The sequence below is a fragment of the Prionailurus bengalensis genome, chromosome E2, assembly GCF_016509475.1.
Source record: "Prionailurus bengalensis isolate Pbe53 chromosome E2, Fcat_Pben_1.1_paternal_pri, whole genome shotgun sequence".
In the NCBI taxonomy this organism is placed as follows: domain Eukaryota; kingdom Metazoa; phylum Chordata; class Mammalia; order Carnivora; family Felidae; genus Prionailurus; species Prionailurus bengalensis.
This window is the reverse complement of record NC_057352.1, coordinates 6,647,074-6,719,162: the sequence shown is the minus strand read 5'-3', so window position 1 is coordinate 6,719,162 and position 72,089 is coordinate 6,647,074. Positions and strand designations below refer to the sequence as shown.

General features: G+C 41.8%; 4 protein-coding genes and 1 pseudogene across 4 annotated transcripts; 2 read left to right on the top strand and 3 right to left on the bottom strand.

The window, feature by feature from the left end:
- Positions 1 to 11,397: 11,397 nt before the first annotated feature.
- On the bottom strand, positions 11,398 to 16,736 carry LOC122495262 (annotated as a pseudogene).
- A 6,840-nt stretch (positions 16,737 to 23,576) lies between these two features.
- LOC122494784 (vomeronasal type-1 receptor 4-like) lies at positions 23,577 to 27,688 on the top strand. Its single transcript, XM_043600232.1, has one exon. It carries the CDS (start codon positions 23,802 to 23,804, stop codon positions 25,050 to 25,052), a length of 1,251 nt encoding a protein of 416 aa, XP_043456167.1. The 5' UTR covers positions 23,577 to 23,801; the 3' UTR covers positions 25,053 to 27,688.
- A 5,133-nt stretch (positions 27,689 to 32,821) lies between these two features.
- LOC122494796 (vomeronasal type-1 receptor 4-like) lies at positions 32,822 to 34,182 on the bottom strand. The gene has a single exon (XM_043600246.1). It carries the CDS (start codon positions 34,043 to 34,045, stop codon positions 33,092 to 33,094), a length of 954 nt encoding a protein of 317 aa, XP_043456181.1. The 5' UTR covers positions 34,046 to 34,182; the 3' UTR covers positions 32,822 to 33,091.
- A 14,693-nt stretch (positions 34,183 to 48,875) lies between these two features.
- LOC122494792 (vomeronasal type-1 receptor 4-like) lies at positions 48,876 to 52,062 on the top strand. Its single transcript, XM_043600239.1, has one exon. The coding sequence runs from the start codon at positions 51,034 to 51,036 to the stop codon at positions 52,024 to 52,026; it is 993 nt and encodes a 330-aa protein (XP_043456174.1). The 5' UTR covers positions 48,876 to 51,033; the 3' UTR covers positions 52,027 to 52,062.
- A 12,127-nt stretch (positions 52,063 to 64,189) lies between these two features.
- Positions 64,190 to 65,706, bottom strand: LOC122494794 (vomeronasal type-1 receptor 4-like). The gene has a single exon (XM_043600245.1). It carries the CDS (start codon positions 65,354 to 65,356, stop codon positions 64,397 to 64,399), a length of 960 nt encoding a protein of 319 aa, XP_043456180.1. The 5' UTR covers positions 65,357 to 65,706; the 3' UTR covers positions 64,190 to 64,396.
- Between the last annotated feature and the right edge of the window lie 6,383 nt (positions 65,707 to 72,089).

Sequence of the window (72,089 nt, the reverse complement as noted above, 5' to 3'; positions counted from 1 at the left end):
GCCCTGCTGCTGAGGAAGCCCCAGGGCCGTCACAGGGAATGAGTGGGAAGGGTACCGGCAGGATGGAGCCTGTTGTCCCTCAATACCAGTTCTTCCCATTTCTTCACTAATAGAGACACTCTGCTTTGTAGCTGGGCACGTCTGCCTGGATTCAAGGCGTTTTCCAGGTCTCTTGACATTCGAAGTGGCATTGTGACTAAATTCTGCCCAATAACATGTGAACAGAAGCGGTGCGTGCAGCTTCTAGGAAGTGTTCCCCAGGAGGAGCTATGCACCCACTGCTTTTCCTCCTTCCTGCATTTTAGACTACAGATGAGATGACTGGAGTGGGAGCAGCCATCTCGGGCCAGTAAGCCCAGCAAGGTAGCAGAACAAGATAAGAGGAGCCTGGGTCCCTGATGCTGTGACAGCCCACAGCAGTGTGGGTTACTTGGGGGAGTTAAACTGTTTGACTCACTGTTCATTTGGGGTTTCGTCACTTGCAGGTCACCAAATTCTAACTGATGCAGGGGCCAAAGAGCCCCGGAGAGAGGAACAGGAGACTTAGTGGATGGTGGTACGTGTAAGGTTTCACAGAGGACGCGATACTGAGTGAAATTTTGCTCAGCCGGGTGGACGGGAACTTGGCACTGGGTGGCAAAGCGATTTCACCAGCTCAGCCCTCGTGTTACTGAGTCCCTACTGTTAGGCCCGACTGCGCCCTGGGGGATGAGGGTGAAGGAAACCGTTCCTCCCGTTTTTGACTTACATTGGTTTCATAAGGGAAGGGTCTGTGGCTTACATTCAGGCCCCACCCTGCACCCAACACAAATGTACCTTTCCTGGGGTATAAATATTTGAAGGACTGACTGACTGAAGAATTGATGAAGTTGGGGGTGGGGCAGTGTGATCGCTTTCAGCATGGTGAACGTTCAAGTTCAGTAGGCAGTCTACCACTAATTGTTGAAAGAACATTCAGATGGATGCTGCGTGGTGTTTCATCTATATATTACTGTGTAACAACACACCTGCAAAACTTGGTGATTGAAAACAATGAAAATGTATTCCTCATCATTCTGCAGTCTGGGCTCAGGTCAGTTGGAAGCTTCCTCCATATGGTATCTGCTGGAGTTGGAATGTTCAGGATGAGTTTGTCACTCCCGTGTCTGGGAGTACCACCTCATCCGAGACCTGTTACAGCACCGTGACCTCTCCAGGGTGGCTGGACCTCTTTATCTGATGGCTTATGGTTCCAAAGCAGCTTCCAAGAGAACGAGCCCCAGTTTACTCGCTTTCAAACCTCTGCTCGCATCACAAACCAAAACTAGTCACATGGTGAAGCTCAGAGTCTGTGTGGGGAGGGACCTCGCAAGATGTGAAAACCTGGAGGGTATGGTTCACTGGGGGGCTGCCAGTAATAGTCTCCGACACATGGTCCAGAGAGAAACTTCGAGTTCCATCTTAGCTCTGTTAGAGGCGGGTGGAGGCATCAACAGCATAAGGTGAGGCTGATGGCAGAGTGTATAGAGCATTTGGAGAAAGCCGAAGATGTATACTTTATCCTGGAAGCTGAAAGCAGCCACAGGGATTTTGGTAAAGGAGTGACAGCATCAGAATTAAAGGGGGTGGGAGGACCTGGAGGATATGGTCTAAGCAAGAGAGGCGTTTTGAGCTGGAGCAGGTACTGTGCAGTTGGGGAGGTTGTGGGTAAAAAGGGAAGCGAAGCTTCTCAAGGGGACAGATTGAGACTGGGTAACACTTGGATCTGGGAGTAAAGGGAAGGATGCAGTCATCTTGGCAACCAGGGTTCAAGCCTTCTGAGACCACCTGCTCTTCTCTGAGAAACCGTCTCAGTTCCTGCAAAGCTACACGCGCTTCAACATCACCAACCCTTTGCGCGTAACACGAACCTCTACCTGGAAAGCTTTCCCTCCTCACTCCTCAGGAAACAGAAGTAATTGAGTGTGGAGAGTGGGAAAACAAGTGGGGAGTGACACTGGGGAGAAGTATGTGGGGGCAGATTTTGAAGAGCCCTCAAATACAGTGAAGGGATTGATTGTGACCCTGAGGGACAAGATCCAGCAAGATTTAGGGGAGATCCTTCTGGGGTCAAATGAGGCCAGGGGGCCAGAGAGGAGGCTGGGATGATGGTCCTAGGGGGCAAGGGCAGGGCCTCAGCGGGGGCTGTGGCTGAGGAGAGCAGATTGAGGAGGTAGACTTGAGGCCACTTCTGCTTTTCAAACGCACAGGGAAGTTACACAAGATGAAGCTGGAAGGAAGGCCCTGTCCCCATCCTGTTCTCAGATCTAATCAAAATTTAAAGCCTCAGCATGTGCCTTGTCATCGGCCCTCCTGTCTAAGGAAATCCCTGCTCCAACCACTCCCTTTAGTCCTTCTCTGTGCAGCTGTGTTTTTCAGGTGACGACGAAACAGACCCAGAGTGTTTTGGGTGTCTGATGTGGGCTCTTATGGACATACCAGATCAGAACTCCACAAATCTCTCCCAGAAGAAAAAGTGCCTTAATTTCTTCTAGTAGCCCAAGATCCTTTTAGGTCCTAACCAAGGAGGAAAGCTGGCCCTATAAGCTAGGCGAGAAGAAGCAGAGCATGGGTGACACTATAGGAAATAGGGTCCTGGTCTCTTAACCATAATGCAAAATCTAGAAATCCATGGTAAGCTTTTTAATGAGTTATTGGGGGCAAAACCTGATCTCTCCTGAACTACTATAGTCTAAACAAAGCCTAACTGTAGAGCTTTTATCCCTCTTAACGTAGAATATACATCACAGCAGAAATCTCTATATCAGGAATATATGGAATGCATTTGATGGGTAATCAAGAGTATCCACAAAAGTCCAGGCCCAGATGGCTTGAGTAAATTCTACCAAAACATTTAAAGCATTAATACCAATTTTTCACAAACTCTTCGCAAAAGTAGTAGTACTTCCCAACTCATTTTGAAGCCAACGTTACCTTGGTACTAAAACCAGACAACAACACCAGAAGAAAACTACAGACCAGTATCCTTCATGAACATAGATACGAAAAACCTCTACTAAATACTAGCAACCCAAATCCATCAGTACACAGAATTAGGCACCATGATCAAATGAAATTTATCCCAGTCATGCAATGTTAATTTAACATCAGAAAAATCAATAAAAGACAAAAACCATGTGATCATCGATGCTGAAAAAACATTTGGCAAAATCCAACATGCTGTCATAATAAAAACGCTCAACAAATGAAATAGAAGGGAACTTCCTTAACCTGATAAAAGGTATCTACAAAAACCTGCAACTAATGTAATGGTGAAAGACTGGATGCTTACCACATAAGATCATGAACAAGACAAAAATATCCACTCTTGCCGCTTCTTTTCAACCTTGTGATAACAGCTCAGAGTAATTAGGCAAGAAAAATGAAAAGGTATGCAGATTGGAAAAGAAGAAGTAGAACTGTATTTGCAGATGATATGACCGTCTATAGGAAATCCTAAGAAATCCACTAAAAAAAAAAGAGTCTAATAAACAAGTTCAGTAAGATTGCAGTTTGCAAGATAGATACACAAGAATAATTTGTATATCTGTACATTGGCAGATAAATGTTGGTAAGGATGAGATACTGGACTCCTCATATACTGCTGATGGGAATGTAAATGGTATAGTCATTTTGGAAAACAATGTGTTGGTCCCACAGAGTTACCATTTTGCCCACTCATTCCACTCCTAGGTATATACCCAAGAGAATTGAAAACGTACGTCCTTACAAGAACTTATACGCAATTATTGGTAACAACATTCTTGACAATAGCCCAAATGTGGAAACCACCCAAATGTCCATCAACTGATGAATGGACAAATGAAATGTAGTGTGTCCATATAATGGATATGAGTCAGCCATAGAATGAATGAAGTATTGATACATGCTACAACATGGGTGAATTTTGGAAACATGTCAGGTGAAAGCAGCCAGACATAAGAGGCTGAATATTGTAGGATTGTTTTACTTGTACCTTTGGTGTCATTTCTAAGAAATCATTGCCAAATCTAATGTCATGAAGGTTTTGACCTATGTTCTCTCCTAAGAGTTTTACAGTTTTAGCTCTTACATTTAGGTCTTTGTTTCATGTTGAGTTAATTTTTGTATATGGCGTTAAGTAGGGATCCAACTTTTTTTTTTTTTTTTTTTGCCTGTGGGTATTCAGTTTTCCTAGTACCATTTGTTGAATGGTCTTGGCACTCAAAAATCATTTGACCATAAATGCCAGTACCATGATATTTTGATTACAGTAGCCTTGTTTTCAAATCAGGAAAGTGAGTCCTAGCTTTGTTCTTTGTTTTGGTTTTTAGGGGCCCTTGAGATTCCCTATGAAGTTTGGGATGGGTTTTTCTTTTTCTGCAAAAAACATCATTGAGGTTTTGATAGGGATTGCATTGAATCTGTAGATGGCTTTGGGTCATAGTGACATTTTAGCAATAGTAAGTCTTCCATTCCATGAACAGGGAATACATTTCCATTTATTTAGGTCTTTAATTTCTTTCAGAAATCTTTAGTAGTTTTCATTGTAGAAATCTTTCACCTTAATTAAATAAGGTTAATTCCTTATTTTATTTTTTTTATGCTCTTATAAATGAAATTGTTTTTGTAATCTTTTCAGATTGTTCATTGCTAGTATATAGAAATGCAACTTTTCACTTTGTCCTTTCCAATTTGGATGCCTTTTTTTTTCTTGCAGATTTATTCTGGTTACTATATTTATCATTATATATTGAATAGAAGTGGTGAGAGTGGGCACCATTGTTAATCTCAGGAAAAGCTTCGGCTGTAACTCTTAAGTATGAGTTTTACAGTTGTGGGCATATTATATATGAAGAAGTATATATGGTTGTGGGCATATTATATATGACCTTTATTTTGTTGAGGTACATTCCTTCTATACTCAATTTGTTGAGAGTTTTCATTATGAAAAGATACTGAGTTTTAGGTGCTTTCTGCAACTATTGAGATGATTCTATAATTTTTATTCTTCATTCTATTAATGTGGTCTGTCACATTTATTGATTTGCATATGTTGGACCATCCTTATATCCCAAGGATAAATCTTATTTGATTGTGATGTATGGAACTTTTAATATGCTATTGAAATTGGTTTGCTAGTTGGTTGTTGAGGATTTTTGCATCAATATTCATCAGGTATATTGACCTGTAGTTTTGTTTCCTTGTAGTGTCCTTCTCTGACTTTGGTATCAGGGTCTTGTGGACCTTGTAAAATGAGTTTAGGAGTATTCCCTCCTCTTGAACTTTTTGGAAGAGTTTTAGAAGGACTGTTGTTAATTCTTCTTAAATGAAGAATTTAAATAATTATTAATTATTTATTAAATAATAATTCTTCTTTAAAAGCTATGCCAGGGGTAGGTAGAATTGACCTGTGAAATGAACTGGACCTGAGCTTTTCTTTGTTGGGTTTTTGATTCCTTATTCAGTCTCCTTATTATTGGTCTGTTCAGATTTCTGTTTCTTCAGTATCCAGGAATGGTAGGTTGTATGTTATCTAGGAATTTATCTGTCTTCTAGATTATCCAGTTTATTAGCATATTATTTTGCATAGTAGTTTCTTATGATCCTTTGTATTTATGTGGAATCAGTTATAATGTTTCCTCTTTCATTTACAATTTTTCTGAGTCTCTTTCTTGATTCATCTAGTTAACAATTTGTCAGTTTTCTTTTTTAAAGGAACCAATCCTTAGTTTCACTGATTTTCTTTTGTCCATCTTGTCTCTATTAAACTTTTTTCTGCTCTGATCTTTATTATTTTCTCCCTTCTGCTAGGTTTCTTTTAGTTTCTTGAGATATGATGTTGCATTGCTTATATGAGATCTTATTTTTCTTAATGTAGGCATTTTCTTAATGTTGGTGTCTGTGCATTACATAAACTTCCGCCTTAAAAGTGTTTTGCTGCATCTTATAACTTTCGGTATGTTGTGTTTCCATTTTCATTTGTCTCAGTATACTTTCTGATTTCCCTTTTGACTTCTTTTATTTGTTGGTTCAGGAGTGTTAGTTTTCACATTTTTGTGAATTTTCCAGTTTTCTTCTTTTTATTGATTTCTAGTTTCATGCCATTATGTGTTGGAAAAAATATTTGATAGGATTTTAGTCTTAAATTTGTTAAGACTTGCTTTGTAGCCCAACGTATGATCTGCCTTATAAAATGCTCCAGGTACACTCAAAAAGATTGTTTTCTGGTGCTGTTGGATAGAATGTTCCATGTATGTCTGTTAGGTCCATTGGGCTATAGTGTTCTTTAAGTCTGCTATTTCCTTGCTGATTTTTTTCTGGATGATCCATCAATGTCGAAAGTGGGGTATTGAAGTCCTTTTACATTATCGTATTATTGTATTTTCCCCTTCGTCTCTGTCAACATTTGCTTTAAATATTTAGGTACTCGAGTACTGGCATATATATATTTACATTTGTTACATCCTTCTGATGGATTGACCCCTTTATCACTATATAGTGACCTTGTTTGTCTCTTGTGACTGATACTGCCTGAAAGCCTATCTTATCCGATAGAAGTGTAGCCACTCTTGCTCTCTTTGGTTTCTATTTGCATGGAATATCTTTTTCCAACCCTTCACTTTCAGCCTATGTTTATCCTTTCTTCTGCTCTAGACTGTTGTTCAACCCTGAAGTAAATCTTTCAGTTCAGTTGTTTTATCCTTTGGCTCCAAGATTTCTGTTTGATACTTTTTTCTTTATTATTATTATTTTTTTAATTTTTTAAATGTTTATTTTTGAGTGAGACATAGAGACAGAGCATGAGCAGGGGAGGGGGAGGGGTAGAGAGAGAGGGAGACACAGAATCTGAAGCAGATTCCAGACTCTGAGCTGTCAGCACAGAGCCCGATGCTGGGCTCGAACCCATGAACCGTGAGATCATGACCTGAGCCGAAGTTGGACACTTAACTGACTGAGCTACCAGGTACCCCGGATACCTTTTTCTCTTTTTTCTAATATTTCTTCTGTCTTTGTTGAAATTCTCACTTTGTTCATGCATTGTTCTCCTGAACTCATTCAGTAACCTTATGATGGTTATTTTGAATTCTTTGTCAGGTAAATCATATTATTTCCATTTCATTAGAGTTGGTTTCTTGAGATTTATCTCATTCCTTTGTTTGAGATATATTTCCCTGTTTCATCATTTTCCTTGACTCTGTGTTGGTATCTGTGCATTAAGAAAAACCCAGCCACCTCTACCAGTCTCCATGGACTGGTCTTGTAGATTCTGGGAGTCTCTCAAATCTTCACACTAGTCCGAAATACCATCTTTGTTGTAGTGGCCCCAGGCATCTAAAATATGCTGGGTCCTGTCAGTCTGAGACAGGTGAGACAGAAGCCAGTCCTTCAGGCATCCCACAGAGAAGTTGGGACTTTGGACATGTGGTCCATTCTTTCTCTGCCCAGGGAGAATATAGTATCTGAAATTTTTCTTCTGCCCGTACTGTGTTGAGCTGAAAGAGGGGTTATGGCGCCTGCTTGTATGTTGGTTTAAACCTGTGTCTCCAGGCATCTAGAATATGCCAGGTCCCATCAGCTGTCTGAGACACAAAACAAGCCAGTCCCTTGGGCAGCCTTTGGAAAAGCTGGAACTTTTGACGTTTGATCCAGCTCTTTCTTCCCTAAGGGGAAAGCTAAGAGCTATGCCAGGGATAGGTATTATGGCAAGGAGACTCAAATTTTCCTACTGGTCTCAGTCTGACTGGTTTGACATTCACCCAGGATGCAGGAACCTCTCAACTAGCTTATGGATTTCTTACAAAAGGAATTCATCTGTTTATGGTTGTTGAGTCACTGAGTCTATTGGGGAAAGGAGCTTTCTGGGCATCCTGTTCTGCCATTCTGCTGACATGACCCTCATAGGCACATTTCCTTTTTGTTTTCAGTAGCCTTTGGTTGTTTACAGGTCAGTGATATGAAAGTATAATGCTTTTTATTCATCCATTTCTGTGTCAGTCTTGATTAACTCCTCAAAAATAAATAATAAACTACAGTCAAGCGTCTTGTTTTGGGCCTGCCTCTTACCCATCAGCCTCTTTAACAGGTAGGACATTACAGGCCCCTAATGCCACCTGGCCCAGCTCTTGGGTAAATTTGTCCCGGGAAGCCTTTTCATATCCCCTGTCATTTAGTATTTTCTGTCCTTTTCACTTTAGTCTTGTGGTTGGTGTGTGATGTTAAACCAGGGAGTGACTTTATTTGCAGTTCCTTTATTAAGAAGTTGAAGAGGATTCTGAGGATTCTGAAAGGTCTTTGTAATTGCCTCTTAGAGAACAAAGGTTCATCTCTCTCAGTATCTCATCCTCACTAAGACTGTCAAGAAATGTGAAGAATTGTCTTAGATTTTACCCCATGTGCAAGATAAATCCTGTCTGTTTCATGAATGCTGATGGAAGGCATGAGACTCCTGGGTCTAAGATAAGATTTTATCATTTATTTTGTTTATTTATTATTTATTTATAATGACACAGTAAACAGCAAGAGCTTCATGTTTGCATTTGTTTCCCTGGTACTCCTCAAGTCCTATGGTGGTGATGCAAAGAGACCCAGGTGGACGCTGTGCACTTAGTAGGTTTGCATTACCACTGAGTAATGTCAGTGCTTAGGACTTAAGAATTTCAACCTTTTAAAGTTGTTACAAGCAAAACTGCCCAAATTTTTGCCTCAGGGGGAAGCATTATTTTTATGGTGGTCAAGTAATTTGCACTTTTCCCTGAAGAGGGATATTGTAGGCATTGCCTGAGGCCAACAAAAATCCTTGAAATGATAATTCAGAAGCTGATACAAGCAGTGAAAACACTTAAACCAATGGAGAACTGTCTCTCATCATGGTGCAGCTTTCCCTGTAAAGCAGGGGAAATAATCCTCTGAACAGAAAGTTCCACTGAAGATTTCTGACACCAAGACTAACCTTGATAGTGTGGTACACTGGGGTCGTAAGTATTGAAAGAGACCCAGAGAGAGAATTACCAGGAGGCTGGACAGAAAGTCAGCTGCCAAGGCAAGGTGATGTTAAACCAGGTGAGGCAATGATCGGTAACCAAAAAGGAAAACCAAATATCACATTTTATCTGGAAGGGGGGAAAAAAAAAGACTTAAGTCACTACCTATACATAAAACAAATAGTTTCCAAATGGATGCTGATGGAAACTTTAAAGGTATAAATGGTGTTTTGAAAAGGAAACATCTAAGATTTTATAAAAGGACTTCTTAAACAACGACATTAACTATAAAGGAGGACAAATTGAGAGCTGCTACTCATCAAAAGACACTAAGATTAGAGATAGAGCCAAGAAAGGATTTCCATCCAGTATATGTAAAGAACTTTATAAAATTCAGTAAGAAAATGATAGAAAATAAAACAGGAAAAAATGAACAAAATAAAAGCAGACACTTCAAGAAAAAAGTACCCAATATCTAATAAACAACAACAGCAATGAAAAACACGATCAACTTCCTAAGTAATAAAGGAACTGCATATAAAGTCACTACCTGGTTTAATATCACACACCAACCACAAGACTAAAGTGAAAATGACAGAAAAAACTAAGCATGAATAAAGACGTCTATAAACTAGGCATGTTGTACACTGTTGGTGGGTATGAAATTCACACAAACATTTTTGGAAAATTGGCAGTTATCTCCAAAAGCTGAGTAGATACAGACCTGTGGCCCAAAAGTTCCTCTATCACATATGTACCCAACAGAAATGCATACATGTATCACCAAACCACATTGTAGCATTTATATGCCAGTGCTATTCATGATAGCCTCAAACTGAAACCCACTTTTGTGTGCATGGACAGAAGGGTTAACTTGACTGATTGATATTCAGACAAGGGAATTCTAACACCAATAGCATGAGAAAATACAGATAAATTAACAAACGTGGAATTGTATTTAAAAAAAATTTTTTTTTTACATTTATTTATATTTGGGAGACAGAGCACAAGGAGGGCATGGGCAGAAAGAGGAGACACAGAATCCGAAGCAGGCTCCAGGCTCTGAACTGTCAGCACAGAGCCCAATGTGGGGCTCGGACTCACAAACCACAAGATCATGACCTGAGCCGAAGTCAGACACTCAACTGACTAAGCCACCCAGGCATCCTGACAAACATGTGGAATTTTAAAAGCCAAATACAAAAGAGTTCCTGCTGTAGGATTCCATTCATACGAATTGCAAAGAGGTGAAATTGTTTTAATCTAGGATCTATACACAGGTGTGTTCAGTTTGGTATTTTAGTGCACTCATGAGCTGTGCATAAATATTTTTTTAATACATATCGGCAGCTAAACAAATTAGTTGTAAGAAGGTAAATAGGTTAATATGCAATGACCCTATATTGTCATCTGTATTAACTATATTAAATAACTTTACATAATGATTAGTTTTTACAAGTACTTTGCAGAATAGTTTTTACAAGTCAATTCTGGGTTGGAATCTATGAGATGTTAAGTTTATAGCACCGATAAAAAGGGGTAAAATGTAGAATTATTAAAATAAACACAGAAGTCAACATTGGAAGAATAAGAAAATAGAACAGGTATCATGAAGCATACATAATAACTTGGCAAATGCTTTCCAAATTTGCCCATTATTAAACTTGAAAGACAATTGGGGTGCCTGGGTGGCTCAGTCACTTAAGCATCTGACTCCTGATTTCAGCTCAGGTCATGATCTCATATTTGTGAGATCGAACCCCATGTTAGGCTCTGCTGGGCCTGGAACCTCTTGGGATTCACTCTCCCCCCTCCCTCTGCTCCTCCTCTGCTTGCATGCACATGTGAACATGTACACACTCGCTTCTAAGAAAGAGACTAATTAATCCTGTTAAAGTCAAATATTATTTGACTTCATTTGGATATGTTTATCAAGAGACATAGCTAGGACATAAGAACTAAAGTAGATAAATGAAAAATACATTCCATGTATTTTGACAGGATAATCAACTAGAAGGGCAAGATGAAGATCAGTATTTTAAATTCTCAGTTTTACATTGTTATATGCAATTTTCCAATACTGTTGCCTGATGGGTAATCATAATCAGATTGGTATGCACATATGCACGTGCAAACACAGCATACATTTATAATATACAAATATGTGTACGTGTGTGTGTTTACCAACACTCTCTTATAATGTCACTGTTTCGTACAATCCCAAGGGGGAGGAGTGAGTAAATGACTGAACATTGTACGGAAACACCTAGTTTACATGTTTCTCCTAGATGAGGGACTTCATATTATTTAGGCAAAGCAGAACATGGATAAACTGGGGTCTTGACTCATGAGCAGAAGGGCTGATGGTTGGGAAACAGTAATGACTGAAGTGGTACTCAAGAGCATCCAGTTGGTGTTAATCAAAAAGAGACAAAATGACTTGAAAGGTGGAGGAAAGGATGTTACAGTAGACACAGGTGCACACCGGGAGAAGGATGGTTTTGGTAGCTCTGGACTTGGGATGATCTGGAGGAAACATTGGTCCTATTAATGTGATGACCCACTGCTTGTGTCTGTGCAGAATGAAAACCATCATGGCCCAGATCAAGGGCTCCAAACATAACACATCACGGAATGATGACGCTGCATACAGTAAGTCTCTGGTACTGTCCAAGAACAGTATCCAAAATCATTTGTTTTTTGTTTTTGTTGCTCTGTTTACTGGTGATATACATAAAAATTGTGTTTACCAGCATGTGTAGGATTCAGCACAGGAATGCGGAGGTGCTTATGTACTTGGGAGCTTTCACTTTATTGTCCACCTGGAGTTCCTGAGACTGATCGTAATGGCCTGGAAGACACTCAAGAGGCAGGTGTTACCCGTAGACATGCCGTGCCCACTCCCTGGACATACAAAAAATGTTTGCATCCAAAATCATTGAGGAAATGTCTCAACCCAAAAGGTGTCATTGTGTGGGGAGTCCTTTAGGCAGAATGCCCAATGAGTTGGCTATAATCAGGTGCTTAAGTATCAAATCTATGGACCTTGACTTGCAAAGTAAAGGATGATATGATGGTGAAGAAGAGAGAAATTGCCCAGGATTCCAGCTGTGGTCTATGATGATATCATTCCCACTGCCGAATCCCTGGCAGCTATCTTGTCAGTTCCCAGTGACTGAATTTGTCTTCTAAGCTAAAGGACCCTGAATGAGAACAGGTTAGATGTATCACGTCAATTGCAATCCAATATTCTCCACTTACCACTAGTTCTAAGAAATGTTGGCTTAATGTTTTTCTTTTACTAAGAGTTTTCCAGAGGTTGAACATATAACTTTTAAAGAGCCCTCATAATGTAAAATCAGTCCTGTGAAGGCACTCATGTGAGTGAAGCCTTCATGCTTCACAAATCTGTGGGGCTGGCACTGCCGTGGCTGTAATTAGCAGATGAAGAGAACATACACACAGAAAGGTTAAGCATTTGTCAAAATTTGCTCCTTAGGGCAGAGTGGGGACTTGAAATGGGTGGGCTGTGTCAAAAATCCAGAAATAGAATTAAAACACCCAAATCAACACATAGTATTTAGTAAGAGTTTATTGTGCATGTGAGAAATGTTCATGAACAGGGAGTTTTCAAAATTAAAACTGATAAGAAGGTCAGGGGCGTAATGTTACAGGATGGCTTGTAAAGGGATTACAGTGGTTGGTTATTACAATGGGGGTTTCCAGATGACAAGGGGATGGTTAAAGGTGATTGTCTAATGCCATTTTTAGGAAGATAAATTTTTATGATTATCAGAGGCATTCACAAGAAATAACCTATATTTTGCTTATGTTCATGAAATAAGCTAGATTTTAGTTTTTCTTATGTGGCTTCAATGGTTTTGTCTGCTCAGGGAATTTTCAAGTCCAGTATCCATTCTGTATGTAATTTAATGGCTGGTAACAAATACAGTGCTTTAAACTACTACTCTACTAAAAGCTAGTTCATCAAATCATCCAAATTTCTATTAGTTTTCATTTTATACCTTGTCAGCTGACTTTAGATGTTTGTTATTGCAGTGTCAGATATAACAAGTTTCCATTTATTTGTAAAGCTTTATAGGCCAGTATCAATTATGAATAAAGCTTTAGAAAGCTTAGGAAATGTAGATGCATTGCTGGCAACAGAATACTACAGGAACATGCTCTGTGACAAGTTATGTATGATGGATGCAAGACCGGCCTGATAATAGAATGGCAACGAAAAGGCTCATTTGCTTTTATATCAAGAACACAAGTATAATGGCATCTATCACAGAAATTGTGGAATAATCAACAGCATTCCTTACATTTGGGGACATAAAACACCCATATATGACAAAATATTGTAGGCCAGAAACTGAATTATTATTTTTAGATCCCATATCTACTATTAATATCAGAGTTAACTAAAATTATTTGCACCGATGCCATATTCATAAACGATACATGTACAAGATGGCAGGCGTAAAGCATGAAATCTTGTGTATTTTATAAATTGATATAGTAGATTTTTGGATTATAATGAGAATATAAATACTTTAACAGACTTCGTTTTTTACATCAGTTTTAGGCTCACAGCAAAATTGAGTGGAAGGTACAGAGACTTCCCATATACTCCCTATCAGAATCCCACATTGGCATAGTACCTTTGTAACAAGATGGTAGGAGCCAGGCAGTTGCTATGTGAAACACATAATTATTATGTCAACCTTTCCTTTAATGTTCCTCCCCTAAATTTAAGAGGGAAAATAGCTTCACCATAATCAATAGACTGCAGAGTTTTCAAGAGACCCATTATGGTCTCCATTAATTGTCTCCAGAGTTAGAGATAATCTTTCCATTCAAGCCATTACCATTTGGATACACCTTCTGTGTGGGATCAGATAATTCCTACAAATTTATCGTACTCTTTATTCCAAGCATGGAGGTATTATAGATGCACCTCTAGTAATCCTGAAATTTTGGTCTGTGATTCCTGTAAAGTAGGCCGGAATGGCAGATTGGTTTCACAACTACATCCTTAAGCACCTTAATACTCAATTTTTATTATTACATTAAATACCACCAAACTCTGCCAGAGAGGATTTTACTACATTGCATTTGGAGCCATCAGGTAGGATGTAGAACTCCCATCTCTCTTTACTAGCTCATCCAATATCTCAGGAATTCTCCTTCCTGTGTGCTTTGGCACTGGACCAGGTTTAAAACCAGAGAATGCCTTTTTCTGACATGGTCACCTATGCAGAATCCTGATATGCCTCCTTCCCGTACAGATTCTGCCTCTCAAACTGAAATAGAAAATACCCGACTCTTTCCTGCTGCCAGGAGAGTGGGCTCAGTGTGATGGTCACTACAGGCAGCCAGACCCTGACATGAGTTTGCAATTCTGTCAGATCATCTCCATCAGAACTGCAATTACCATTTCATCTGTGGCCGCAATGGGAGCATAGGCTTGGGGTTGAGAAGACTTTTCTGAAACCTTTTTTCCTGTTGCTAATTACCAAAAACAATTACAAGTTTCTAGTTAGCGTCTCCTAAGAGTATTGGAGTAATTTTGAGAGGCTCTTTCTTTTCCATTATCCCTGGAGGCAGACGGGGTCTCATAGGAGGGACAGCAGGAAATGCCAGGGTCTGCTGTGCGAGGAACTGGCAGCCATTACATGTGTCTCACTGGGATCTTTGCTTCCCCAAGCACTTTCCCCAATGTCTAGTTCTTTCCCAGGCTTCATTCCACTGAGCGTTTAAGTCATTCGCAGAGAAATGGAATGAGACCAAATACTTAGGAAGGGCTTTCAAAGAGATGCAAATAGACAAAGAACATGATGCCAGCAATTTACAAACTGAAACCATTGAACTCAAACATCAGAGTCCAAATTTGGACTCATTTGCACAATTAATTGCCAATTATTAATGGAAATTTTGAAGGAAAATAACCTTTACCATTGTCTACCTTCCTCTAATGATAGGAAGTGGTCACAGAACAATACCCACAGAAGGAAGAGGAAAGGTTCTAAAAGGGCCCCTCACAAGTAAAAGCAGTGGGATCAGATGGCTTAACAAGGAGATTCTACCATTCCTAAAACTATCATATTAGCCAGTGTTATTTACCTAATTCCAGAGCAGCAAAAGGTTACCAGTTCTCCACACTTTGGCTAAATTTGCAGCATGAGCACTTGATGCTTTGATAATTAAGAAACATAAATTTGGAGTTCAGGTTGGCTCTTTGATTTTTCTTACACACAAATCCACAATTTGATCCGGATTCACCGTCCAGTCACCCCCAGTTTTCAAGTCAGGGTTTGGAGCTACAATGGTGGGCAGTCCAGACCCCCCCCGCCCCCCGCCACACACACACATTCATTTATACACTTCCACAAAGACACAATTGCATGCACACTCACGCAGTGAAATACACACTCATATGCATTCACACACACACACAAACACTGTGGCATCACCTTAGCTATACATTCAAACATTCTGGAACACACCACAGACAAACTTGCAAACACAGCCTTGACAGTCACTCCTTTTCATAAAACCACACAGAGTCACCCAGCATGTGTACATCTCAATAGCATGTTCTCATACAGAAGATTTATTTTTTTTCAATTTTTGTAAATGTTTATTCATTTTGAGAGAGAGAGAGCGCATCAGTGCATGTGCGTGAGTGGGGGAGGGACAGAGAGAGAGAATGCCAAGCAGGCTCCACACTCATCATGGAGTCAGACATGAGGCTTGATCTCCCAAACCGTGAGATCATGACGTGAGCTGAAATCCAGCCAGACATCTAGCCGACTTAGCCACCTAGGCGCCCCCCAGAAGAATAGTTACACCTCCATACCTCTGGATGCCTAAAAATGGGGTGTTCTCTTTCCACCCTTTATAGTCCTAATCCTGCAATAGCCTACAAAGGCAGTATTTATAATATGCAGCCTTTTAAAAATGCTATAAACAATACCAGCTTAGGTCAGGACATGTGGTAGGAACATTGGGGTGTGTAGGAGAGTGGCAGTGCATGGGTGAGTGACAGAGCAGGTGAGAGAGAGGACACAGGGAAAGAAGGACTTAGGGACTGGATGGTGGTGCAGAGGTCTTGCGAGTGAGGGGAGAAGAGAGGGCAGGAGAAGAAAGAAGGCAGAGGGATAAAGACTGTGCTGAATATCACAGGGGCATTGCCATGTTTGCGGGTACAGGGAGACAAAGTGTGCAGGGGAGTGAAGGGTATGAGGCATATTGGGTTCTGGGGAAAGAGGTGCAGAATTTCATGGCAAGGAAGTGGTTAAGGAGGATGAGCACCAAGTAGGGAAGATACTAGTGGCCTGTGGTTGGAATTCACAGGAGACCAAGTCTGCCTTCCATCTATTGTAGTGTCATTCTGTTACATCCCACCATCGAGAGAGTCCTTAAATCTTCCAAAACATAGACTCCTCCTCCCCTGTGTTCTTTATTCCTTGTGGACATGAACCAACTCACCTGTTCCTTTTACCCAGCCCTGCCCTTCGTCACTTCTGCCCACTGTCCCCTGCCAAATATCCCCTTGGTTCCCAGGACTGCTGTAGCCCTTATCACACAGCACCCAGTATGTGTTGCACCCTCCACTGCTTTGCACACTTACCCTCTGTGTGCCCTCGGATGCCTGAGTGCCCTTTACACACACAACACCTTTGAACTTCTGTGTGCACTTACCTTCTGCACCCTCTTCCTCTGCGCTCTGTGTCCCCCAAACCCCATGCTCATGAACCACCTCCCTCTTACCCTTATGCCCCCTTTCCTGTGCCTTCTCTGTCAGCCCTGTTCTCAGTCACACCCACACTCCCCACCTTCACCTCATGTGGCAGAGCTCATGGAACTTTTTTTCCCTAATTTTGAAGATTGTGATAAATCTTAAATGTAACATACATTTTGCCGTCTTAACTGTTTTTAAGTGTACACTTCAGTGGTCAAGTGTTTTCATATTTTTATGCAACCTTATCACCACTTGTCCTTCCCCAGAACCCTTCATCTTTCAATTCTGGAACACCGTACCCATTAACACCCAACTCCTCATCTCTCTTCCCCCAACACCCCGGCCCCCACCATCCTACTCTCTGTCTCTATGATCTTGATCGTTATAAGCCCCTCATATAAGTGGGATCATACAGAATTTGTCTTTCTGTGACTGGCTCGTTTCACTTAGCACAATGTCCTCAAGGTTCATCCACGTTGTAGCAGGTGTCAACTTTTCCTTCCTTTTTAAAGCTGAATAACATTCCACTGTAGGTAAATAACACCTGCTTATCCATTCATCGGTTGTTAGACACCGGATTGCTTGCATGTTTTAGCTATGGTGAATAATGCTGCTGTGAACACGAGTTCATGACTATTTCTTCAAGACCCTGCTTCCGATGCTGCTTTTCAATATATACCTGGAAGTGGGGGTGCTGGATCCTGTGGTAATTCTGCTTGTAATTTTTTAAGGAATTGCCAAGCTGTTCTCTACAGTGCCTGCTATTTTTATTCCCCACTCTCAGAGCACAGGGGTCCCAATTTCTCCACATCCTTGCCCTTACTTGCTATTTCCCATTGTTTGTTTGTTTGTTTGTTTCATAGTAGCTTTCCTAGTGGATGTGAAGTGCTACCACATAGTCATTTTGATTTACATTTCCCTAACCAATTATGATGTTCCATTTGCTTTTTTGCCATCTGTATATCTTCTTTGGAAAAATGTCTGTTTGGGTCCTTTGCCAGTTACTGAATTGGTTTTTGTTTTTGTGTGTTTTTGTGTTTTTTTGTTTTTTGTTTTTTTTTTTACTGTTGAGTCTTAAGAGTTCCCTATGTATTCTGTATATAATCCCTTAACAGATACATGAATTGCAAATATTGTCTCCCACTTTGTTGGTGGCCTTTTCACCCTGTTTATAGTGACTTTTGATGCACAAAAGTTTTAAATTTTCATATACTCCAGTTTTTCTGTTTTCTCTCGTCACCTGTGCCTTTGGTATCATACTCAAGAAATCATTGTCAAATATACTGTCATGAAGATTTTGACCTGTGTTTTCTATAAGGAGTTTTATTGTTTTAGGTCTTACATTTAGGCCTTTGATCCATTTTGAGTTAATTTTTGTTTATGGTGTTAGGTAAGGGTTCAACTTCACTCTTTTGTCTGTGGACTTGGACTTGGTCCTTCCTTTTTTTTTTTTTTTTTTTTTTTTCCCCTGTATGTGACCCTTTCTGCCTTTAGGGATCATGAAAAAATAAGAGCCTCTCCCAAACACTACAGTGGTCTCTTTGGAGATACTCACAAGAAACTTGTAATTGTTTTTAGTAATTAGCAACTGGGAAAAAGGTTTTCAGAAATGTTCCCAGGTCCCCAAGCCTGCACTGTCATTACCACTACAGGAGAAATAATAATTGCAGTTCTGAGAGGAGGTGAGATCACATATTGACAAACCTCTGAGTCTAGCTGCCTCCCTCCCACCTGTACTGGCTGTCCTGCCTGATCCGCACACTGAGCCAACCATCCTGACAGTGGGAAGGATTCCAGTGAGTATTTTTAATTCCAGTCTGAGAAGCAGGGTCTGCAAGGAAAGGAAGTCTGAGTAAGCGCTCAGGTCTGGAGGAGAAATAGATCTAGTGGCAAAGCCAGACATAGAGGTGGAATAATTCCTTAGCTAAGAGCTGAGCTGGTAAAGAGAGATGAGGGTCCTAAATCCTGTGCCCAATCCCTGATGGCTCCTGATGTAATTTAGTGTGATCGTCACTGAGGACAGTTATTCGTGAATAATCCCAGTGATAATGAAATCCAGCCTTTAAGTGCTTAAATGTTTTAGTTATGAAATGAATACACTATTCACATTTCCTCACAGGAATCATAGATTACATTTCAATGTTGTTAGAGGTATGCTTGTAATACCACCAAACTTATAATAAAGAGTACGATGAAATGATAAGAATTATTTCAGCCTGTGCAGGAACCACCTATCTGCATTTGTTTCTGGAATACAAATGTTTTTGATCTAAGTCTGGGCCTAGGAGGCACTTCATGAAAACGGTACTCGTGTCTCTAAAACACCTGTGAGTTGATTATGGCCAGACTGATTTCTGTGTTGAAGTTAGAGAAGAAGCATTTAAGGAAAAGGTAACTTTAAATTATGGGTTTCAGACAAGAGGTGTCAGGACCACATGATTTTATTTTTGTTTTATTTTACTTTATTTTATTTATTTGTTTTATCATGGTAAGAACACATGAGATTTACCTTCTTAACAATTTTGTAAGTGTACAACCCAGTATTGTTAACGGTGGGCACAATGTTATACAGCGGGTCTTCAGAACTTACTCATTTTGCATAATTGAAAGTTCATGCCTGTTGATCAGCAGCTCGCCATTTGTGCCTCCTCTCCAGTCCCTGGTAACCACCATTGTACTCATTGATTCTATGAGTTTGACTCTTTTGGATTCCTCACGTAAGTGGAATCACGCAGTATGTGTCTAATGACTAGCTTATTCTACTTAGCCTAATGTCTTTAACATTCATCCGTGCTGCCCTGTATTGCATTATTTCCTTCTTTTTTAAGGCTGAATAATATCCCATTGTATATCTATGCACCACACTTTGTTGTTGTTTTTTTAATTTTTTTAAAATTTATTTTTGAAGGAGAGAGAGAGACAGAGCATGAGCGGGGGAGGAGCAGAGAGAGAGGGAGACACAGAATTCAAAGCAGGCTCCAGACTCTATGCTGTCAGCACAGAGCCTGATGCGGGGCTCGAACCCATGAAATGTGAGATCATGACCTGAGCCGAAGTCGGACCCTCAACCGACTGAGCCACCCAGGCGCCCCTGCACCACACTTTGTTTATTCACTCATCCATCGATGGGCATTTAGGTGGTTTCCATGTCTTGCTACTGAGAATAGAGCTAGGGCAAACAGTGGGGTGCTAGTATCTCTTTGATTCTATTCTTAGTTCTTTTGGATAAATACCCTAAAGTGGGATTTCTTGAACACATGGTAGTTCAGGTTTTTGTTGTTGGTGTGTGTGTGTGTGTGTGTGTGTGTGTGTGTGTGTGTGTGTGTTTGAAGAAACTCCACACTGTTTTCCATAGTGGTTGTACCATTTTGCATTCCCACCAACGGTGTACATAGGTCCCAGTTTCTCCATATCTTCACCAATAGTTGTTGCCTTTGATTTTTTTGATAATAGCCATCCCCACAGGCATGAGGCGATATCTCAATGTAGTTTTGATTTGCAGACATTGAGTGTCTTTTCATAAACCTGTTTGCCATTGGTATGTCTTCTTTAGAGAAGTGTGTTCCAAATGCATTTTGTGTTCTTTTCTCTGGTTTAATAATATTCTAACATCAACCCCAAAGTTCACTACCCATTTCCCTTACATTTCAACTTACATAACGCACATACCTCTTTCAACTTACACAACACACAGTCTCACCTTGTTGCCAGTATCTTCATTTAACGTAGGTATTAATAAACAGATAAGCACTTGAATCAAAATTATTAATGATTTAGTTTCTATCCTACACTGTTTCATCATATATTATGTTTTGTGCATCACAGTTTAGAGAACAAATAATTGTTTTCCAATAGCTTCTTTGACAAATGACATTGTATTTTTCTTCCTATACCAGTATGACAACAAATGAGTCTTTCTAATGTCAAGCTAATATTGAACAAACCCTACATTCATTCATCTGACTTGGACTTGGGGCAGGTTCCCGTGTGATAGACTGTAATTAGTGAATCTGCATTTTATTAGAATCTCTGAACCTTTATTCATATTTGATATTGACTTTTAGACTAAATCAGGAGACATGAAAAATTGTTCCAACCAAAATTGTAAAATAAAATACCAGTATTGTAAAATAAAATGGCAGAGCAGTAAAACAAAACTAAATCTAGGTCAGGATTACTTGAAAACACAGCTGACATGATTTGTTAGTGCACATAGTGGTTAAGGCTCTGTCTTTCATCCGGTCTAGCCAGGTTCAAGTCTCTTTTGGGCCCCTACCTAGCATGTGGATTTAGATTATTCAAACTCTCTGTATGAAAGTCCTCCTTATGGTGAAAATAATGGCAGTGTCTCCATGAAAAACACAAAGAAGATATCATATATATGGCATTATAGCAGCCATACGTTATACATTGTAGTGCTATTTAAAGGTTGTATGTTTAACTCTAGGAAGACCTTTAACCAAACAAAACCTGTAGTAGATCCTATAGTGAGAGTAACGAATGTCTGTTAATATATAATAAATGTAGCCCACACTTCATATTCTCATGCAGGTTCTCCTGGCTCTGAAGACAAATACCAGTTAGTGGTAACTGGCAGAATGGTCTCCAGAGATTTGGCAACAGAAATGGACTTCTTATAACAGACTAAGTTGTAATCACGGGCATTTCCTGCCACTTTATCATTAGACCTTCCTTTCCTTCACTGAAGGCAAATTGAAATCCACAGTTTGCTTTTCATACATCTGCTTATAACCCCTCCTCGGGTATTCTATGTAAAGGTGGCTCCTAGATTTATGGCAGCTTTTAGGTTGAAGCATTTCCACAATGACTTTGGATGCAAATTTGTTTTATTCCCCCACAGAGGTGGCACAATAGGCCACTGACATCATCACCTTCCTGCATGTCTCCACCATCACGATCAGCATCAACTCCAGGTGGGCAGAATAAAAAAAGCTCCCAAATATATTGAGGTTTCTGTTTTCCTCTGCTGGATCCTGTATATACTGTATAAAATTCTTCTTATTTATATAAGGTCAAACACAGCAGCAAAGACATAACAAAACTCCAAAGATTTCAGATACCGTTCTGCTGAATTTCGTGACAAAATCACAGGTAATCCCTATGCAGCATTGTTATTAGTCCTTTATGTTTTATGTTTCTTGTTTGGGCTCGTGATCTAGGCCTGTGGCTCTAAGTTTCATCCTGCACAGACACAATCAGCAGGTCACACAAATTCACAAGAACAACCTTTCCCCAGCTACTTCCAGTTTTTTTTTTGGGGGGGGGGTTGATGTTGTAGATTTTTTAAAAAATTGGGGCGCCTGGGTGGCTCAGTCGGTTAAGCGTCCGACTTCGGCTTAGGTCATGATCTCACAGTCCATGAGTTCAAGACCCATGTCAGGCTCTGTGCTGACAGCTCAGAGCCTGGAGCCTGCTTCAGATTCTGTGTCTCCCTCTCTACCCCTCCCCTGCTCATGCTCTGTCTCTCCCTGTCTCAAAAATAAATAAAAACATTAAAAAAAATTTTTTTTAATAAAAAAATTAAACACACACAGGATATAAGTGCACAGCTCAGTGGAATTTCACAAACAGAATGTGACCCTGTACACAATGCCAACATTAAGAAACAGAATTCTGTCATTCCTTCAGAAACTCTTGTGCCCCCTTTAAAGTACTATCCCCAAGGGGCGCCTGGGTGGCTCAGTCGGTTAAGCGTTCGACTTCGGCTCAGGTCATGATCTTGCGGTTTATGAGTTTGACCCCTGCATCAGGCTCTGTGCTGATAGCTCAGAGCCTGGAGCCTGCTTCGGATTCTGTGTCTCCCTCTCTCTCTGCCCCTCCTCTGCTCGTGATCTGTTTCTCTCTGTCTCAAAAATAAATAAAACATTAAAAAAAAATTAAAGTACTGTCCCCAAGGGTATACTTCTGCTGCATATATTCATAGATTTGGAGTTCTTGGGAATAAGTTTACAGCCATTCTAACATTTAAGAGACTAGATCACTGTTGCCTGTATTGCACTTTCTATAAATGGAATCATATAGAATGAACTCTCTCATATTGGCCTTTTTTTCCTCAGTCTATCTGATTTTGTGAATTTATCCATATAGTTGCATACAACCGGTTACTAGCAGTCATTAGCATTGCTGTATAGGACTCCATTATGTGAATATCACTTGATTGACTCATTTTATTGTTAATGGGCAGGTGGGTAGTTTTGAGATGGGAGCTACTATGAGTAATGGAGTAGTGCTGGCATATAAACTCTAATAAGTCTTTTGGTAATACCTGTACAAATTTCTGTTCAGTAAATTCGTAAAGGTGGAATTGTTGAGACATAGGATTACATCTGGTCAGCTAAAGTAGATACTACCACACAGTTTTCTAAAATGTTTGTAGCAATTTTAACACCCACCAGCAGTGTATGAAAATCTTGGTTGACCCACAACCTTGCCAAAACGTGGTATTAACTCACTTCATTTTAGCTTTCTGGTCAGTGTATGGTGGTACCAAGTAGTGGTTTAATTTTAATTTTCCCAATTACTAAGGACATTGAACATGTTTTGGACATGTATTACCCATTGAGTAACCTCTTTTGAAGTTTCTGTTGGGAAGTTTTGTCCACTTTTTCTATTGTGAGCCTGTAAGCATTCTTTGTACTATACACAATCTCAGTCTCTTCTTTTCTCTTCTCTTCTCTTCTCTTCTCTTCTCTTCTCTTCTCTTCTCTCTCGCTCTCCCGTGTGTGTGTGTGTGTGTGTGTGTGTGTGTGTGTGTGTGTGTGTGTCTTTTGAGGAGAACCGGCTCTTTATTTTTATAATTTACTTTGTCATGTCACATATACAGTTAATATGCTTTGTGCTGTTTAAGAAATATGTTTTTATCTCAAGGCCACAGAATATTCTCTTTTTGTTTTTCTATAAATGTCATTATTTATCTCTAAAATTTAGATGAGCAATCCATTCAGAATTGATTTGTTGTATGATATGGGTAGTTACTGCGGTTTTATTTTGCCTAATATGGCTAGCAAATTTCAGTTTATTCTGAAAATGTTGTATTACGCTCTCTCTATATGCTTTTGCTTATCGTAGCTTCACCCAGTTATGATCACCTCGTTCTTAGTGCTGACTTTTCCATGGAGTATACTGGAAAGTTTCTCCATTTACTCCTGTCTCTTGGAGTCTTTGGCAATCTCACAGGACCACAGAAGTTACTCTTGGTGTCAGATTCTTCAATGAGTCTCTTTGCTCAGAAGAATGATTGTTACTACTATTTAGAGGAAAATGTGCTAAATGACAGAATGGCCCCCAGGGATTTGGCAATAGCGGTCATCTTCTTATCACAGACGATACTTGGAATCCTGGGCAATTTCTCTCTTCTTCACCATTATGTCTTCCATTACCACACCGAAGGGAGTTTGAGACCCACAGAGTTGATCCTCATGCACCTGATTATAGCCAACTCCTTGACGATGCTCTCAAAAGGTGTCCCCCAGACATTGGCAGCTTTTGGGCTGCAATATTTCCTCAGTGAGTTTGGATGCAAACTTCTTTTGTATGTTCAGAGGGTGGGCAGGGGAATGTCCATTGGCAGCACCTGCCTCTTGAGTGTCTTCCAGACCATCACGATCAGCCCCATGAACTCCTGTTGGAAGGATCTTAAAACCAAAGCCCCAAAGTACATTGGCTTCTCCATTTCCCTCTGTTGGATCCAGTTCACGTTTGTAAATTTAATTTTTCCTATGTATGTGTTATATGCATCTAACAACTGGCACATGAAAAACATCACAAAGAAACGAGATTACGGGTATTGTCTTTCTGTAGATACTGAGACAATCACAGTTTCTGTATATGCAGCATTGATAGTATTTCCTGAAGTTTCACTTTCTGGGCTCATGATCTGGACCAGCGGCTCTATGGTCTTCCTCCTGCACAGACACAAGCAGCGGGTCCAGCACATTCACAGCACTAATGTCTCCCCCAGATCCTCTGCTGAGTCCAGAGCCACCCAGAGCATCCTCGTGCTTGTGAGCACCTTTGTGACTTTCCACTTCCTCTCCTCCATCTTTCATGCTTGTATTGCTCTTATTTATAATCCCAGCTGGTGGCTGGTGAACACCGCTGCAGTAATTTCCGTGTGCTTTCCAGCCATCAGCCCATTTCTGCTCATGAGACAAGACTCCACAGTATGTAGGCTCTGCTTTTCCTGGATAAGGAACACAAAATCCCTTAATCTTACCAGAAAAAATGTGAATTGTATGTGTCTGAGCAATGCCCAGTTGTTTATTTACTCCTCCTGCTGGAAAAGTCAATACAGAACCTAGGAAGTAACCACATGACTCTCCAGCGTGGACACTAATGGGCATTGGTGGTTGCATCACCTGGTTGAAATGGGCCATATACTGGCAGACTGGAAGTGGACAAAGCTGTTTGGCCTCATTCTGATGCCTAGTACTCTGAATATAGCTGTCTTAATGAAATGCTATTGAGGGAAATTGAGTGGATTTGATTCTAGCTTCTTATCTGTTGATTGGAGTGCTTCACTCAGGGATGTACTCATAGAAAAATCTGCCAGAGTTTAATACTGTGAAAAAATGGGTTATCAATATTGTTGGAAGGCAATTCTCCGTGGGTTTCTCATGTATGTGCATGTCTTGTGGGCAGAGGCATGGGGAACTTTTGTTCTGGACTGTTTTTCATAGATGTTTGTATAAAGAAGTACCTTTGAAGATAATAGATTAGTGTCATCCTTTGGAGCAGTGGACAGATTAATTTGTTGTACAGGAAAATAAGAAACTTTAGCCGAGAAATGGCAATGACAAAGGTGACAAGAATTTTGGAGATCTGAGGAGAAAGTTAAGCCTGAGAAGTCTGCTTGAATATCCAGTGGAGTCCTGAGACATAGTGAGTTAGAAAATCCTCAGAAGTTGAAAGGATATCTGAGTCCTCATCTAAGAGCTTCAGGAACCACACCATCTCCCCTCCACAATAAGTGCTGGTTGCCACCATTCTAGGAAAGTCATTCCTTGAAAACATCTTACTGGTGAGTTTAAACTAAAACTGGAAGTAGATGCCCAGAGCCAGCTTCAAATATGTCCCTCTGTAATAACCTTACTTGAGATACGTATCAGCTTTTAATGTCGCATGGCTTCATTCTCAGACTGTGCTCAGAAAAAAGATGATAGCCTCTCAGGTGCTATATGTCTGTGTGGAGGACAGAGGATGCAGGTTTATTTGGAATCCTATGCCCCAAAGCTGCATGTTCCAAAGGATGAGAATTTAGCCCCAGTTGAATGATAATGATCCCAGAAGAATCCTAGGATGAATGGTGAGTCTAGGAGACTGAAATCAGTAGGGCATTAAGGAGAGAATGTGAAATGATATTTCCCATTCAAGAGGGAAATCCTCCTGCCCCAGACAAAAGTGTGGTTCAAAACCTTGTGAGTGAGACAATCCATTCCTGCCACAGAAAGGGCACACTCTCCCAAAACTTGAAGTCAAAAAGAAGATGAAACATATGCATCAGTTACTGCACCCCAGAAAACAAATAATTTGACCTTTTTTTTTTTTTGGCATAAAGCCAAGTCAAAGTCAGCTTCTGACAGAGGTGAAATCCACTTGAAATCAGATCTTTCTTTGTGAACAGTAGAGACTCTGAAATTCGGGAAAGTGAGACAGTCATTGGCCCAATCCCAGGGGAGAAGCTGTGCTTTTCATATGGACCGCAAATCTGGGAGGAGAGTCAGTTCAAGGAGTGATTCCTGTCCAGACAGTGCCCATGGATGGACACATGAGTGGCTGCAGGGATTCTTCCTAACTTGAACAAAGGACAGTGATGAGTGTTACATTCAACGTCCAAAAACCCACCTCTGGGAGCCAGAGATCTCTCCTCTTTACAGGTTCATTCTCTCTCTCTCTCTCTCTCTCTCATATCAACCCAGAACTTCACTGGGGATGTGAGATTGCACAAGCCTGGAATTGCAGTGCAGATGCAGGAAAGAAAGAAGGGTGAACTACTTTTCAAAAAAAATAGGAAGCTCCAGTGGTACCTTCATCTAATTCTCCAAGCTGGAAACTAGGAGCCTTGTCTAGAGGTGGTAAAATAAAGGGTAAAGAGATTTTTTGTTAACGTCTATTATTGAGAGACAGAGAGACACAGAGCGTGAGCAGGGGAGGGGTAGAGAGAGAGGGAGACACAGCATCTGAAGCAGGCTCCAGGCTCTGAGCTGTCAGCACAGAGCCCGACGCAGGGCTCCAACTCACGAACTGTGAGATCATGACCTGAGCCAAAGTCGGTCATCTAACCAACTGAGCCACCCAGGTGCCCCAAGGGTAAAGAGATTTTATGGGAAGGTGAAAAGAATGCCCTTTTGGGTGGAGTCCAGTACCTTTAGGATCTGACAGCATCAGGAACTGGGGTGCAAGGACAGAAGTTCTATGAGCATAACATGAAGGCTCACACAAGTGCTTTCACAGGGAGAATCCTCTGTGGGACTCACAGGATCCCTGTGAGGAATGCAGGCAACATGCCATCTCCCAGGAGGAATCTGACAAGCAGGGAAGTTAACATTTGTCCAAAGTCGGGACTGAAAGTTCCGCTTCCAAACCCAACCAGCAGTCCCCCCACCCTCCACTGAACCTCGTCCTCCCCCAGTGGAAAATAGCCTGTGCTGACTCCCTTCTCCTGATTCCCGTGGATGGGCAGGCATAGTACGGGAGACATGTCCCAGCCTCCGTTTCCCTGCTGTGGCCCCCCTGTAAGGGCTCTGCTCCCGGAGAGAGTCAGGCCACAGCAGCTGACATCTCAGAGACTGGGGACCTGGGATCCCATTGAAAGAGATTAGGGGTGCTCCTTGGAGGTCCCAGGATTGATCAGGCAGACCCTTAACTTTGTGTCAGTTTTCCTGGGCTGCCATAACAAAATGCAATGTTCAGCGTGGCTTAAAAAAAAAAAAAAAAAGCCAGGTATTTTCTTCCACAGTTCAGGAGGCTGGAGGTCCAAGATACATCAGAAGGTGTATTTTCTTGTGACATCTCCTTGGCTTACAAATGGCCACCCTTTCATTGTGTCCTCCCTTAGTGTGTCTTCTGTGCATGCAGAGGTCTGGAGCCTCTCTGTGTCCCAGATTGCCTCTTATAATGACACCACTGAGAGTGGATCAGGGCTCACCCTAATGTACTCATTTTAACTCCAAGAGCCTTCAAGGTTCTAACTCCAAATAGAGTCACCTTCTGATACTGGGATTTAGGACTTCAGCCTATCAATCTGAAAAGATCCAGTTTGGTCATTAACACTCAGCCTGCTGGACCCTTCAAACTCATGTCCTCCAGGAAAATCCACTTCCCTTCCCATACCAACAGCCCCAAGGTCTAAACCACTGTATAATCCACTCCAAGTCCCAAATCTCACCTACTATCATCTAAGTCAAGAGTAATTGAGATTTGAGACATGATTCATCTTGAGGAAAACCTGTTTTCTTCCAGCTATAAACCTATGAATGCAGACACATTGCCTGCTTCCAGAATACAATGACATGGGGAGAGTTTAGATATTCCCATTCCAAAAGAAGGAATTGAAAAAAGGAAATGGGTCACCTGTCCCCAATAAGTAAAAAATCTAGGAGGGAAAATTCCCTTAGATTTCAAAGGCTTGAGGGTTATGCTCTTTGACCGGATGTATTGTCTTCTGGGCCTAGCGGGTTGGTGTCCCTGCCATGCAGCTTCCCCTGGAATGCCATTGTCAGGTGGGAATCCTGTAATACAGATAATCCTTAATATCCTTAATAGTCTGCCCCTCCCTCCCTTCCCCCCCCCCCCAGTATCTCCTGCTGTGTAAGGTGTTCCCTTCCCAGGCATCCAGGTGTTCCTCCTCCTCTACCTCGGAATGTTCCATGTCATTACCTGTACTTCCGCTTTCTTGCAGCCATCCCATAGTTTACTCACATGTTTTTCCTGGAAGAACCAGGCACAAGAGGGCCGGTATCCTATACAAATTGGACCAGAAATGCATTTGACTCACAAGTGCAGAGGGTGAGATCCACGTTTGTCACCGTTGGAGAGACAGGTGACAGATGAGCAAGGGCAGGAAGTTAGAATGATCCATGAGGAATGGGTTGGAGTTGGAGACATCAGCCTGAAGTCATGTTGGCTCTGTATGGACACCAATCGCCCCCCACACACGTTTCTACCTATGTGCGCACGAGCGGTTCAGCACACACACGTACGTTTTCTTGGTGTTTGAGCTGAGAGGGTGTGAACACGGTGACACCCAGGAGCAGTGAGCATACCTAGTGTCCATGCCTTGGTCCATGACACGGTTCCCCCACAGCAGCAGCCAGGGGCTGCCTGGAGAGACGGTGCAGCCTGGACTAGGACAGGACGTGTATGAAATCAGCCTGCAGAGCTGCGGTGCCATAAGTCAGGACATGCTAAACAACTCGGTTTCTAAAAATGGGCTATGTCAGAGGGACACGGGAGTCACCCGAAAGAGCTCCTCATGGTCAAGCTGGAACACCTTGATTTTATTTTATTTAAAAAAATTTTTTTTAACATTTATTTATTTTTTAGAGACCAAGAGACAGAGCATGAGCAGGGGAGGGGCAGAGAGAGTGGGAGACACAGAATCCAAAGCAGGTTCCAGACTCCGAGGCATCAGCACAGAGCCTGACCTGGGGCTCGAACTCACGAACCGTGAGATCATGACCTGATCAGAAGTCGGCCGCTCAACCGACTGAGCCACCCAGGCGCCCCATGAAGTTGGATGTTTAAGCGACTAAGCTACCCAGGTGCCCCTATATTTATTTATTTTTGAGAGGGAGACAGAGACAGAGTGCAAGCAGGGGAGGGGCAGAGAGAGAGGGAGACACAGAATCTGAAGCAGGCTCCAGCTCTGAGTTGTCAGCACAGAGCCTGATGCGGGGCTTGAACCCACAAACCGCGAGATCATGACCTGAGCCGAAGTCGGACACTTAACCGACTGAGCCACCCAGGCGCCCTGGAACACCTTGAATTTAAACAAGAGCAGAAGAGGCAGTATTGGTTGTAACCCAGTATCAAACAGATGTGGAGTCTAAACTGATGAGAGGAAATCATTGAATAAAATAATAGAGAAAAAAATATCTCCTTTTCTGAAGAGTCCACATAGTTTATGTAGAAATTTTATCCTTAAGAAAGTAGAACATATAATCCCTATTGTAAATGTGGGCTGCACACAGTGACTTCTTTGCAATTACAGTATGAAAAGTACACCTAAGTTTCGATGACGGGTCCTCATGCACATGACCTCATCCACAGATCACAGCCCAAGAAAGGCAGGGCAGTCCTTAATCTGTCTGCCACAGTTTTCCAAGAAGTACACTTAACAGCTAGACCCCTGGCAGCAGCCCAGGAATCTGACATGTGACCGATGAAGGAAACAACTGCCTCTGATTTCGGATCTGCAGAGCTGGCATTGACACTAACCAGACCCAGTGGCCCAGGGGACACTGTTAGGGTGCAGCCTACCTAAACCATCAGTGAACAAGGATATACATTTAGGGCAGTCTTAGAATTGAAACTTCCTAGTGCCAGTGACTTTGGCTACACTATGGAAAGTTTAAACTTTCCCCTAAAGGGATAGGTCCCACTGATTCTTCTCAAGCTGACGTGTTGCTGGGACCCATCTGTCTTCATTTGTGAATATGCACTTTCCAGGGGAGATGGAATTTTGGTGCCCTTCTAACCTTGTCAGAAGGGGAGTCCATGTTGACACTTCCCAAAATTGGTTTTTAAGAGTGAGTTTTGAGGAGAGCTCACTAAAAAGCTAATCACTACCTAAAAAAAAAAAAGTACATCGTGTAGTTGTGTTGTGGAGGCACCAAACTCATATACCGGTGGGGCTTCTAGGTGGGGTCTGCCTCCCTTTGCCAGAGGTTCCAAATGACAGACTCATTACTCACAGAGACTTGTGCCATCTCCCAAACTCCAGGAGTCCAGGAGGGGCTAGACCCCCTTTTATGTGATGGGAAGCCAGAGACACAAGGATTTTTTTTTTCCTTTACTCCTGGACGGATTAAGCACTGTGAACCTGTCCATAGATTTTCACTTTAATTTTCACTGGAAAATAGGACTCTCAATTTGGTGGGGTTATAACAGCCACACATATTGGCATAAGACAAGGTGATTAAGACTGAAGCCTCTAACTTGCCAATGGAGAGCACATCATGTATGTAATGAAACTTTATTTGGTGATCATGTCTCCTCTGACTCCTCTTTGCTGTGACAATTTATCGGATTTCCCTCATTTTTGACGATCATAATAAAGACAAACCTTGAAGTATATGTTACCTGATATGTAATTTCTGTGCTACATTGTTAAAGTGTTTTAAATTCCATACAATATTTTTCACTTTTCTACTTCAATTCTTATTTTCAATGTTATTCTTATTTTTGACTATTCTTATTTTCTATTTCAATTCCTGTAGGTCTTGAAAAACCTCTTACAAACAAGCATACATTTGACCCCTTTCCTTTGGAAGTTGTACCGTTAGCATTTGTTGGTTTTCAACCTAGAAATTTCAGCATGATTTGAAAAACTAATCAGTCTTTTTGGCTAGTACATTAAACTCTTTCTTGATAATGTAAGGACATTATGCATAAATCTCACAAGAGCCCATGATTTTATTGGTGATATATGTTTTTAAATACCTACAGCCCTTTAATACAGTACATAGATCAACGACACTATGCCCACTGATCACATTTCTGCATGCAGCGCAGACATCAATGCACAGAATATCATCAGACCCCCAGAAGCCCCCATCTGCTGTCCCTCTCAGTCACCACTCGTAGGGTAAACACTGCTGGGACCCCTACCACCATAGGTTATTTTTGCCTGTTTGGTATTTTATATAGTAGAATAATAGAGCATGAACTCTTTTGTATTTGACTTTTTCCATTATGTTGTTTGGGAATTTATCCTTCCATATTATTCATCCCCTGGCATTGCTGTATAGGATTCCATTTTAGGAATATCAAACAACTAATCATTCCACTGTTACCAGGAGTGAGTCTAGAGAAACAAGATTTAAGGAAGAGATTTCTGAATGGGTTCTTGAGTAGAAACCAAAGAATTAGATTTCAAATCCCTTCAGATTTAAAAATGCAAAAGAGAGCACTGATAACCTATCACGGAATATCTTCCCTCAACACTCCTAATCAGCTACTTAAAAAAAAAAAGTATCTGGGTGAACATGTGTTTGATACTTGCAAAGAATTTTGGAAAACTAATAAACATGATAACATTGGCTGGTTGCTCTTAATGTTGCTGGACAAAGAGGTCAAAGAAAAGGCTGAACTTGGGAGTTTGAGGTTCCAGCTGAAGCTCCGTGTAAATAAATGACCCCAAGGCCTGTATGTGCCCTGAAGGAGACCCAAGCATTTCCTTCCAGACCCCATCTTGCCAACATGCCCAGGTCATCTTAACATAATAGAGAAAAATCCACTTTTTCCTGATCACAACACATGTCTGTTTACATTGTTAACACTCACTTGACGGTCTTCAAATATCAGTGGAAACAGTTTTTCGTTTTTGTACTTTCCTTTGCCCCAATGCTCTTTATCCTGGCCATTTCCTCATGAAAATATGGTAAACATGGTGATCTGCTTTCATAACATCATGTTTCAAATGAATCAGCGCCCTCTCTGTAAGGGTGTGACTTACCTACAAAACTCCTAACTGGCTCCCAGAGACACTACTGCCCAAGAATGGATTTTTCCTCCAGCCCCACCCAGGCTATTCATTATTTAGTGGGGACATTATATTCTTCAGTTGAAGGCATGATAAGGCCACATGCTAAGCCATATTCGTATAACTTTTCCCCAAATTTCATGCCAGGTGCATTTCTTGGAAATTTATTGCATTAGATTGAAAGCCACACACTGGAAGACTTCTCTGGAATAAACAGATTGTTTCCAGACCAGGCATTTATTACTGCATATAAATTCTGAACTCCTCTACTGAAAGTATTAGGAAAACTTCAATTATATAAGTATTTACAAGATAATTATATTTCATTACAATGTTATTATGATTTATTGTTTATTTTGAAGAAACTGCTCAGCATGTCCTATTTATCATTCCCTTTTGACTCATAGTGTTATTTAGAACACTGAAGGGGGTGAATTAATTGGCAACTACGTTATACAAATACACAACAGTTTACATATTTCTCCTAAGATGAGGGGATTTTATTATTTAAAAAAAGTTTAAGTTTATTTGAGAGAGACAGAATTTTTATTTGAAAGAGAGAGAGTCTTAAGCAGGCTCCATGCTGATTCCACGACCCTGGTATCATGACCTGAGCTAAAATCAAGAGTGAGATGCTCAGTGGACTGAACCACCCAGGCGCCCTGGATGAGGGGATTTTATATTCCTTGTCCATGCAAAGCATAGCCTGGGTACCCTGGAGTCATGGCTCATGAGCAGAAAGGGGCTGACAGTTGGGAAACATACAGACACAATTGCAGTGACATTCATGATGATCCAGCTGGGATTTTCAAAAAAAGCCACAACAACTTGAAAGATGGAGGAGAGGGTGTAAAAACAGACAAAGCTGCTCACCAGAAGAAGGATGATTTTGGTGGCTCTAGACTCATGGGAGGATCTGGAAGAGGCGTTGGTTCTTCGAATATGTTGGACCTGCTGCTTGTGCCTGTACAGGATGAAAACCATGGAGCTGCTGGCCCAGAGCATGAGCCCCAGACATAACACATCGGGGAATGATAACAACAGTCCATACAGTGAGTCACTAGTTTTGTCATGACGAACCGAAGAACAGTATCCAAAATCCTTTTTGTTTGTGATGTTCTTATCACTCAATGTGCTCGTTAAGTACATAGGGAAAATGATATTCACCAGCATTTGCAGGACCCAACACAGGAAAATAGAGGGGAAAATGTATTTGGGCGCTTTAACTTTAAGCTCTGCCCACCTGGAGTTCCCAGGGCTGATGGTGACGGCCTGGTAGACGCTCAAGATGCAGATGCTACCAATGGACACTCCCCTCCCCACTCTGTGAAGAAGGGAAAGAAGTTTGCATCCAATGTCACTGAGGAAATGTTTCCGCCCAAATGCTGCCATGGTCTGGGGGACTCCTTTACAGAGTAGGGCTAAGAAGTTGGCTACAATCAGGTGCTTATGAATGAAATCTGTGGACCTCCACCTGTACTCAGTGAAGGAAAGGATGATATAATGACAAAGAAGTGAGAAATTGCCCAGGATTCCAACGGTAGTCTGTGTTAAGAAGATCAGACCGATGGCCAGATCCCATTTGACCATTCTCTCTGGTCCCAGTCACTGACCGTTGCCTCCTGGGCTAGAACTTCCTGCATGGAAATATGAGACATAGGCAACATGTATCACGTCAGCTGAAATCCACTATGTTCTGCTTTCCATTCCTTGCCCCTTGGATATGCCTACTTGAGGTCTTCTTTTCACAGCAGCTTCTGAGGGCTGAATGTAGAACTTTTCAAGAGCCCTTATAATGTAAAATCACTCCTGTGAAGGCACTCACGTGAGAACTTCTTCATGCTCCACACATCTATGAGGTCAGCACTACTGTGGCTGTAGTTAAAAGATGAACAGAACAGACACACAGAAAGGTTAAGGATCTGTCCAAATCTGCTCCTTCAGGCTGTCATATTGGTCTGCTAGACAGCTAGTTAGCTGTGTCCATCTAACAATCCAGGTCTATAGTTACTTTTGACTTGACCCCTTGTAGTTGATTTTCGAGTGGTGGTATTATATAATTTTCATTACAACAAGTTCCCATATACTTGTAAAGATTTATTTGATGGAACACTATCAATTCTGGGTCAAGCCTTAAATATCTTAGTGAATGTCATGCACTGCAGGCAGTAGTTTACTGCAGGAACCTGTCCCGTAACTAGTTACATGTAGTGGATGTAAGAGGAGGTTGATACTAGGAAGGCAGAAGAAAGACTAATTTGATTTTATGTCAAGAACCCAAGTGTAATGGCAGCAATCACAGGAATTGTTGAATGATCTCATGTGATGCCATAAACTTTGGAACATAAAACACTAATGCCTGATAAAATAGTGTAAGGCAGAAGCTAAATTATTAATTTCAGATGATACAATTATTAATACCTGAGTTAAGACTACTAACAACTAAGATTTGTGAATGATACTAGCATAAAAGATATTACCGCAAGATGGCATTTGCAAGGTGTGTATTGTTATGTAGTTTATAAATCGAAGTACTAGGTTTGTGTGTTGATAGCAGAATAATTTTTAAATGGGTGGAAAGAAGATGATATGAACCTGAGAACTGCCACCCGGAACTTAAAATTATGCCAACTGTTCCTTACCTGTTCACTTCCTAACTTTCAGAATGAATGTAGTTACACTATAATCAACAGCTTATGGATGTTTTCAGTGGAGACTCAGTTACTGTCCCCAGTAATTGCATGGTACGTCCAAAGGTAGAGGAAACCTTTCAGTTCAAGCCATTATCATTTGGATACACTTTCTGCACAGGATCATATGATTCCTGTAAATTCATCATACTCTTTACTGCAAGCATGGAGGTGTTACAGATGCACCTCTAGTAACCCTGAAATTTTAGTCTATGAATCCTATAATGTAGACTGCACAACAAATTGATTTTACAACTCAGTCTGTAAGGACTTAAAAATCTCTGTGTATTATTACTTGCATTAAATGCCAAGAAATCACTATGAACAGAGATGGCATTTATTGCATCAGGAGCCATCAGCAATTGGTGAAGGGCTAGGACCCCATCTCCTCTTAACTAGCTCAGCTCAAGCCTCAAAATTATTCCACCTTCCTGCATGGCTTTCACAATGAACCAGCTAATATAAAGAAGGTTTCTGATATGATCACTCACCCAGACTCTTGATACAGACACTGCCTCTCAGACTGAAAGAGAAATCCTCACCGGCTCCTTCCTGCTTCCAGGAGGGGCTCAGTGTGAAGGGCATGGCAGACAGTCCATGTGTGGGAGGGGGGCAGCCAGACACTGTGATATAGCTTTGTGATCCTGTGAGGTCACCTCCCTCACAACTGCAATTATTTCATTTGTAGCCACACTGGGAATACAGTCTTGGGAGCTGAAGATGTTTCTCAAAAATTTCCCCAGCTGTTAATTACAAAAAATGGTTATGAGTTTCTAGTTAGAACTGTGTAAGGAGACTGAGTATTTGTGAGAAGACTTTTTCCCACTTGATCCCTGTAGGTAGACAGCATCTCCTATGAAGGACATCAGGAAATACTGAGTACTGACATGTGAGGGATTAGTGGGGAAGGATGTGTATCTCCCTGGGTTCTTCACTTCCCAGGGAAGTTCCTCTACCTAGAAACTAGTACTTTCCTAATCTTCAGACCACGGAACTGAACCATCAATTAAGGTTATTTGTACAGAAACAAAATGACACAAAAATACCTGGGAAGAACATGCAGGGATACAAGTAAAAGGAAGTCCATGATGTAAATAAATTATTATTGAGGTCACTTCACAATCGAAGTTAATGAATTTGGACTTGTTTGAATAATTCAGTGCCAATTCATATGAAAATTATGTAGGAAAATGTGCTTTACCCACTACCTCACTCCCACTACCCTCGCTGGCCCCAACTGCCTGTGCCTCTTTCACCTCTTTCACAGTCTCCTCCAGGTTTCCTCTCCTAGCATTCTGTATCTAGCTTGTATCGCACTGTCTTCCTCCAAGGCCCAACTGCCCCACATATAAATAACCTCCTTGCTCCTCTCCCACCATGATTTTAACCCCTTCGAGACATTGTCCCATGCGAATTCCACCAACTGCAGACCACTAAGAACTTCGGTACAAAGTGCGCATCCAATCACGTGGTGAAATCTAATCCCCAGTGTGACGGCGTTTGGATATGGGGCTTTGGGAGATGCATAAATCATGAGGATGAGCTCTCCTGAATAAGAACATTGACCTTGTAAAAATGACTCCAAAGAGTTCACTAGCCCCTTCCACCAGGAGAGTACACAGCTATAGGATGGCCATCTATGAGCCAGAAGTGGGTGGGCACGGGAAATGGTAGTTCTTAAAATCTCTCAGGTGACGGTAACAGAAGCTAGCGTCGAGGACCAGTTAACAAAACGCTGCCTCTCAAAGTATTGTGTGTATGTGAATCTCCTGCATTTCTGTTGAAACAGAGTCTACAGGAGAACCCTACTCTAAGAGATTGAGATACAGCTGCGGTCCGGCCGATGAATTAGCATTTTCAACACAGTCTCTGTTGGTGCTGCTGCTTCTCTCCCCAGAACTCTGTTTCCACAGCATCCCCCCCACCCAATCCCCCTTTCGGTAGCACTAGAGAGAGCAAGCAGAGCACACCTGACCCTCTTACTCGCCTACGTCCCATCTCAACACAGATGCTGTGGGTTCCTCACATGTAGCAACTGAAGAGGAAGGAATAGAACCCGCACAGGTGATTCCCGTGGGGACGGAGGGGCTGCTAGAGGGAAAGTCTGAGGACCCTCCAGGGAAGCCTGAGCGCGCAGTTGCACGTGGCAGGTCCTAGGAGGGAGTTGGCCTTCTTGGGCGGCCTCTGCGCAGGCGCGAGCTCGGGGATGGGCGTGTGGGCGTGGCTACAGCCTCGTTGCCCCTGCGCGCGTGTCCGGCAGGTTCAGGTGACCGTTGAGCTCCCGCAGACGCCCTTGGCCCTTCCAGGTGAGGAACTGGCTTAGAGCTGCGGCTTCTCCTCCTGGAAGGTTAGTTGTCAGGGAGTGTGGGCTGGCGGTGGCCTGGGGGTGCTTGCGGGCCCCAGGGAGGCACGGGACCGCGTGCTGAGGGCAGCTCGGCTCTGGGCTCACGGCTGCCCGGAGCCTGCCCGCGACAGGCGGGTGTCAGGGTCGCGTGAGAGGGACAGATTCGCACTAGAGTCTGATGGCGCTTTTAACCGTGTGTCTTCGGTGACGGGTCCCAGTACCCGGTGCTGCCCTCGAGGGCGTCTAGGTTGGAATGGAGGAAGGATTTGGGTTCCCGGGTGGGGGTGGGGTTGAGGGGAGTTGCGATGTTCGCCCTTTGGTGCGCACGCACGAGGTCCTGGGCTGCAAGGGAGTGGAATGAGCGAGTTCCAGGACCCACCTGGAGAGGAGAGAGCGCGTGTTAGTGCCACGATGGGTTTTGTGCTCCCATTTGTGGCTGCAGGTAGAGCGGAACATGAGCCCTGGTCAGTGAGCTTGGGTGGTCGAGGGGTCCAGATGTTGGGGGATCAGGTGTGGACTGGAGGTCCTGAGCGTGACGGGGGCAGGATGGGCCGGAGACTTGGGCATAATGCGAGGTGGGTGAGGGGGCGCGTGTAGCAGGACCAGCACTGTTGGGAGGCCTCCTCAGCTGCGGTCTGGTTGTGTGCGGGGCTGAGCCAGCCCGGTGTCCAGGCGCCGGCGCAAGTGTGGGCCGAGCAGCGAGCACGCCGCTTCTAGCACTCGTGATCCACGTGGCAGGTGCGAGCGCTCGGGCCCAGACGCTGCCGGAGGAGAGCCGAGCTGCCAGCCATGTGCAGAGGCCGGACCTCCAGGGCCTCCACGCGGCCACCTCGCGTGACTCGTGTGTTCACCTGGACCCGCGTGCTTCTGGAGGAGTGGCGCGATGTCCCGGCATAAGTCTTGCAAATTGCACTCCGCGTTGCCCGCCGATTCTTCTCACGGTCGGATTTGTCTCAGAGATTCTCGCAGCGCACACGTGAAGGTAGTTTCATCCCAGATTTGTTTGAAAACGAACAAGTGGAAGTATTTTAAACGGGCAACGATAGATGTTTGAATTATGTGTGTAAGGGACGGAAGCCTTTGGAACTGTTACCTTAAATGTATATTCGATGACATACAAAGATATCTTTAACCCATATATATAAAAGCGGTTAATAACACAGCCTTTAGAGAGTGTCAGCGTATTGTCACCTTTTGAGTGCAATATATGTATCCTAGGGGTGTCAGGTATGGAAAATAACGTGAAGGTTATCGTATATTCACATCACAAGTTTGAGCGTGCATTTCACTCTATTATAGGACCACAGGCTTTTTTTTTTTTAATTTAGTGATAGTTTCTCGTGTTAATAAAGTGTATTGGTTAAGATAAAATTGTAAAATAATCATTTCAGTTTTCCCATGTAGTTTTTTAAAGATTTGTTTACTTTTTAAAGTTTGTTTATTTAAGGAATCTCCACACCGAATGTGGAGCTCAGACTCACAACCCAGAGATCAAGAATCACATGATCTATAGGCTGAGCCAGCCAGAAGCCCTATTTTTTTTCCCATATTTTTAAAGAACATTTAATCTGTTCACAGTGTTACATGTAGTAATGTGTTTCATTGTCTACAAAGCATTACAATTGAATCATATCTAGAAAAATAAGGCAAGTTGAATATTTAGGTTATAAGATTAACATAATTTAATGCCTCTGTACCAAAAGTTTTCATTAAGTGATTTTTTGTTAGAATTGCTTAACACCTCTATAACACTGATCCCTAACTAGGGTAATTTTCCTGTGGTTTCCCCCCCATCCCCTGCCCCGCCCAAGATCATGTGGCAGTGTTTAGTGACCTTTACATTTGGGGAGGAGTGAGGTGCGGGTTGCTTCTGGCACATAGTGGAGTGGGAGATACAGACACATATCCTGCTATGTACAGGACACATCCCACCACGGAGAGGTATCTAGGTCACAGGTCAGTAGTGCCAAGGTTGGAACACTGATCCAAAGATTCTGATGATTTTTCTTGTATAAAATTCTCATTCGTTTGTATATTGGTGGATTTTGCACGGAAGTACATGCATTTCCTTTTTCAGAAATTGCAAAGAGTTCTGTCTTTGGGGAGGAAGACAGACGTGTGGAAGTGTTGGAAGAAGGGATGAAACCTGTGAGGTTGAATTGCAGTTGGAAATTCCAATAGGAGATTCAGTTTTTATTTTTTTAATTAATTAAGTTTTAATTTACATCCAAGTTAGCATAGAGTACAACAATGATTTCAGCAGTAGATTTCTTATTGCACCTTACCCACTTAGCCCATCCGCCCTCCCACAACCCCTCCAACAACCCTCTGTTTGTTCTCTATATTTAAGAGTCTCTTATGTTTTGTCGCCCTCCCTGTTTTTATATTATTTTTGCTTTCCTTCCCTTATGTTCATCTGTTTTGTATCTTAAGTTCCTCATATGAGTGAAGCCATATGAACTTTGTCTTTCTCTCACTGACTAATTTCATTTAACCTAATACCCTCTAGTTCCATCCATGTAGTTGCAAAAGGCAAGATTTCATTATTTTTGATTGCCGAGAAATACTCCATTGTATACATAAACACCACATCTTCTTTGTCCATTCATCTGTCAGTGGACATTTGGACTCTTCCCATACTTTGGCTCTTGTCGATAACACTGCTATAAACATAGGGATGCATGTGCCCCTTTGAAACAGCATACTGTATCCCTTGGATGTATTCCTAGTAGTGCAATTGCACGGTCATAGGGTAGTTCTGTTTTTGATTTTTTGAAGAACCTCCATACTGTTTTCCAGAGTGGCTGCACCAGTTTGCATTCCCACCAGCAGTGCAAAAGAGATCCTCTTTCTCCGCATCCTTGCCAACATCTGTTGTTGCCTGAGTTGTTAATGTTAGCCATTCTGACAGGTGTAAGGTGGTATCTCATTGTGGTTTTGACCTGTATTTCCCTGATGATGAGTGATGTTGAGCATTTTTTCATGTGTCAGTTGGCCATCTGGATGTCTTCCTTGGAGAAGTGTCTATTCATGTCTTTTGCCCATTTCTTCACTGGATTATTTGTTTTTTGGGTGTTGAGTTTGATAAGTTCTTTTTAGATTTTGGATACTAACCCTTTATCTGATATGTCGTTTGCAAATATCTTCTCCCATTCTGTCAGTTGCCTTTAGTTTTGCTGATTGTTTCCTTTGCTGTGCAGAAGGTTTTTATTTTGACGAGGTCCCAGTAGTTCATTTTTGCTTTTGCTTCTCTTGCCTCTGGAGACGTGTCGTGTAAGAAGTTGCTGCGGCCAAGATCAAAGAGGTTTTTGCCTGCTTTCTGCTCGAGGATTTTGATGGCTTCCTGTCTTACATTGAGGTCTTTCCTCCATTTTGAGTTTCTTTTTGTGTATGGTGTAAGAAAGTGGTCCAGGTTCACTCTTCTGCATGTCGCTGTCCAGTGTTCCCAGCACCACTTGCTGAAGAGACTGTCTTTATTCCATTGGATATTCTTGCCTGCTTTGTCAACGATTAGTTGGCCGTACGTTTGTGGGTCCATTTCTGGGTTCTCAATTCTGTTCCATTGATCTGAGTGTCTGTTCTTGTGCCAGTACCATACTGTCTTGATGATTACAGCTTTGTAGTGTAGCTTGAAGTCTGGATTGTGATGCCTCCTGCTTTGGTTTTCTTTTTCAAGATTGCTTTGGCTATTCGGGGTCTTTTCTGGTTCCATACAAATTTTAGGATTATTCATTCTAGCTCTGTGAAGAATGCTGGTGTTATTTTGATAGGGATTGCATTGAATATATAGATTGCTTTGGGTAGTATTGACATTTTAACAATATTTGTTCTTCCTCTCCAGGAGCATGGAATCTTCTTCCATGTTTTTGTGTCTTCAGTTTCTTTCATAAGCTTTCTATAGTTTTCAGTGTATATATTTTTCACCTCTTTGGTTAGATTCATTCCTAGGTATTTTATTGTATTTGGTGCAACAGTAAATGGGGTCGATTCCTTGATTTCTCTTTCTGTTGCCTCATTGTTGGTGTAGAGGAATGCAACCAATTTCTGTGCATTGATTTTATATCCTGCCACTTTGCTGAATTCATGAATCAGTTGTAGCAGTTCTTTTGGTGGAATCTTTAGGATTTTCCATATAGAGTATCATGTCATCTGCGAAGAGGGAAAATTTGACCTCCTTCTGGCCTATTAGGATGCCTTGTATTTCTTTGTGTTGTCTGATTGTAGAGGCTAAGACTTCCAATACTATGTTGAATAACTGGTGAGAGTGGGCATCCCTTTCTTGTTCCTGACCTTAGGGAGAAAGCTCTCAGTTTTTCCCCATTGAGGATGATATTAGCATTGGCTCGTTCATATATGGCTTTTATGATCTTGATTTATGATCCTTCTATCCCTGCTTTCTTGAGGGTTTTTATCAAGAAAGGGTGCTGTATTTTGTCAAATGCTTTCTCTGCATCTATTGAGAGGATCATATGGTTCTTGTCCTTTCTTTTATTGATGTGATGAATCACATTAATTGTTTTGCAGATATTGAAGCAGCCCTTCCTCCCAGGTATAAATCCCAATTGGTCATGGTGAATAATTTTTTTAAGGTATTGTTGGAGCCAGTTGGCTAATATCTTGTTGAGGATTTTTGCATCCTTGTCCATCAGGGAATTGGTCTGTCATTCCTCTTTTTAGTGGGGTTGCTGTCTGGTTTTGGAATGAAGGTAATGCTGGCTTCATAGAATGAGTTTGAAAGTTTTCCTTTCGTTTCTATTTTTTTGGAACAGCTTCAAGAGAATAGGTGTTAACTCTTTTTTTTTTAATTTTTTTTCAATGTTTTTTTTTTTATTTTTGGGACAGAGAGAGACAGAGCATGAACGGGGGAGGGGCAGAGAGAGAGGGAGACACAGAATCGGAAACAGGCTCCAGGTTCTGAGCCATCAGCCCAGAGCCTGATGTGGGGCTCGAACTCACGGACCGCGAGATCGTGACCTGGCTGAAGTCGGACGCTTAACCGACTGCGCCACCCAGGCACCCCGTGTTAACTCTTCTTAAATGTTTGGTAGAATTTCCCTGGAAAGCCATCTGGCCCTGGACTCTTGTTTTGGGGAAGGTTTTTTTTTTTTAAATAAAAAAAATTTTTTTTTAACGTTTACTCATTTTTTTGATATAGAGAGACAGCGTGAGCAGGGGAGGGGCAGAGAGAGAGAGGAAGACTCAGAATCTGAAGCAGGCTCCAGGCTCTGAACTGACAGCATGGAGCCCAACGCAGGGCTAGAACTCACGGACTGTGAGATCATGACCTGAGCTGAAGTCGGATGCTCAACCGACTGAGCCACCCAGGCACCCTTTGGGGAAGGTTTTTGAGTACTAGTTTGATTTCCTTACTGGTTATGGGTTTGTTCAAATTTTCTATTCCTGTTTCAATTTTGGTAGTGTATGTGTTTCTAGGAATTTGTCCATTTTTTCCAGATTGCCTATTTTATTGGCATATAATTGCTCATAATATTCTCTTACTGTTTTGATTTCTGTTGTGTTGGTTGTGATCTCTCCTCTTTCATTCTTGATTTTATTTATTTGGGTCCTTTCCTTTTTCTTTTTGATCAAACTGGCTAGTGGTTTATCAGTTTTGTTAATTCTTTCAAAGAACCAGCTTCTGGTTTCATTGATCTATTCTGTTTTTTTGTTTGTTTCGATCGCATTAATTTCTGCTCTGATCTTCATTGTTTCCTGACTTCTGCTGGTTTTTGGTTTTATTTGCTGTTCTTTTTCCAGCTCTTTAAGGTGTAAGGTTGGGTTGTGTATCTGAGATCTTTCTTCCTTCTTTAGGAAGGCCTGGGTTGCTGTATACTTTCCTCTTATGACCTCCTTTGCTGCATCCCAGAGGTTTTGGGTTGTGGTGTTATCATTTTCATTGACTTGTATAATTCTTTTTAATTTCCTCTTTAACTGCTTCCGTAGCCCACTCATTCTTTAGTAGGATGTTCTTTAGTCTCCAAGTATTTGTTACCTTTCCAAATTTTTTCTTGTGGTTGATTTCAAGTTTCATAGCATTGTGGTCTGAAAATATGCACGGTATGATCTCGATCTTTTTGTACTTGCTGAGGGCTGATTTGTGTCACAGTATGTGGTCTATTCTGGAGAATGTTCCATGTGCACTGGAGAAGAATGTATATTCTGCTGCTTTAGGATGAAATGTTCTGAATATAACTGTTAAGTCCATCTGGTCCAGCGTGTCATTCATAGCCATTGTTTCCTTGTTGATCTTGCAATTAGATGATCTGTCCATTGCTGTGAGTGGGGTGTTGAAGTCTCCTAGTGTTGTGGTATTAGTATCAATGAGTTTCTTTATGTTTGTGATTAATCGATTTATATATTTCGGTGATTTCACGTTTGGTGCATAAATATTTAAAATTGTTAAATCTTCTTGGTGGGTAGACCCCTTAATTATGATACGATGCCCTTCTTCATCTCTTGATACAGTTTCTATTTTAAAGTCTAGATTGTCTGATATAAGTACGCCTACTCTGGCTTTCTTTTGTTGACCATTAGCATGATAGATGGTTCTCCACCTCCTTACTTTCAATCTGAAGGTGTCTTTAGGTCTAAAGTGGGTCCCTTGTAAACAACATATAGATGGATCCTGTTTTCTTATGCATTCTGTTACCCTGTGTCTTTTGATTGGAGCATTGAGTCCATTGATATTAGAGTGAGTACTGAAAAATATGAATTTATTGCCATTATGTTGCTTGTAGAGTTGGAGTTTCTGGTGGTGTTCTCTGGTCCTTTCTAGTCTTTGTTGCTTTTGGTATTTATTTAATTAAATTAATTAATTTCATCTTTTTTCCCCATCACAGAGTCCCCCTTAAAATTTCTTGCAGGGCTGGTTTAGTGGTCGCAAACTCCTTTCATTTTTGTTTGTCTCGGAAACTTTTTATCTCTCCTTCTATTTGGAATGACAACCTTGTTGGGTAGAGAATTCTTGGCTGCATATTTTTCTGATTCAGCACACTGAATATATCCTGCCACTCCTTTCTGGCCTGCCATGTTTCTGTGGATAGGTGTGCTGCAAACCTGATCTGTCTTCCCTTGTAGGTTAAGGACTTTTTTTCCTTTGCTGCTTTCATGGTTCTCTCCTTGCCTAAGTATTTTGTTAATTTGACTATGATATGCCTTGTTGTTGGTCGGTTTTTGTGGAACCTAATGGGAGTCCTCTGTGCTTCCTGGATTTTGATGTCTGTGTCTTTCCCCAGGTTAGGAAAGTTTTCAGCTGTGGTTTGTTCACATAACCCTTCTACCCGTATTTCTCTCTCTTCTTCTTCTGAGACCCCTGTGATTCTGATGTTGTTCCTTTTTAATGAGACACTGATTTCTCTAATCTTAAATTGTGCTCTTTTGCCTTAATCTCCCTCTTTTTCTCTGCTTTGTTATTCTCCATAAGTTTGTCCTCTGTATCACTGATTCTCTGTTCTGCCTCATCCATCCTTGCCACCACAGCATCCATTCGTGATTGCAGCTCAGTTATAGCATTTTTTATTTCATCCTGACTAGTTTTTACTTTTTTTTTTAAATCTCCACAGAAAGGGATTCTAATCTATTTTTGACCACAGCTAGTATTCTTATTGTCATGATTCTAAATTCTGGTTCAGACATCTTGCTCATATCTGTGTTGGTTAAGTCTCTGGCTGTCGTTTCTTCCTGCTCTTTATTTTGTGGTGAATTCCTTTGTTTCATCATTTTGAAGGGAGAAGAGGAATTAATGAGGGTAAAAAATTAAAATTAAAAAAATTAAAATTAAAAAAATATTACGATTAAATAATTAAAAACAACCAAACACACACACACACACACACACACACACACACACACACACACACAAATCGAATGATTGATGCTAGATCCTAGGTGTGTTTTGGTCTGGGTGTTTAAGTTGCTTGATGGATTAGAGAAAAAAGGGGAAAGAAGAAAAAAGAAATTTTTTGAAAATTTGAAAAAATGATTACACTGAAGTGGACTAAAATGAAATGATGTAAATAAACTAGAATTTGAAACAATTTACACAAAAGTGAAAAATATAGTAGAAAAAAATTAAAAATATTTTTATTAAAAATTAAAAAGAATTCTCTTTCTGTATTCAAGAAAAAAGAAACAAAAAAGAGAAGATAAAAAGGGAAATCGTTTGATAATTTGAAGAAATGAATATAGTGAAGTAGAGTAAAATAAACTGATGGAATTAAATAGAATTTGAAAAATTTACACAAAAGTAAAAAATATAGTAAAAAAATAAAAATATTTTTAATGAAAATTAAAAACAAAAATGAATTTTTTCTCCTACTGTAATCAAGAAAAAGGAAATGAAAAAGAGAAAAGGGAAAAAAAAAAGAAAAGTGAATAGATTGGCCTCCTAACAGACTGAAATACAATTGAAATTACTTCGTTTTTCCCCTGGAAGTCAGACTATGAAGTGCTTTATAGTCCACAAACTAAGCAGGTTTCTGTTCTTGAAGAGTGAGGTTGGCCCAGTTAGGCGGGGCTAATGTAATGGCTCCATTCTCCCCTAGTTGGCGCTGCCAGCCTATTGGTGTGGATTGTTGTGGCGCTTGTAGGTGGGTATGCGCATGTGCAGGAGCGGTGAAAATGGCGTCACCCAGCTACCCAGTCTCTAGTATGGGAACTTTCTTCTCCCTGATCAGCAATCGCTCACCCGTCCTTTGTCTTCAGCTTTCATTCACTCCCCACTTTTATGCTGTCCCTGACCAAGCCCCAGGTAGTACCTCTCTCCTGAGTTTTGTCTGAGATGCGACTGCCTTCTCCGGCCCCCCGCTTCTGAGGTACTGAGGCTTTGACTTATTGGAGGGTCTCACTGAGCAATGGCCGGGTGCCAGCCCCACCCAGGAAAGTTTGTGGGACTGTGCTGCTGCTGATGCCCAGAGACTGCAGCCAGGTGCCAGCCCGCCCCAGAAAAAGTTCACGAGATAGTGTAGCAGCAGCATTTCAGGGATTATGGAAAATCACAGCACACATCTGGCACCAGGCTTCACCCTTAATGACCTTGTTCAGCACCAGTGAATGAGACCATTGTCTGGGGTCTGCTGGGCCCAGGTGGCCTCACAGCCTCTACCAAGTGTCCTTCCAGCAGTGGAACTGCTTCTCCCTGTGTGGCCCAAGAACCTCCCGGGCCCCACTCTGCTCCTGGGGATTTGCCCTTCCCACCAGAGCACCACCAGGTATCGGGGACACCAGGAACTGGGGACGCCTGTGAGACACACACACTCACTGCCAGTCCCTTAGTTGTCTGACATCAGTATTTACTGCTCCTTCCCTGTGAGCCCCTCTCTGCCATCAGGGATCGTGAAAAGTAAGAGCCCCTCCTAAAGTAGACAATGGTCTCTTCGGAGATACTCACAAACTTGTAATTGGATTTGGTAATGAGTCCTGGGAGAAAGTTTTTCAGAAGTATTGTCAGCTACCGAAGGCTGTGCTGTCACTGCCACCATGTGTGAAATGATAATTGCAGTTCTGATGGGAGGGGAGGTCACAGATCACAAAGCCTTATCTCTGGTCTGGCTGCCTCCCTCCCTCACACGTACTGGCTGCTGTGACCTTCACGCTGTGCCCCCATCCTTCAACGTGACGAGTCCAGTGAGTTCTTTCTCTGTCAGACTGAGAGGCAGCCCCTGTAAGGAAGGATGTGTGAGTAAGTGTTCGTGTCTGGAAAGGGATCCTGAGGGTCGGGACAGACCAGGGGAAGAGCTAAAGAGGGAGGTGGAGTAGTTCCTTGGGTGTGAGCTGAGAGTTTTCAGTGTCAGTAGAGATGTACTTACAATGCCTTATGCTTATAATACAGAGAAGGGTAGAGCAGAAACAGTTTTCTAATCCTTTACAGAGATCGTGTAGATGAATCTGTTTTTAGAATTTTTTTAAAAATACGTTTATTTCTTTACTTTGAGAGAGACAGAGATAGCAGAGTGGGGTAGGGGCAGAGAGAAAGGGAGAGAGAATCCCTATCAGGCCCTGCACTGTCCGTGGGGATCCCAACATGGGGCTCAAACTCACAAAACCATGACATCATACCAGAGCAGGAACCAAGAGTCAGTTGGGGCAACGTTCACTGTAATTATGGGACCAGACAAGAGGTGCCTGGGGCATGTGAATCTTGGCTCATTCTCTCTGGTTTAATAATATTCTAATATGAATCCCAATCTCAGAACTAATATTCTAATGATTTTTAACTTACGTGACACACACAATTCCATATTCTTAGAACCATTTTACGTGTGTCTTGTATTTTACTGTCTTTTACAATCTTGCCTTAGTGCTAATAGTTTCACTCAATGCACATTTTGTTAAATACCTCAGCATTTAAAACATAATCATCAATAACTGTTTCATCTTATAGTAGGATTTTATAAACCCTTGATTAGAGAACAAGGTACTATGATGTAATATTGTGTGTGGAAGCCATGACTTTTGTTCTTACTGTGACAGGAAATGACGCTTTCTACTACCAAAGTATTGTTAGCAAATACTGCATTTATTAAATCTAATGTGGACACAGGGATGTCTCCTGCAGGATTAGCCTGTAATTCATGCCTTGAACTTTATTATGATATTAAAACTTTATTTACATATGTTATTCACCTAAATAAAATATCCTTAATGAAAAATGTATGCTTTTTACACCAAACATATAAAATAAAATGTAGTGTGAAATAAGATGGAAAAGTATAAATGCAAAATTAAATATGCATCTGGATTATTTGAAGGCACAGCTGACGTGCATTGTTAGTGGAGTACAGAGGTTCAGACACTGTCTTCGCTCCAACGTGCCCGGTTCCAGTCTCCACTCGGCCCCTAACCAACGTGTGAACTTAGATTGCTTACCCTGTGTGCCTAGCTTGTCTTTATCTCTGCCATGGAAATAATGTTCGTGCCTCCATCATGCATTTAGGAAAAGAAAAAAGATTCCATACGTATGGTAGTAGGCAGTGATTCATGCATTTTAAGTGGTATTTGAAGGTTATTTTTTGGGGGCGCCTGGGTGGCTCAGTCGGTTAAGCGGCCGACTTCGGCTCAGGTCGTGATCTCGCGGTCTGTGAGTTGGAGCCCCGCGTTGGGCTCTGTGCTGACAGCTCAGCCGGGAGCCTGTTTCAGATTCTGTGTCTGCCTCTCTCTGACCCTCCCCTGTTCATGCTCTGTCTCTCCCTGTCTCAAAAATAAACAAAACGTTAAAAGAAAATAAAGGTTATTTTTTCCACTGTGGGAGGCACCTTGACACAGTCAAACTGAAGTAGATATGTTTCCCAGAGATGATGTGTCTCAACTGATATGATACATGCAGTCCAAAAGACATGTTCCAGTGCAGGATACTCGAATTCTGAAGACCAGTATTTCTCACTGGGATCTGTCAGAATGGACACCAGGATTTGGCAATGAGAACAGTTTCCTCTTCATTGATGATGGTTGGAATCCTTGGCATTTTCTCACTTCTTTACCATCGTCTCTTCCTCTTCTACAGGGAATCCAGGTTGAGAGCCTGAGATGTGATTCTTAGGCACCTGATTATACTTGCTTCTTGGTCATTTCCTTTTACAGGTGTCCCCAAGACATTGGCAGCCATTAGTTGAAACATTCTTTGATGCATTTCTGAGTGCACATCTGTTTTCTGTCCTGACAACGCTGGCAGAGTGTGTTCATTGGCACCAGCTGTCTCTTTGCCCCGAGACCTCCAGGTGGGTGGAGATTAGCTGAAGCCTCCCCAGGACATTGGGATTTCCATTGTCCTTTGCGGACCCTGTATGTGCTGGGAAATATCGTTACTCCTATGGCAAATATAGCAAGAAGGAACAAATATTTAGGATGCTGCTCTCCTGATTTTTTTAAAACCAAATCTCAGACTCATTATCAGCACCATTATTTTCTGTGGTGTTTCATCATTGACCTCCAATCTGGACCTTTTGGTCCATAAGTTTTCTTTCTGTATGGACTCATTGAGCAAGCCAAACACATGCACAGAATCTTCTCAGCTCCCTGAAATTTTATTTTGATGGTTTGTATTTAAAAAATTAGAAGATCTACACGTTTTAATGATGCAACTCACTGGTATTGCACAAGTGACCACACCGGTGTATGCAATTCCAAGATGAAGAAACAGGTGGTTGTCAGAATTCCGGGTATCTTCCTGTGTTCTCTCTAAGTCACTGTCCCCACAGGTATAGTTTTCTTGGCTATATTTGTAGGATTGTGATGTTTGGGAATAGGTTCATAACTCTCCAAGGTTTGAAAGATTAGATCACTTTTCCCATTTTGTACTTGATATAAATGGAGTCATACTGCCTGAATGTGTAATGATGACTTATTTCTCATGCCATATGACTTTTGAAAATTGATTTGTATTCTTGCGTAGTCTTGTTCGCATTTTAGATCTGCTGTGGAAGACTCCATGGTGTGACTATGAAAACATTCACCGATGGCTGGTCCTGTTAATGGGAAGTGGGTATTCCTGAGTTTGGACTACTATGAGTAACGAGTAGTGCTGGTATATAATTCTGTAACCAGTCTTTTAGGGATACCAGACAAACTTTGTTGAGTATATTCATAGCTGTATATTTGTTGGGACATAGTATATCCAAGACAGCTAAAGTTTATACTACCACACAGTTTCCAAATTTTAATGTTTGCCAGTAGTTTCAAGATTCTTGGTTGATCCACAAGTTTGCAAAGACTTGTTGTTTCTCTCATTCTCCTTTTATTCTTTTTTTAAAGTTTGTTTATTTCAGTAATCTCTGTACCCAATGTTGTGTCTGAACTCACAACCCTGAGATCAAGAGTCTCATGGTCTTCCACCTGAGCCAACAAGGCACCCCGTCCTCCTTGTTTTAGATTTTTATGTCGTGTTTGATGGCACCAGGAGGTAGTGTCATATTTGAAATTATGTGACTACTATAGACATAGAATATTTTTACACCTGTATTATCTATTGCGTAACCTCTTATTTGAAGTTTCTGTTGGAACGGTTTGTCCATTGTTTATTCTATTGTGTGGTTTTCAGGAATTCTTTCTGCTGGCTACAAATTGTGTGTGTGTGGTGGGGATGTTTGGATGAGAACCACCCATTCATGTAATACAAAGTCATTTTACTGGCATGGTTAATGTGCTCTGTGCTGTTCAAGAAATATTTTCGTGTTCTGATGTCGTGTATAGACATTTTTTTTTTTCTTTTTCAGGATGAATCCATTGTACCTTTAAGATTTATGTAAGCAATCCAGTCAGACTTAATTCGTTTTAGGAAGTGATAGTGATCAAGTTTTCCTTTTTCCAATATAATTGCACATTTCAGGTTGTTCTGAAAATGTTGCCTTGTGCTTTCTTTCCATTTGCTCTCACTTGTCATTGCTTCTCCAGGATAACAGCACTTCATCCTTACTGCGGACTTTTCAGTTAAATATACTGCAAATCTCTCCATCTCTTCCAATCACAGAAAGTCATGGCAATCAAATGGGAGCACTCAATTCATGTTATTTGTGGTGTGAAAAACCTTCAGTGAGGCTTTGCCCAGAGAAATGATTGTTGTTCATAATATAAAGGAAAACATGTATGACAGATTAACTTCAGGGCATTTGACAGTAGGCATAATCTTCTTGTCACAGACGACAGTTGGAATTGTGGGCAATTTCGTTCTTCTTTATCATTATGTGTCCGTTTACCACACTGAACGCAGGCTGAGGTTCACCCGTTTGATTCTCATGCACTTGACTATAGCCAACTCCTTGGTCATTCTCTCTGAAGGAGTCCCCCAGACATTGGCAGCTTTGGGATTGAAATCTTTTTTCACTACATTTGCATGCAAACTTTTTTTGTACGTTCAGAGAGTGGGCAGGGGGTTGTCCATTAGCAGCACCTGCCTCTTGAGTGTCTTCCAGACCATCACGATCAGCCCAATGAACTCCTGTTGGAAGGATCTTAAAGTCAAGGCCCCAAAATATGTTGGCTTCTCCATTTTCCTCTGCTGGAATCATTACGCATTTATAAATTTAGTGTTTCCTCTGTATGTGTTATATATGCCTAGCCAATGGAGCACCAAAAACATCACACAGGAAGGAGATTTGGGGTACTGTTTTACTATCCATCAGGAGGCAGTGACAGTCCTACTCTATGCAGTGTTGATAGTAGTCCCTGAGGTTTTATTTTCTGTTCTCATGATCTGGGCCAGTGGCTCCATGGTCTTCCTCCTGCACAGGCACAAGCAGCGGGTCCAGCACATTCACAGCACTAATGTCTCCCCCAGATCCTCTGCTGAGTCCAGAGCCACTCAGAGCATCCTTGTCCTGGTGAGCACCTTTGTGTCTTTCCACTCCCTCTCCTCCATCTTTCATGTTAGTGTTGCTTATACTGATAATCCCAGTTTGTGGCTGGTGAACACCGCTGTGGTGATCTCTGTGTGTTTTCCAACTGTCTGCCCCTTTTTCATTATGAGCCGAGACTATACTCTCCCCAGACGCTGCTTTTCCTGGATACAAAACACAAAATCCTGTAGTGTTACTGGGGATATATAAAGTATGTTTGTGCACAATGTCGTTTTATATTCACTGCGTTTGCTGAAAAAGTCCATAGAATACTTAAAAAAATTTTTTTTAATGTTTCATTTATTTTTGAGAGAGAAAGAGCATGTGAGTGGGGAAGGGGCAGAGAGAGAGAGAGACAGAATCCAAAGCAGGCTCCAGGCTCTGAGCTGTCAGCACAGAGCCCTATGTGGGCTCAAACTCATGAACCATGAGATCATGACCTGAGCTGAAGTTGGAGGCTTTACCGACTGAGCCCCCAGGTGCCCCAAAGTCCATAGAAATTCTAAGAAGGAACCAGAGGAGTTTCTAAGGTGTTCACTGATGCACGCCGACGTTTCATCAAATGGTTGAGTATGGGATATACGTGGACAAAGTGGTGATGAATGAAGCAGTTTTGTTTCATTGTGGTGCCTGGTATCCTGAAGATGGCAGTTTAATCAGTGCTGCTTAATGGAAAAAGCCGATTTGGTCTTGATTCCGGAGTGAGATGGAGTGGTTACCCAGGAGTGTAGTCATGGGCATATCAGTCGGAGTGAGTACAATCGAGTAATGAGATCCTGGGATTTAGGACTTCAGCCTATCAATTCAGGGGGAAACAGGTTGGTTCATAATATTCAGCCCTCAAGACCCCCAAATGCATATCCTCACTGACAAAATACATTCACCCCTCTTCCCCGTTCCAGTAGCTCCAAAGTGTAAACTTATTTTGGAAGCAACTCTAAGTCCCAAATCTCATCTAAATATCACCTAAGTATTCTGATTAAGACTTGAGATAGGATTCATCCTGTGAAAAACCTGTCTTCACCTATCAACCAATGAATGCAGACACATTCCCTGCTTCCTGAATACAGTGGTGGGATGGGGAGAGCATAGACAAGCATAGAGAAACTGGAGAGAAGAAATGTCACCTGTCCCCAGTAAGTAAAAAATCTAGGAGGGAAAATTCCCTTACATTTCAAAGCCCAAGGGTGATGTTCTTTGTCTGAAAGCGTTGTCCTCCAGGCCTAGCGGGATGGTGTCCCTGCCTTGCAGCCCCCCTAGAATGCCATTGTCCAGGGGGAGTCCTGTAAGATGAATGATCCTTAATACTCCGCCCCTCCCCTCCCCCCGTATCTCCTGCTGTGTAAGGTGTTCCTTTCCCAGGCGTCCAGGTGTCCCTCCTCCTCTACCTCGGAATGTTCCATGTCATTACCTGTACTTCCGCTTTCTTGCAGCCGTCCCATAGTTTACTCAGATGTTTTTCCTGGAAGAACCAGGCACAAGAGGGCCGGTATCCTATACAAATTGGACCAGAAATGCATTTGACTCACAAGTGCAGAGGGTGAGATCCACGTTTGTCACCGTTGGACAGACATGTGACAGATGAGCAAGGGCAGGAAGTTAGAATGATCCATGAGGAATGGGTTAGAGTTGGAGACATCAGCATGAAGTCATTTGACTCTGTATGGACACCAGTCGCCCCACACACACGTTTCTACCTATGTGCGCACGAGCGGTTCAGCACACACACGTACGTTTTCTTGGTGTTTGAGCTGAGAGGGTGTGAACACGGTGACACCCAGGAGCAGTGAGCATACCTAGTGTCCATGCCTTGGTCCATGACACGGTTCCCCCACGGCAACAGCCAGGGGCTGCCTGGAGAGACGGTGCAGCCTGGACTAGGACGGGACGTGTATGAAATCAGCCTGCAGAGCTGCAGTGCCGTAAGTCAGGACATGCTAAACAACTCGGTTTCTAAAAATGGGCTATGTCAGAGGGACACGGGAGTCACCCGAAAGAGCTCCTCATGGTCAAACTGGAACACTTGCACTTCATTTTATTATTATATTTTAAAATGTTTATTTATTTTGAGAGAGAGAGAGAACACCTGGGAGTGGGGGAGGGGCAGAGAAAGAGGGAGAAAGACACAATCCCACGCAGGCTCTGTCCTTTCACTGTAGAGATCCATGAAGTGCTCAATCTCATGAACAGTGAGATCATGACCTGAGCCAACATCAGGAGTCAGTTGCTTAACTGACTGAGCCACCCAGGTGCCCCTAACACTTTGATTTTAAAAAAGAGTAGAAGCAGCAGTATTGGATTATAACTCGGAGTATAAAACAAATGTGTATGAGTCTAAACTGATATGAAGAAATCACATGACAAATAACAGAAATGAGATCTCCTTTTTAGAAGAATTTCACATAATTTATGTACAAACTTTATCCTTAAGAAGGCAGAACATAACATTCCTATCCTAAATGTCAGCCACACACAGTGACTTCTCTGCAAATAGTACAGGATGAAAAGGGGTCGCATAGGTCTCACCGAAGAGTCCTCATACACATGACCTCATCCAGGGAATGTAGGTTCATGTCAACAGTGATAAGTCATGTTGGTGGAATGTACCCTTGATATACTGTACTGGAAATGGCACATCATACCCTCGGTCCTCTTCCCTAAAACAGAACGCCACGATAATCATGAGAAATTTATCACATTCATCGCAACTGAGGGCCCTTTGGGATTCCCAACTAGTACTCCTCAAGTCTGTCAGGATGATCAAAAATGAGAAAAATCTGATAAATTGTCACAGCAAAGTGGAAACTCAGGAGAAAGGAGCACTAAACAAGATTTAGTGTCTGGATGGTTTCTTGGAACAGAAAAAGGACATTAGGTAAAGATTCAGCAAATGCTCATAAAGTTTTTACTTTAGTTAAGAACAATGCATTGATATTGGTTCATTAGTTATCACGAGTGTAGATACTGATGTAAGATATTAGTCCTCAATGAAATTGAGTATCTGTAGGAAATCTGTATCATCTTTGTATTTTTGCATCTAAAGCTGTTCTAAAATAGTTTATTAAAACAACAACAACAACACTGAAACACCACCACAGTTCTCAATACCTAATTGAGTGATCTCTTAGGCTTCCTTGTTCTGTGATGCCCTTGAGAACATGAGCAACCAGGATGTTCTGTGGCTGCTCTTAAAGGGGAAGACACATCATCCCAAAAAAGGGTCAGAGTAGCCCTTGGAGTTTGAAAATGTTTTCATGCAACCTCCTGGTTCCTCCATTATTCATTATCTTGGAGAAGCTGAGATGAGGTGTGCATTTCTGGGCAAGACATTCCATCGCTGGGATTTCTGATCAAGATTACAGAGGTTAGGGAGGTGGTGTTGGACTGCTGGTTCACTTTTTGGAGCTACTTTTTTCTGTAAGAGACTTGCTGTGCTCAGAATGCAAATGCTCCAGAAAGTTTAGGATATGACACATGTTATTTTCAAGAGCACAGGTGGTGTAGCTGGTGGCAGCTGACAGGTGGATTGAAAGTGTCAGCTGCGATGAGGCACCAGTGTTAATCCTGGGGCTGGGGGTGTCAGTGGTCCCACACACAGGTCCGGGCCTCATGAGTCATAAAAAACAGAAGGGTCAACTTTTACCAGGAGTCACAAGTGTGCCATGCACAGATACCTCAGTCTCAGTCAGCAGCTTGATTCTGGGCAAACTGTGTAAAGAACAGGCCTCACCATGGGCATCTGAATGAGTAACCCAGACAAGTATTTCAGCACTGCAGTTGGTTTCCACGGGTCACACCTCAAGAAAGGCAAGATGGTCCGTAATCTGCCATAGATTTCCAAGAGGTACACTTAACAGCTAGACCCCTGGCAGCAGCTGAGGAATCTGAGATGTGACCAATGGAGGAAGGAACTGCCTCTGGTTTCAGATCTGCAGAGCCAGCACTGACACTAACCAGACCCAGTGGCCCACTGGACACCATTAGTGTGCAGCCTACCTAAACCATCAGTGAACAGGGACGTGCTTTGAGGACACTTTCTGATGATTGTGGCCTCCTAGTGCCATTGACTTTGGCTATAGTGTGGAATTGAAAATGTTCTCTAAAGGGGTAGGTACCACTGATTCTTCTCAAGCTGACATGTTGCTAGGACCCATATGTCTTCATTTGTGAATATGCACTTTCCATGGGACATGGAATTTTGGTGCCCTTCTAACCTTGTCGGAAGGGGAGTCCATGTTGACACTTCCCAAAATTGGAATACCACACCAAGATACCCCAAGGTTTTTAAGGGTTACTTGACGAGAGCTCACTAACAAGATAATCACTAATTCTAAAAAGTACACCATATAGTTATATTGCAGAGTGCCCAAGTTCATACACCCGTGGGGCTTCCCATGGAGATTGCCTCCCTTTGTCAGAGGCTCCAACGACTCACAGTGATGTGTGCTGTCTCTCATACACCAGGAGTCCAGGAAGGGCTGGGCTTCCTTATATGTGATGGGAAACCAAGGAAACAAGGATCTTTCCTTCACTCCTGGAGGGACTGAGCACTGTGGATGTGCCCAGAGTTCCAGTGAACTTCACTGGGAGACCAGGCTCTGAATGTGGTGGGTTATGTCAGCCACCCCTACTGGCACAGAGGTGATAGCGCATGAGACAGTGCAATTGAGACTGAGGCCTCTAACTTGCCAACAGAGAACACATCGTGTATGTGATGAAACTTTGCATTTGGTGGTCATGTCTCCTCAAGCTCGTCTTTGCTGTGACCATTTATCAGATTTTACTCATTTTTGAGAGTCCTAATAAAGACAAACTGTGAAGTATATGTTACCTGAGATGAGTATACTGTGCTGTTTGTTCTACATTTCATAAAATACACTTCTCAGTTCTCCAATTCTTATTTTGACTTTATTCTTACTTCCTACTTCAATTCCTGTAGGTTTTGAAAAAGCTTTTAAAAGCAAGTATACATTTGGCCCCTTTTCTTTGGAAGTGTACACTTAGTATTTGTTAGGTCTCAGTCTCGAAAGTTCAGTATGATTTGAAAACCTAATCACAGTCTTTTTAGTCTATGTTTAAACTCCCTCTTGATAATGTAAGGACATTATGTATAAGTCTCACAATAGCTCATGATTTTATTGGTGATATGTATTTTAAAATTTTACAAACACAGATACAGTAATACAGTACACAGATCAACAACACTACGCACACTGATCACATTTCTGTATGCAGCACAGACATCCATGCACAGATATCATCAACCCCCAGAAGCCCTCGTTCGCTGTCCCTCCCTGTCACCACTCATAAGGGAAACACTGCTGGACCTCTAACTGCATAGGTTTCCTTGGCCTGTTTTGTATTTTATGCAAAGAGGATTCATAGAGCATTAAGTGTGTTGTGTTTGACTTTTGACATTTCTTATGTTGTTTGGGATTTTATGGTTGCATATTACTGTGGGTCATCCCCTGGCATTGCTGTGTAGGGTTCCATGTGAGAGTATCAAGCAGTTACTCATTCTGCTGTTAGTGAGTCTAGAGAAACAAGATTTGAGGAAGAGTTTTCTGAATTGGTTCTTTGGTTTCTGGAATTGGCTTTCAATCTGACTAGATTTAAAATTGCTAAAGAGAGAGATTGGTCGGGAAGATGGAGGCGTAGGAGGACGCTGGGCTCACTGCGTCCTGCTGATCACTTAGATTCCACTTACACCTGCCTCAATAACCCAGAAAACCTCCAGAAGACTAACATAACGGAGTCTCCGGAGCCAAGCACAGACGAGAGGTCCACGGAAGAGGGTAGGAAGGGCGGAGAGGTGGTGCGTGCTACACGGACTGGCGGGAGGGAGCCGGGGCGAAGGGGCGGCCCACCGGCAAAGCAGAGCCCCCGAGTTTGGCTGGCAAAAGCAGAGAGGCCGGACAGAGTGTGTTCCAACAGCGAGCGGGACTTAACATCTGGAGGGTTATAAGTTAACAGCTCTGCACGGAGAGTGGGAGGGCTGGAGGATAACGGGACGGAGAGTTGTTGAGCCCCAGACGACACAGTGCAGCTTGGCCGGGAACAAAGGAGCTCACCAGCGCCATCTCCCCCGCCCATCCCCCAGCCAAAATCCCAAAGGGAACCGGTTCCTGCCAGGGAACTTGCTTGGACCACGCAAATACCCAATGCTGTGCTTCTGCGGATCCATCCCTCCGGTGGCGGCTGTGACTCCCTCCCAGTGCTGCAGGGCCCCTGCTGAAGCGGATCACCAAAGGAAAAGCGAGCTGATTCTGCCCCTCCCGCCCCCGTGCACCTTGCCGATCCACCCCAGCTAATACTCCAGATCCCCAGCACCACAAGCCTGGCAGTGTGCAAGTAGCCCAGACGGGCCACGCCACCCCACAGTGAATCCCACTCTTAGGAGAGGGGAAGAGAAGGTACACACCAGTCTGTCTGTGGCCCCAGCGGTGGGCTGGGGGCAGACATCAGGTCTGACTGTGGCCCCGCCCACCAACACAAGTTATTCAAGACAGCACAGGGGAAGTACCCCGCAATTCCGCACCACTCCAGGGACTATTCAAACTGACGAAATGGAAGAATTCCCCTCAAAAGAATCTCCAGGAAATAACAATAGCTAACAAACTGATCAAAAAGGATTTGAACAATATAACAGAAAGTGAATTTAGAATAATAGTCATAAAATTAATCGCTGGGCTTGAAAACAGTATAGAGGACAGCAGAGAATCTATTGCTACAGAGATCAAGGGACTAAGGAACAGTCAGGAGGAGCTAAAAAATGCTATAAATGAACTGCAAAATAAAATGGAGATGACCACAGCTCAGATTGAAGAGTCAGAGGAGAGAATAGGTGAACTAGAAGATAAAATTATGGAAAAAGAGGAAGCTGAGAAAAAGATAAAAAAAATCCAGGAGTATGAGGGGAAAATTAGAGAACTAAGTGATGCACTAAAGAGAAATAATCTATGCATAATTGGTATTCCAGAGGAGGAAGAGAGAGGGAAAGGTGCTGAAGGTGTACTTGAAGAAATAATAGCTGAGAACTTTCCGTATCTGGGGAAAGAAAAAGGCATTGAAATCCAAGAGGCACAGAGAACTCCCTTCAGATGTAACTTGAATCGATCTTCTGCACGACATATCGTAGTGTAACTGGCAAAATACAAGGATAAAGAGAAAATTCTGAAAGCGAGGGATAAACGTGCTCTAACACATAAAGGGAGACCTATAAGACTCATGATGGATCTCTCTACTGAAACTTGGCAGGCCAGAAAGGAATGGCAGGAAATCTTCAATGTGATGAACAGAAAAAATATGCAGCCGAGAATCCTTTATCTAGCAAGTTTGTCATTTAGAATAGAAGGAGAGATAAAGGTCTTCCCAAACAAACAGAAGGAATTCGTCACCACTAAACCAGCCCTACAAGAGATCCTAAGGGGGATCCTGTGAGACAAAGTACCAGAGACATCGCTACAAGCATGAAACCTATAGACATCACAATGACTCTAAACCCATGTCTTTCTATAATAACACTGAACGTAAATGGACTAAATGCTCCAACCAAAAGACATAGGGTATCAGAATGGATAAAAAAACAAGACCCATCTATTTGCTGTCTACAAGAGACTCATTTTAGACCTGAGGATACCTTCAGATTGAAAGTGAGGGGATGGAGAACTATCTATCATGCTACTGGAAGTCAAAAGAAAGTTGGAGTAGCCATACTTATATCAGACAAACTAGACTTTAAATTAAAGGCTGTAACAAGAGTTGAAGAAGGGCATTATATAATAATTACAGGGTCTATCCATCAGGAAGAGCTAACAATTATAAATGTCTATGCACTGAATATGGGAGCCCCCAAATATATAAAACAATTACTCGCAAACATAAGCAACCTTATTGATAAGAATGTGGTAATTGCAGGGGACTTTAACACTCCACTTACAGAAATGGATCATCTAGACACACGGTCAATAAAGAAACGAGGGCCCTGAATGATACATTGGTTCAGATGGACTTGACAGACATATTTAGAACTCTGCATCCCAAAGCAACAGAATATACTTTCTTCTCGAGTGCACATGGAACATTCTCCAAGATAGATCACATACTGGGTCACAAAACAGCCCTTCAGAAGTATACAAGAATTGAGATCATACCATGCATACTTTCAGACCACAATGCTATGAAGCTTGAAATCAACCACAGGAAAAAGTCTGGAAAACCTCCAAAAGCATGGAGGTTAAAGAACACCCTACTAAATAATGAATGGGTCAACCAGGCAATTAGAGAAGAAATTAAAAAATATATGGAAACAAAAATGAAAACACAACAATCCAAACGCTTTGGGATGCACCTAAGGCAGTCCTGAGAGGAAAATACATTGCAATCCAGGCCTATCTCAAGAAACAAGAAAAATCCCAAATACAAAATCTAACAGCACACCTAAAGGAACTAGAAGGAGAACAGCAAAGACAGCCTGAACCCAGCAGAAGAAGAGAAATAATAAAGATCAGAGCAGAAATAAACAATATAGAATCTAAAAAAACTGTAGAGCAGATCAATGAAACCAAGAGTTGGTTTTTTGAAAAAACAAACAAAATTGATAAACCTCTAGCCAGGCTTCTCAAAAAGAAAAGGGAGATGACCCAAATAGATAAAATCATGAATGAAAATGGAATTATTACAACCAATCCCTCAGAGATACAAGCAATTATCAGGGAATACTATGAAAAATTATATGCCAACAAACTGGACAACCTGGAAGAAATGGACAAATTCCTGAACACCCACACGCTTCCAAAACTCAATCAGGAGGAAATAGAAAGCTTGAACAGACCCATAACCAGCGAAGAAATTGAATCAGTTATCAAAAATCTCCCAACAAATAAGAGTCCAGGACCAGATGGCTTCCCAGGGGAGTTCTACCAGACGTTTAAAGCAGAGATAATACCTATCCTTCTCAAGCTATTCCAAAAAATAGAAAGGGAAGGAAAACTTCCAGACTCATTCTATGAAGCCAGTATTACTTTGATTCCTAAACCAGACAGAGACCCAGTAAAAAAAGAGAACTACAGGCCAATATCCCTGATGAATATGGATGCAAAAATTCTCAATAAGATACTAGCAAATCGAATTCAACAGCATGTAAAAAGAATTATTCACCATGATCAAGTGGGATTCATTCCTGGGATGCAGGGCTGGTTCAACATTCACAAATCAATCAACATGATACATCACATTAATAAAAGAAAAGATAAGAACCATATGATCCTGTCAATCGATGCAGAAAAGGCCTTTGACAAAATTCAGCAACGTTTCTTAATAAAAACCCTCAAGAAAGTCAGGATAGAAGGAACATACTTAAACATCATAAAAGCCATTTATGAAAAGCCCACAGCTAACATCATCCTCAATGGGGAAAAACTGAGAGCTTTTTCCCTGAGATCAGGAACATGACAGGGATGTCCACTCTCACCGCTGTTGTTTAACATAGTGTTGGAAGTTCTAGCATCAGCAATCAGACAACAAAAGGAAATCAAAGGCATCAAAATTGGCAAAGATGAAGTTAAGCTTTCACTTTTTGCAGATGACATGATATTATACATGGAAAATCCGATAGACTCCACCAAAAGTCTGCTAGAACTGATACATGAATTCAGCAAAGTTGCAGGATACAAAATCAATGTACAGAAATCAGTTGCATTCTTATACACTAATAATGAAGCAACAGAAAGACAAATAAAGAAACTGATCCCATTCACAATTGCACCAAGAAGCATAAAATACCTAGGAATAAATCTAACCAAAGATGTAAAAGATCTGTATGCTGAAAACTATAGAAAGCTTATGAAGGAAATTGAAGAAGATATAGAGAAATGGAAAAACATTCCGTGCTCATGGATTGGAAGAATAAATATTGTCAAAATGTCAATACTACCCAAAGCTATCTACACATTCAATGCAATCCCAATCAAAATTGCACCAGCATTCTTCTCGAAGCTAGAACAAGCAATCCTAAAATTCATATGGAACCACAAAAGGCCCCGAATAGCCAAAGTAATTTTGAAGAAGACCAAAGCAGGAGGCATCACAATCCCAGACTTTAGCCTCTACTACAAAGCTGTAATCATCAAGACAGCATGGTATTGGCACAAAAACAGACACATAGACCAATGGAATAGAATAGAAACCCCAGAACTAGACCCACAAACGTATGGCCAACTAATCTTTGACAAAGCAGGAAAGAACATCCAATGGAAAAAAGACAGTCTCTTTAACAAATGGTGCTGGGAGAACTGGACAGCAACATGCAGAAGGTTGAAACTAGACCACTTTCTCACACCATTCACAAAAATAAACTCAAAATGGATAAAGGACCTGAATGTGAGACAGGAAACCATCAAAACCCTAGAGGAGAAAGCAGGAAAAGACCTCTCTGACCTCAGTTGTAGCAATTTCTTACTTGACACATCCCCAAAGGCAAGGGAATTAAAAGCAAAAATGAACTACTGGGACCTCATGAAGATAAGAAGCTTCCATACAGCAAAGGAAACAACCAACAAAACTAAAAGGCAACCAACAGAATGGGAAAAGATATTTGCAAATGACATATCGGACAAAGGGCTAGTATCCAAAATCTATAAAGAGCTCACCAAACTCCACACCTGAAAAACAAATAATTCAGTGAAGAAATGGGCAGAAAACATGAATAGACACTTCTCTAAAGAAGACATCCAGATGGCCAACAGGCACATGAAAAGATGCTCAACATCACTCCTCATCAGGGAAATACAAATCAAAACCACACTCAGATATCACCTCACGCCAGTCAGAGTGGCCAAAATGAACAAATCAGGAGACTATAGATGCTGGCGAGGATGTGGAGAAACAGGAACCCTCTTGCACTGTTGGTGGGAATGCAAATTGGTGCAGCCACTCTGGAAAACAGTGTTGGAGGTTCCTCAAAAAATTAAAAATAGACCTACCCCATGACCCAGCAGTAACACTGCTAGGAATTTACCCAAGGGATACAGGAGTGCTGATGGATAGGGGCACTTGTACCCCAATATTTATAGCAGCATTCTCTACAATAGCCAAAGTATGGAAAGAACCTAAATGTCCATCAACTGATGAATGGATAAAGAAATTGTGGTTTATATACACAATGGAGTACTATGTGGCAACGAGAAAGAATGAAATATGGCCCTTTGTAGCAACGTGGATGGAACTGGAGAGTGTGATGCTAAGTGAAATAAGCCATACAGAGAAAGACAGATACCATATGTTTTCACTCTTATGTGGATCCTGAGAAACTTAACAGGAACCCATGGGGGAGGGGAAGGAAAAAAAATACAAAAAAAAAAGAGGTTAGAGTGGGAGAGAGCCAAAGCATAAGAAACTCTTAAAAACTGAGAACAAACTGAGGGCTGATGGGGGTGGGAGGGAGGGGAGGGTGGGTGATGGGTATTGAGGAGGTCACCTTTTGGGATGAGCACTGGGTGTTGTATGGAAACCAATTTGACAATAAATTTAAAAAATAAACAATCATTAAAAAATAAAATTGCTAAAGAGAGCACCGATAACCCATCACAGAAGATCTGCCCTGGAGACTCCTGATCAGCCACTTGAAGAAGTATCTGGGTGAGCATGTATTTGACACTTGCAAAGATTTTCAGAAAACAAATAAACATGATAACGTTCGCTGTTTGCTGGGCAAAGAGGTAAAAGAAAATGCTGAGTTCAGGGATTTGAATTCCCAGCTGAATACCTGTGTAAATGAGCCCGAGGCTTGTGTGTGCCCGCAAAGAGACTGGAGCATGCACCTCCAAACCCCGTTCTTGCCCATGTGGCCAAGTCATCTTAACATAATAGAGAAAAATCTGCTTTCTCCAGATCACAACACGTTTCTGTTTACATTGTTGACACTCATTTGATGGCCTTTAAATATCAGCAGAAACATATTTTGCCTTTTGTGGCTTTCTTTGACCCGGTCTGTTCATTTCTACATGAAAATATGATCAACATGCTCATCTCCCTTCCTAACATCATGTTTCAAATAAATCAGGGACCACTCTCTAAGGATGTGAATTACCTACAAAACTCATAAGTGGCTCACAGAGACTACATTGCCTGAAAACGGATTTTTTTCTCCACCACCCCTGGCCAGTCTATTCTTTATGCAGTGGGGACATTACTTTATCAGAGGAATGACAAGGCTACCCGCTAAGGCATGTTCACATATCTTATGATTTCAAGCCAGGTTCTTTTCTTGGAAATGTATTGCTTTCGATTGAAATTCACACACTTGAAGACTTATCTGTAATATCCAGATTGTTTCAAGACCTGGTGTTTATTATTGAATAAATTCTGAAATGCATTAATGAAAGTATTAGAAAAACTTCAATTATATGAGTATTTACAAGATAATGATGTCTCATTACAGTATTATTATGAATTATTGTTTATATTAAAGAAGATGGTCAACTTTTCCTGTTTACCATTCCTTGTGACTCATACATTTTTTTTTAGGACTGTGAGGGGGGTGAACGAATTGGCAGCTGTACCTTGTAGAAGTACATACAGTCTACATATTTTTCATAAGACAAGGAGGTCTTATATTCCTTTTCCAGGCAAAGCAGAGCCTGGGTACCTTGGGTAACTTGGGTACCTTGGAGTTGTGGCTCATGAGCAGAAAGGGGCTGACAGTTGGGAAACACACAGACACGACTGCAGTGACATTCACGAGGATCAAGCTGGGATTATCAAAAAGACTCATAACAAGTTGAAAGATGGAGGAGAGGGTGTAAAAATAGACAAAGGTGCTCACCAGGAGAAGGATAGTTTTGGTGGCTCTGGACTCCGGGGAGGTTCTGGAAGAAGCATTGGTTCCTCGAATATGTTGGACTCGCTGCTTGTGCCTGTACAGGATGAAAACCATGGAGCTGCTGGCCCAGAGCATGAGCCCCAGACATAACACATCAGGGAATGATAACAACAGTCCATACAGCGAGTCGCTAGTTTTGTCATGACGAACCGAAGAACAGTATCCAAAATCCTTTTTGTTTGTGGTGTTCTTATCACTCAATGTGCTCGTTAAGTAGATAGGAAAAATGATATTCACCAGCATTTGCAGGACCCAACACAGGAAAATAGAGGGGAAAATGTATTTGGGTGCTTTAACTTTAAGCTCTGCCCACCTGGAGTTCCCAGGGCTGATGGTGACGGCCTGGTAGACGCTCAAGATGCAGATACTACCAATGGACACTCCCCTCCCCACTCTGTGAAGAAAGAGAAGAAGTTTGCATCCAATGTCACTGAGGAAATGTTTCCGCCCAAATGCTGCCACGGTCTGGGGGACTCCTTTACAGAGTAGGGCTAAGAAGTTGGCTACAATCAGGTGCTTATGAATGAAATCTGTGGACCTCCACCTGTACTCAGTGAAGGAAAGGATGATATAATGACAAAGAAGTGAGAAATTGCCCAGGATTCCAACGGTAGTCTGTGTTAAGAAGATCAGACCGATGGCCAGATCCCATTTGACCATTCTCTCTGGTCCTAGTCACTGACAGTTGCCTTCTGGGCTAGAACTTCCTGCATGGAAATATGAGACATAGGCAACATGTATCACGTCAGCTGAAATCCACCATGTTCTGCTTTCCATTCCTTGCCCATGGATACGTCTACTTGAGGTCTTCTTTTCCTAGCAGCTTCTGAGGGCTGAATGCAGAACTTTAAAGAGCCGTATTATAAAATCACTCCTGTGAGGGCACTCATATGAGAATTTCTTCATGGTCCACAGTCTATGAGGTTGGCACTACTGTGGCTGTAGTTAAAAGGTGAAGAAAATAGACACACAGAGAGATTAAGTATTTGTCCAAATCTACTCCTTCAGGCTGCGTGGGGGCTGGGAACCAATTCGGCTAGAAACAGTGCCCTGAGCCTCCATGGCCTGCTAGACATCTAGTTAGCTGTGTCCATCCAATAATCCAGATCTGTAGTTAGTTTTGATTTGACACCTTGTGGTTGATTTTAGAGTGGTGGTATTGTGCAATTTTTATTACAAGTTTGCATTAATTTCTAAAGCTTTGTTCAACAGGATAATATCAATTATGGGTGAGTCTTAAATATCTTAGTAACCATGCATGCATTCTGGTAGTAGCATACGTCTGGAACCTGTCCCATGGCAAGTAATGTGTAGTGGATGCAAAAGGGGGTTAATATTAGGATGGCAAGAGGAAAGATTCATTTGCTTTTATGTGAGGAAGCCAAGTGTAATGGTAGCAATCACAGGAATTGTTGAATTACCACACATAATTCCACAAACTTTGGACATAAAACACTAATGCATGATAAAATAGTGTAAGGAAGAAACTAAATTAGTATGGATTTCAGATGATACAATTATCTACTTATTAATTCCCGAGTTAAGGAAAACTATTATCAATGAACTAAGATTTGTGACTGGTATTAATATGAAAGACAGTAGTGCAAAATGGCATCTGCAAGGCATGTATTCTTACACATGTTAGAAACCAAAGTACTTGGTTTTTGTATTGATAGCAGAATAATTTTTAAATGGGTGGAAAGAACATGATATGAACCTGACAGGTGCCATCTGGAACTCATCATTTTTATGTCAGCTGCTCCTTACCTGTTGCTCGGAATGAATGTAGATACACTATAATCCACAGATATGGCTGTTTTCAGTTAAGACTTAATTACTGTCCCCATAATTCCATGGTACATCTGGAATTAGAATACTGCTTAAATCAAGCCATTACCATTTGCATACACTTTGTGCACAAGATCACATGGTTCCTGTACATTCTTCATACTCTTTACTACAAGCATGGAGGCACACATGTAATTCAAGCGCTTGAAAATTCATTCTATGATTCTTATAATGTAGGCTGCACAGCAGATTAATTTTACAGCTCAGTCCTTAAGGACTTAAAAATCAGTGTGTATTATTACTTGCACTGAACACCAGCCATCAGTATGAGTGAAGATTACCTTCATCGCATTAGGAGCTGTCAGGGATTGGTGAAGGTCTAGGACTTCATCTCTTCTAGCTCAGCTCAAGCCTCAGAATTATTCCGCCTTCCTGCATGACTTTCACAATGAATCATTTAATACACACACAAGATTGCCCTTCTCTGATATGGTCATTCACCCAGGCTCTCATTTTGCCTTTTTGTATACAGACACTGGCTGCCAGACTGAAATAGAAATCTTCACCAACTCCTTCCTGCTGCCGGGAGAGGCTCAGTGTGAAGGATGTGGCAGCCAGTCTGTATATGGGACGGAGGCAGCCAGACTCTGAGATATAGGTTTGTGATCCTGTGAGGTCACCTCTCTCAGAAGTACAATTATTTCATTTGTTGCTGCACTGGGAGTACAGGCTTGGGAGCTGAAGATATGTCTGAAACTTTTCCACTTAGTTGTTAATTATGAAAAACAATTATGAGTTTCTACTTAGATCCTCCTAGGACACTATTGGAGTATTTGTGGAAGGCTCGTTTTCCCCCCTTGATTCCTGTAGGTAGATGGGTTCTATTAAGGACAGCACAAACTACTGTGTTCTGACATCTGAGGGATTGGTGGGGAAGGCTGTGTGTCCCACTGGATTTTTCACTTCCCAGAGAAGTTCCTCAACCCAGAAATTAATAAGTTTCCTAATCTTCAGACCCCTGAATGGAACCATCAATTAAGATTATTAGTAGAGAAATGGAATGAGACAAGATACCTGGGATCAATAGGAGTAAATACAAGTAAAAAGGAGAGCATGATGTATATATATACCTCACTATAGAAGTCACTATTCTATACTTTAATTCTATAAATCATTCTATAGAAATCATTTCACAGGTCAAAGTTGATTAATTTGGACTCCTTTAAATAACCCAATGCTAATTAATATGAAAATTATGTAGGAAAATATGCTTGACCATTATTGACCCCCATTGCTAAGAATTAGAGATCTAACAATATCCATAGAAGTTTCTAAAAGAGTCTATTACAGATTGAAACAGCAGGATCCAATGGCACAACCAGAAGATTCTACCACTGCTGTAAATATTGGATGACCCAATCCTTGGCTACTTAATTCAAGAGGATCAAAGGGTTACAACATTCCTCTACACATTCTATTCTATTCTATTCTATTCTAATGCTGAATTTTCAGTAATGAGCACTTACTGTTTGGTAAGAAGAAACACAAATTAGGAGTTGAAACTGATCCTTTGTTTTCTTTCTTACAGACAAATCCACATTTGATACAGGTTCACTATGCAGTTACTAGCCATTTTCAAGTCAGAGCCATAATGGTGGGCAACCCAGGCTGCACACAAACATAAATCCTTTACACACACGCAGACACAAATATTCATGTATGTACACACTTGCATATAGTCACATACTATTAGACACATCCATGATCATTTATGTACTCAAGTTGCTGTTGAAACTCTGAAACACTCAGGCACATACTGAACACATAAAAACTCACCCTCATTAACATTAACATTCACCACACTTTAGAATAAATATTGTCAAAATGTCAATACTACCCAAAGCTATCTACACATTCAATGCAATCCCAATCAAAATTGCACCAGCATTCTTCTCGAAACTAGAACAAGCCATCCTAAAATTCATATGGAACCACAAAAGGCCCCGAATAGCCAAAGTAATTTTCAAGAAGAAGATCAAAGTAGGAGGCATCACAATCCCAGACTTTAGCCTCTACTACAAAGCTGTCATCATCAAGACAGCATGGTATTGGCACAAAAACAGACACATAGACCAATGGAATAGAATAGAAACCCCAGAACTAGACCCACAAACGTATGGCCAACTAATCTTTGACAAAGCAGGAAAGAACATCCAATGGAAAAAGACAGTCTCTTTAACAAATGGTGCTGGGAGAACTGGACAGCAACATGCAGAAGGTTGAAACTAGACCACTTTCTCACACCATTCACAAAAATAAACTCAAAATGGATAAAGGACCTGAATGTGGGACAGGAAACCATCAAAACCCTAGAGGAGAAAGCAGGAAAAGACCTCTCTGACCTCAGTTGTAGCAATCTCTTACTCGACACATCCCCAAAGGCAAGGGAATTAAAAGCAAAAATGAATTACTGGGACCTTATGAAGATAAAAAGCTTCTGCACAGCAAAGGAAACAACCAACAAAACTAAAAGGCAACCAACGGAATGGGAAAATATATTTGCAAATGACATATCGGACAAAGGGCTAGTATCCAAAATCTATAAAGAGCTCACCAAACTCCACACCCGAAAAACAAATAACCCAGTGAAGAAATGGGCAGAAAACATGAATAGACACTTCTCTAAAGAAGACATCCAGATGGCCAACAGGCACATGAAAAGATGCTCAACATCACTCCTTATCAGGGAAATACAAATCAAAACCACACTCAGATATCACCTCACGCCAGTCAGAGTGGCCAAAATGAACAAATCAGGAGACTATAGATGCTGGCGAGGATGTGGAGAAACGGGAACCCTCTTGCACTGTTGGTGGGAATGCAAATTGGTGCAGCCGCGTTGGAAAGCAGTGTGGAGGTTCCTCAGAAAATTAAAAATAGACCTACCCTATGACCCAGCAATAGCACTGCTAGGAATTTACCCAAGGGATACAGGAGTACTGATGCATAGGGGCACTTGTACCCCAATGTTTATAGCAGCACTCTCAACAATAGCCAAATTATGGAAAGAGCCTAAATGTCCATCAACTGATGAATGGATAAAGAAATTGTGGTTTATATACGCAATGGAATACTACGTGGCAATGAGAAAGAATGAAATATGGCCTTTTGTAGCAACGTGGATGGAACTGGAGAGTGTGATGCTAAGTGAAATAAGCCATACAGAGAAAGACAGATACCATATGTTTTCACTCTTATGTGGATCCTGAGAAACTTAACGGAAACCCATGGGGGAGGGGAAGAAAAAAAAAAGAGGTTAGAGTGGGAGAGAGCCAAAGCATAGGAGACTGTTAAAAACTGAGAACAAACTGAGCGTTGATGGGGGGTGGGAGGGAGGGGAGGGTGGGTGATGGGTATTGAGGAGGGCACCTTTTGGGATGAGCACTGGGTGTTGTATGGAAACCAATTTGACAATAAATTTCATATATTGAAAAAAAATCATCACACTTTTACACAAACTCACAGTTCATGTTCACTTTCATAAAATCAACATACGCTTTCATCATGGGTGTGGGTCTCTTGCTGACATGTTTTTGTATAAAAGAAGAGGTCTATTTCTGGACATCTGGATGCCAGAAATGGGGCCCTTTTATCATCTGTAATCCTTTCAAGAGTACTACAACCCACGAGGGGAATATTTACAATATACAACCTCAAATATTGCTTTGAGCATTACCACCCTAGTTAGGGCTGTGGTGGGAAAGTTGGAGTGCGTGACAGAGCAAGTGAGAGAGAGGGTGCAGGGAAAGAAGGACATAAGGACTGGATGGTGGTGCAGAAGTCCTGTGGTGAGGGGAGAAGAGAGTGCAGGAGAAGAAAGAAGGCAGAAGGACAAAAGACAAACGTGTGCTCAATGTCGCAGGGGCATTGCGATATTTGAGAGTACAAGGAGATAAAGTGTGCAGGGGAGTGAAGGGTATTAGGCATGTTGGGTTCTGCAGAAAGATGCATGGTTCATGGGAGTGAAGGTGATAATGGGGATGGGCACTTAGTAGGGAAGATATTAATAGTCTTGTTGGTGAAACCCACAGGAGACAAGGTCTTGGAGGGGTTAAAGTCATGGTGGGAGAGATGAAGAGGAGTAAGTGTGGGGCAGGTGAAATTTGAAAGAAGACCGTTTAGTCCAAGCCAGATAGAGTGAAGAGGAGAGGGACCCTGGAGGAGACCTTGAATGAGGCAAAGAGGCACAGGGCAGTGAGGGAGACAGGGAGGATAGTGGGCAGTGAGGGAGCCAAGAAGCCAGGAGAAAGGGTCAGGGGTGATAGGGTTCGGGAAATGCATCTGGGTGTGGATTGGGTTCACGCAGGAGTTGAGGTGGGGACACCACATGGTGTGGGTGTAGAGGACCCAGGGAATGGGTGAGATACTGGGATTGGAGTGGTATATTAGAAAAAGAAGAGTTTGCAGGGAAGATGGAAGGTCAGGAGGATCACCTTGGAGTCCCTGGAATAGTGGACACGTAGTGACAGATGTCGAAAAGGTGATGGGAAGGAAGTTGGGGTGGGATGCAGAAGTCTCATAGGGCTGAGTCCAGGTGAGGGGTGCATGGAGGTTTAGCAGGTGACTGGGGCTCTTGGGGTGGGGGTGTGGAGGACCACAGTAGGAGAGAGGCATGCAGTGTGGGGCAGAGGAGCCTGGGAACTGGGAGGGGGGTGGTGGCACAAGACAGATTGGAGGCCACTGTTTGACACCCATTCATTAATTCTCACTATATGGTCATTCGCAAGCATCAGGGATAGTTTCTAATCTCAGCTCAGGAGGCAAAACTCTTCCTCATGTTATATGTCCCTTCACATCATGAAATAGAACACACAGTATGGGAGGGAAGATGCAGTTTTAGGACACAAATGCCAACCGTTCCTTGGGAAATTAGGTGCAGGAAGTGGCCTGGTCAGGTCAGGCTGGAGAGGCTGTTGACTGGTATCCAGAGTTGCAAGTGTGGGAAAGAGCTGTCTCATCCCCAACTCTGCATATCTGTTGAAGAACTGTTATGGATCAAGGAAATTTTATGCCCCAACATTGATCTGAGGAAGATTCTTTTTTGTGTGGTGATACTTCTAATACCGAACACTTTATTTTAACCAGATGAGCTTTAAGAGCTCTAATGCATGGGCTTTAAGAAAATAAAACATGGGATACCTGAATATTTGAAAGATATTTCACTGTGTATTCATCCTAGAAACCTGAGATGAGAGAGTTGTGGATATGTTGATAATTTCTAAAATATTTTATTCATTGTAAAATTTCACTGATTTCATAATATTATAGGCAGATGTCCAATTGGGATTACTCCCTTGCCTTTGTTATGATACCAAGTAAAAGGGATTTGGGGGTTTAAGGTTACTAATGAGATGACCTTTAAAAAGAGACGTTATTCCAGATTATCTGTGGATTCAAAGTGATTCCATGCACCCTCAAAAGAGAGAGAAGCCAGAGAGATTTGATAGAAGAGGAAATCAGAGATTTGAAGCCTAAGAAGGATTTAACGGACTGTTGCTGTCTTTGAGCTGAAGTGTACGGGGGCACATGTGGAAACCATAAGAAG

Bases quoted from the DNA above. Each gene is read 5' to 3' on its own strand.
- LOC122494792 (XM_043600239.1), top strand. From the start codon at position 51,034: ATGATTGTTGTTCATAATATAAAGGAAAACATGTATGACAGATTAACT.
- LOC122494794 (XM_043600245.1), bottom strand. From the start codon at position 65,356: ATGGTCAAATGGGATCTGGCCATCGGTCTGATCTTCTTAACACAGACT.
- LOC122494784 (XM_043600232.1), top strand. From the start codon at position 23,802: ATGCTTTTGCTTATCGTAGCTTCACCCAGTTATGATCACCTCGTTCTT.
- LOC122494796 (XM_043600246.1), bottom strand. From the start codon at position 34,045: ATGGTCAAATGGGATCTGGCCATCGGTCTGATCTTCTTAACACAGACT.